This window comes from Glycine soja, chromosome 5, assembly GCF_004193775.1.
Source record: "Glycine soja cultivar W05 chromosome 5, ASM419377v2, whole genome shotgun sequence".
In the NCBI taxonomy this organism is placed as follows: domain Eukaryota; kingdom Viridiplantae; phylum Streptophyta; class Magnoliopsida; order Fabales; family Fabaceae; genus Glycine; species Glycine soja.
This window is the reverse complement of record NC_041006.1, coordinates 5,738,521-5,810,609: the sequence shown is the minus strand read 5'-3', so window position 1 is coordinate 5,810,609 and position 72,089 is coordinate 5,738,521. Positions and strand designations below refer to the sequence as shown.

General features: G+C 30.3%; 4 protein-coding genes across 9 annotated transcripts; all 4 read left to right on the top strand.

Annotated features, from left to right (window-relative positions):
- The first annotated feature begins 27,233 nt into the window (after window positions 1-27,233).
- LOC114412187 lies at window positions 27,234-32,720 on the top strand. The gene is made up of 4 exons (XM_028375997.1): window positions 27,234-28,785; window positions 30,388-30,534; window positions 31,190-31,306; window positions 31,594-32,720. Exons 1-4 carry the CDS (start codon window positions 27,346-27,348, stop codon window positions 32,218-32,220), a joined length of 2,331 nt encoding a protein of 776 aa, XP_028231798.1. The 5' UTR covers window positions 27,234-27,345; the 3' UTR covers window positions 32,221-32,720.
- A 3,412-nt stretch (window positions 32,721-36,132) lies between these two features.
- On the top strand, window positions 36,133-38,531 carry LOC114412188 (transcription factor MYB114-like). The gene is made up of 3 exons (XM_028375998.1): window positions 36,133-36,340; window positions 36,449-36,578; window positions 38,030-38,531. Exons 1-3 carry the CDS (start codon window positions 36,196-36,198, stop codon window positions 38,358-38,360), a joined length of 606 nt encoding a protein of 201 aa, XP_028231799.1. The 5' UTR covers window positions 36,133-36,195; the 3' UTR covers window positions 38,361-38,531.
- A 12,683-nt stretch (window positions 38,532-51,214) lies between these two features.
- Window positions 51,215-57,928, top strand: LOC114412186. 4 transcript variants are annotated; one of them, XM_028375995.1, is made up of 12 exons: window positions 51,217-51,361; window positions 51,554-51,602; window positions 53,376-53,461; window positions 54,267-54,326; window positions 54,433-54,472; window positions 55,308-55,486; window positions 55,641-55,679; window positions 55,822-55,908; window positions 56,086-56,146; window positions 56,331-56,455; window positions 57,395-57,486; window positions 57,628-57,928. In XM_028375995.1, exons 3-12 carry the CDS (start codon window positions 53,414-53,416, stop codon window positions 57,740-57,742), a joined length of 846 nt encoding a protein of 281 aa, XP_028231796.1. In that variant the 5' UTR covers window positions 51,217-51,361; window positions 51,554-51,602; window positions 53,376-53,413; the 3' UTR covers window positions 57,743-57,928. The 4 variants fall into 4 exon arrangements, with proteins under 4 accessions (XP_028231794.1, XP_028231796.1, XP_028231795.1 ...); XM_028375994.1 differs by having other exon boundaries at window positions 53,372-53,461; XM_028375993.1 differs by lacking the exon at window positions 51,554-51,602 and having other exon boundaries at window positions 51,215-51,361; window positions 53,372-53,461.
- Window positions 57,929-62,767: 4,839 nt separating this feature from the next.
- LOC114412185 (E3 ubiquitin ligase PQT3-like) lies at window positions 62,768-70,902 on the top strand. Of its 3 annotated transcripts, none has more exons than XM_028375989.1 (16): window positions 62,768-63,540; window positions 63,678-63,862; window positions 64,303-64,399; window positions 64,594-64,675; window positions 64,759-64,925; window positions 65,598-65,674; window positions 65,771-65,827; window positions 65,928-66,084; window positions 66,164-66,312; window positions 66,523-66,687; window positions 66,782-67,081; window positions 67,231-67,272; window positions 67,434-67,677; window positions 67,940-68,059; window positions 68,538-68,613; window positions 69,982-70,902. In XM_028375989.1, exons 2-16 carry the CDS (start codon window positions 63,697-63,699, stop codon window positions 70,618-70,620), a joined length of 2,538 nt encoding a protein of 845 aa, XP_028231790.1. In that variant the 5' UTR covers window positions 62,768-63,540; window positions 63,678-63,696; the 3' UTR covers window positions 70,621-70,902. The 3 variants fall into 3 exon arrangements, with proteins under 3 accessions (XP_028231790.1, XP_028231792.1, XP_028231793.1); XM_028375991.1 differs by having other exon boundaries at window positions 62,768-63,503; window positions 69,982-70,620; XM_028375992.1 differs by lacking the exon at window positions 63,678-63,862 and having other exon boundaries at window positions 62,769-63,503; window positions 69,982-70,620.
- Window positions 70,903-72,089: the final 1,187 nt, after the last annotated feature.

Genomic DNA, 72,089 nt, shown 5'->3' with positions numbered 1-72,089 from the left:
TAACATCAAACCCTCAATGAGAATAATCTACTACTACTATAACCTCTACAAGTTATTGCATACTAGTGATGTATTATTATTAAACTTAGTTTTTTAAATATTCTAAACTTTATGATTTACTGATTTACTTTATTATATTGTTGAAATGTTTAATTAGTATGTTATTTATAAATATTTTGTTATTATTTTTATATGAGGTAGACTCTTATGAGTCTACGAGTTGAGTCAATAGAACTGTCATGAGTCTACGTAAACTCTCCATAACCTTACCTAAAAGCTCTAAAATTTCATATATTTTGAATTTCTATGCCTAAACTGCTGGACACTAATTAAAGTAATCAGTGTTTTATAAATCACTTTCAATTTATACAAAATACCAAAAACATATTATTTATATAATTATACAGTATAGTTTACTTACATATGTTGGTTTTTTTACGGATATTTACATATGTTGATTAAAAGGCTTAAGTATTGATTAAAAATTAAGTATCTAAAAATATTTTTAAAATTAAATATACTTATTTTCGGACATCGATCAGCATGATAATCATTCTAGAATGTCAGATAATTCCTAAAGCCTCCACTAAGAAAAATCCCAGTTGGGCCATTACTTTTGCCTTTTTATTATTTTATGTGCATGTTCAATTATATATGGAGAAGTGAAATATAGGAAGCCAGAAAATAGAAACCACTCCCTTCTCTTCTTTCTACGTATCTTTGTCAATGTAATGTTACATATTCTCTCTTTCTTTCCTCTTTTTCCGCTTGACTTTCCTAAAGATGCAAGTTAAAGGAGATATGAATTTTCAAAGTAGGCCTAAAGGCATTGTTAGCGTGACTTGGCAAAGCATAGTTTTATTCTCTTTGTACTGAACATATGGTGGAGTTAAAATTGGCTAACTATTGTGCTTTAACTTTGTGATAAAGATAGGGAAATTGACTGGCCTATATGTAAATAAATCTTCATTTACTTCGGGATGTCTATATGTATAATTTAAGATTTTTATAGAAAAATTTTAAAATTATTCAGTTATTTTTTATTACAATTATTCAATTATTATTATCTACTACATATATAATAATAAAAAATATAAAATTATACTTTGTTTGAAAAAATTATACTTTATTACGATTATTAAAAGTCGGGACATAAAAACAATCGATTGCCAATTTTAATTTATAGGAATAAAAAACACCATTAACTCATTTAAAAACTACATAACTAAATATGAATAATTAAAATTAAAAAACTTAAATATGTTTTTTTCCCAAGAATTTAGTTCACTTTTAATTTTTTTCCTCCAAATTTATGTTTGCATCTTTTAGTCTCCAATTTTGAAACACTCTTTTTAGTTCCCTCTATGGTCATAAACCGTCATAAATTATATGCATCTAAACCTCCAAAAAATAATTAGGAAAAACTAAAAAGAACATTTTAAAAATTGAAGGACTAAAAAGATAAATCTAAATTTGAAAAACCAAAAGAAAAAATAACTCAAATTTAAGGAATTAAGAATATATTTAAATCAAATTATTGATATATTTTTGTAGTAGTGTAAATTGTTGCTGATCGACTGATGTACTTTAATGGTTTGGGGTCTGAGTTCTCTTGATGTCAACCGAAGTTGCAGTGTGACCGAGATGCTATGAGATATGAATATGGATACATGCAAAAACTGCTATTTTTTTGGGAAGTGTTAAAGCTATTCTCAAATTTAAGTTAGTAATCAACAAGTAATTAGTTCAATACTGAATTTGTTTCTTTTAAATAAAATTTTAAATTTAAGTCTTATAAATGAAAAAAAATATATAATTAAAAGAAAAGAATTTACCTTTTTCGAAAGAAATTATTTAGTACCAAAAAAAAAAAATTGGTACATACTCCTACTAATAACATAAAAAAAAAAATATTCGAGTCAGTAAAAATTCAATTACAGTGATGAAATTTCAATAACATTGGTGATATATATACTATAAATTAAAAACAAATAGGCTGAATTTAGTGGAATCTATTGTAAATAATATTACTTTTAGTTAGATATCTAATGCATCTCACACCCGGCCGTTAACTTCGAACAATACTCGTCATTTAGGGGAATAAAACTTTCTAGTATGCTGTTTCCAAAAAAACAAACTTTATAGTATGAGATAAGTAGATAACCCAATGCAACCCACTCCAAAAAAACATATATAATTTAAATGTGAGAATATAAAATAATGTCAATTTTTTATCATCATCACCCAGAAAAGCCATTTACTTCTAAACAATAAAACATATATATTGTTCAGTCAATTGCGAACGTCTCTATCCTTAAACGTGATTTACATGTTGCAGCCGCATAACAAAACAAACTTAAAGAATGTGTTTGCATTCATGTTTTTTTTATCCGTAGGCAGTGACAGAATTTGAAAAAAAAAAATGTTGAAGTGACGAAAATAATTACGATTATAACATATAAATAAAATGTAATACTCTTTTTCATTTTAATATGAATGATTGTGAGCATTTAATCATATTATTCAAATATTAACTATTTTTAATCAATTGTCTTTTGTGGTATGGAAATATTTTCTACTATATTAATAACACCATTTTTTTTACAATTTTGATACCTTCGTTTTCTACTAAATAAATAAAAATAGAAAATCTATCTGTATTTTTTTATAGAAAAAATTGTAAGAAAAACTGAGTTTTTTTTTAAAAAAAATGTATGAGAGAATCATCATGTAATTATCTCATTTTATCTAAAATCAATTTTCAAAACATTTGCAAATAATAAATTCGCACGTAATTATCTCGATCTTCAACCAGTGAATCGACCGACTCAAATGAGACATGAAAATCTTATTGGACGCATATATATTTTTTTAAATTAATGAATATTAATTTTGTTACCAGGAAAAAAATTATTTTTTTCTTTTTTTCTCCCTTTACCCTTCAACTTATTTTATATGTCACTAACGCAATTATTTAATTTGCAAACAAACGTAGGGTATATCTTCATATACAAGGTCAAAATCCATCGTGTGATCTCCAAATTGCAGGGAATTGTTGTGACTCTTTGAGCTGACCTTAACACTATGTGCACGTGCGCATCGTCATTGCATGCAGTAAGTGTATAGTGACACGCTTATCGATCAACATCGTCATTTAAAAAAAAATAAAAACATAGAAAATAACGATATATTTTTTGTGTTTGGTTGAAATGAAAAATGATAAAAAAAAATAGAGATAAAAATTGATTTAAAGAAAAAAAATATATTTTCCCCTTAATTAATTTTTTTTCTTTCTCGTTTTCTTGAATTCATGCCAAACGGAGGATTAGTCTATATATTTTTATGATCATGAAGTAAATGCAACCTTCAGGAAGCTATTGACACCTATACACGAGACCTGCAGTATAAATTTGAACTGCAGAATATTGCAGTTGTTTGTCATCCATGATTCTATGTATGGATCCACATTTTTTTATGCACGTTTAGTTTTATCATTTCATATAAAATGTTTTTTTTTAAAATGGTCAAAATCTAAAGGAAAAATCAATTTAATCAAATGTGTTTTTAATCTATTTTTGTAAGAAAAATCAACATACAGAAAAGTGTACGTCTTATCGGCCATGGAATAAGATAAAGAGCATACATGCCATTGATTATAAGATGAAAAATAATTCTTTAAGATATTTTTATTTGTAAAGTGCACATATAAAATTAAGTACATTTATTTTTAAATTTGTGATTTACTTAAGAATATCATATATTCTAAATTGAATGAAAAATATATATACGTTTGTACTTATATACTTCACAAATAGGATTACTTAAAAAAATAATAAAATATGTTTTTGATTTGTCTAAAAATATTTGAAATTGATTTTATTAATTCAATTTTAATTTTTTAAAATTTTAAATGCACCACTTTTAATTTTTAAAATAATTTAGATAATATTTTATCAACGTTATTAAATGTTACCATAAGAATTAAAAGTGATTTTTTTTCAAAATTAGCAAAAAAAAGAACTAAAATCGAATTTCAATTTTTAAAAAAATTAAAAATATATTTTACCTTAAAAATAATTACTACGTCATTTAAAAAAAATCTAAATACAGTAATTAAATTGGAAAAAGTTCTGATCCATTTGATTGTTAAATCAAGCAGGTTATTAAATGGCGGCTGCAAATCGAATTGAACCGGTGAAACCCATCACGGTTGGACCGGGTCCGGTCAAGACTTGTCTTTATCTCTCTCTACATAAATGAAGATATTTTTATAATTTTAAATTTTCTGGTTATTTTAAGGTTAAGAAAGTAATTTTAATTGATATTTTTTTCACTCATAAATTTAAGGATATAATTATAATTTTAAATTTTCCTTTTATTTTTAAGAAGTAATTGAAATTGTAATTGAATCAATCAAAACTAAAATATCATTAAAAGAATTATTTACGATAATTCTAATTTTATTTTATATAAATAGAGGTATTGATACAAATATAGGTATAATTCCATTCAATTCAAAAAAAAAAATTATAATCACTATGCAGCAATATCAAAATGTTATTTAACACTAATTCAAACATAATCAGAAGTTGATAAATTATTTTTTAAATAAATTATGTTTAAATTTTATATTTATATTTAATGAGTACAAATTTTATATGAATTATATTTAAATTTATTTTTATATTAAAATATCTTTCATTTTGTAATCTGAAAGTATAAAAGTTATATTTTCAAAATTAATATATTTATGTTATGTTAATTTATATTTATATTCATATATCATACATGTATTTATATTAGGACAAATTTATTGGGCAATATTTTTTTAATAATTGATCTTTTATGTTAAAAAACTCTTACATATTTATATTTAAATTTAATGAATACAATTTCTATATGAATAATTTTTAAATTTCTTTATTTATATCAAAATTAATTTAATTATAAAAATTATATTTTTTTAAAATTATTACATATTCTATTTATATTGCGTTAATCCATATTTACATCCATCAATCACACAAGTATCCATATTAGGATAAATATTTTTTATAATCATTGGTTCTTTTATGTTAAAAGACTCTTAAATATTTATATTTTAATTTAATATATATAGTTTTCATATAAATAATGTTTTAATTTATTTTTATATCAAAATATCCTTAATTTTTGAATTTGAAAGTATATAAAAAAATTAACTACTACATATTCTATTTATATTTTGCTAACCCATATTTATATCAATTGGTCTTAAAGGTACTTGTAATATGACAAATTCTTTGGAATCATTAATTTTTTTATAATTATTGATTTTTTTATGTTACGAGTCTCTTAAATATTTTATATGACAAAATAGGTTTAGGATCCGTCTAAAATTTAAAAAGTAATATTTTTTTCCTCATTAAATTTTTCCTATTAATTTAATCTTTGTAAAAATAAAACATATTTTTGTTGGTCCTCAAAGGTAACTCTATTAGACAATTTCGGCGTGACTAACAGACTTAATTACTTTTTCTCTCTACCTTCTCAAGTACACTCAAAAGACGTCAAAATCCAGTGTTGTTTCATCCTCCCTTCTAATCTCATCATATAGTGCGAGAAAATTGTCGAGGAAGTGACGAAAAATTACAATTTTTTGGGGGTGTTTAGCCACTCGCGTAACATCCCTGATTTTCAACTTCTCAATGGCTCTCATACGCTTCCAGGATCAATGATTATTCCCATAAACCAACACGAGACTTTTCATCGTGTTTTATCCTCACTCACACGCTTTTTGGAAAGCTTTAAGTCAAGTACGCTTAACTATGAAAGGTCACTCATCTCATAACTACTTCAAGTCAAACACACTTAATTGTTGAGTTCTTAAGTGATAGGCTACTCAAAAGTAGATGTATCTTATTGGTATAAGTACTATCAATTAATTTATTTAAGTCATCCTCAACTTTACCATCCTATACCTGTACAGCCTCTAAATCCCTCTCATTCTGGTATCATTCGATCGAGGTATTAGAGTAAGATTTTGTTTAATTCATTTTAAGGGGTTTAAGCGCCAAAAATTATTTAATTCATTTGTTATTTAATTACATGAATAAATTTGTTAGTCATGTCAAATTACCGTCTAATGGAATTGCCACCGAAAACTAGTTAGGTCATGAGTTTAACTATTTTTCACTTTATTTAACATCTTGACAGATAAACATCAAGTCAATAGCCTACATAAGTATCACATCAACACCAGTAACATCAGAGTCAATATTTGATTTTGGACTTTCAACTAACGAAATGATTAAAATTACTTATTTAAAAAAATATAAGGACTAAAATCACATACTTTAAATTATAGGGAAACCAACATTATAATTTAGTCTTTTATTTATTACTAAAAAGATTTGTAAAAAAATTGTGAAAAAATTTAAACAGAATATCATCATTAATAATATCAAACTATACACATAATAGAGGGCAAAAAAATAGACTGAAATTAGACTTCTTTTATCCATTGTTATAATAATTTTAAGATAAATGTAATTTATTGAATTCTTTATTTTATCTAACATAAAAAGTTTAAGTAAAGTTAATGTCTAAAATTAATTTTTAGGGAAACTATTATTATTATTTTATGTAAATTATTAAAGATTTTTTTTACATATACATATTAATATTGAAATTATATACTCACTCTGGTTTTTTATAAGGTATTTTAGAATCCCTATGAAATATTTAATCTTTTTTCATTAGTTATACTTATTAAATATTTTAAGTATTTATGTTTTTTTATTAATAGTAATGCATAATACTTTTTAACTTTAATATTTTCAGATCACACATAACAAGTCAATGATTATTAATAAAGATATAATTGATAAAATGGTGATATTTTTATAAGAAAAAATCAGCTTAAATAATTATTTTTATTGGTTTGTATAATTGATGTCCAAAATGTATTATAATAAGGAAACGAAGGAGTAAAAAAAAAAGTCATGCCGAATAACATTTATTTTATGAAATGATTAGATAAATTTACAGTCAATTCAGGAATGAACAATTTACTCAAAAACATATTAATATATAAATTATTAGAGTTAAATTAAAATTATCAATTAATATAATAACTAATAGTAAAATTGATGTTTAAAGTTTTTTTTTTTGACAAATCATTATTTATTTTTATTTATTATATACTTATGTAAATTATTGAAATTTTATAAATTTTAATTTTCTATTATAAATTCATATCTATATGTCGATTTATTAATATAGAAACTATGTATCAAACGAAAATCATGGAACTTTTTTACGAAATCAGTAACAAAATTTACATTTTACTAACAGAAATGAACAATTTGCTTGATGCTATTCGAACAATATCAAGAATTTGCTTGATGCTATTCGAACAATATCAAGGCATGCAACGAGCAGAAGTGATGATAACATTAAGTCTAATTTATTGTGATGATTTTTTAATTCGATGTTATGATAATAATTTTAATATAATAGAATTTTTATTTGAATTTCCATTTGAATAAAATATAAAATAAATTTTTATTTATTATTTTCTCACTCGAGTAAACTATTGAAAACTTTCATTTACCTAGGTAAATTTAAATTTTCTCTTATACATTAATATTTAGATGTAAATATTTTAAAATAAAAAATTATATTGTATACAAAATAAAAGTAATGGAGATGAATATTTTATTTTTTGAAATCACGGAAGAAAATTTATGAAAATAGAAACTTGATGCATAATTTATTTTAGAAATTGGTACTATTTTTATAAATTTAAACAATAAGCTTTTCAATATGTTGTTTTCACACTTATTTTAAAAAGAATTTTTTATTAACATTATTACAATTTTATATTTCTTAACTAATGAAAAACTTTTTTTTTTCAAAATTAGTTATCCTTCTATAATTTTAAGAAATAATCTCTTACTGCTTTGTAACAATATTTATAAGCACTTTGTATATGTTTGCAACAAGAAATATATATAAAGGTCACCCATGTGATGTGCGAGTAACCACGCTGGATTAAAAATTAATGTGATTATGTATGTTTATGTAATGTTAAATATTGCATTTTGATGTATTAATTCTGATGTGCATATTTTAAACACATTATTTGTAAATATTGATTAATTGTTCATTTCATGAGACATATTACCGGGGCTGGAATGTTATGTGCATACATGAGACATGTATTATGCTTTATGTATTAATCTTTTTATGATTTTGCAGATTTAAAACATATTTTTAGTAAATTTGACTCAATTATTTATTTTCATTGAATAAAGAAAATATTATTCAAGATGAAAAATTATCAGAAAAAAAAAATCATTCAAGATAAAATTGTGGCGTCAATTGTGAAAATAAAATTCAAGTAAATTTGTCACACTCTTTGATAATTATTTGTAAGGTTGTCAAACTCACGATTCTATTTAAACTTGTGAAGATTGTGTAAACTCGACTCGTAGAATCGATTTATAAACTCGTAAGAATTTACTCAATATAAAAAAATATATTAATATTCCTATATATAAAATTATAACTAAATATTTTAATCCTAAAATAAATCAAAATAATAAACATTAACAATAATTCAATAAACTAACATAGTCCGCACCCAATCAAACGTAAATTCATACAATAGAAAATAAAAATTCTTAAATAAAAGTATTTAAAAATATATAGAAATAATTCAAATGTTCATCAATGCTCTAATTAAATAATTTCTAATATCACCACCACCACCACCATCATCATCTTCATCTCTATCATCTTCAAACTCTTCCTCGGCCGAGAAGTGATCTTCAACATATATTGTCATTTAAAATCAAATTGTCAATATCAAATTCATCCAAAGTTAGATCAGTTAAATTTCCTTCAACCAAGTTAATATTGCTTCCACTACCACTTTTACCTAGAGGTTGTTTAACTCAGACATTGTCTTCATAAAAAAATATGATCTCCCTCTTTTGTTATCCACTCATCATAAGATTCCATATCTTCAAATGAAAGATCGAGCAACAGTTTTTTTTTTATTTGTCTACTTTTCAGTTTCAAGTTATACATCACATAAACTAAGTCATTCATCTTCTTTTGATCAAGCAGTAACTCTTCTTTGTATGAACCTACAAATAACATAGAAAACTGAAGTTTATAACTTAATTTCGAGTTTGATCTGATTCTATTGAGTTTGGTCCGATTCTATCGAGTTTACCCCGATTTTATTGAGTTTACTATCGATTTTACTTGATTTGCGATTCTATTCATGATTTCACTCGTGGAGGTACTCTGGAATCGTAAACTCATGCGATTTTACGAGTTAAATCATGATTTTGATAGCCATGCTTGTTTATGCTTATTTTTATATTTGGGAAAATCACATTGGGTGAATAATACGATTAAATACTGTTTTATACATTAATCTAGTTGTGATTTTCATATTTTAAACATATTCTTAGTAAGTATTACTCAATTGTTCATTCTCATTAAATAAAAATAATTGCATTTAAGATAAAAAATTATGACGTCAATTGGATAAAAAAAGAAAATGCAAGTAAAATTAATTATCACACTCTTTGATATTTGTCTGTTTATTTTTACATTTGAGTTAATCACATTAAGTGAATAACACGAGTTCAATATACACTTCAATTTTAATTTGTATGTTTATATGCTGCACCGGTTAAATACTATGCTTGATGTATTAGTATTAATATAATTTTTCATATTTTAAACATATTTTTAGTAAATATTATTCTATTATTCAACCTTATTGGATAAAACAAATCACATTTAAGATAAAATTACAACATCAATCAGATAAAATAAAATCAGTAAAATTTATCATATTTTTTAACAGATAATTATGCCTATTTTCATAATTTAATAAAAAAATAAAATTTAAATAAAGATACTCACATTTTTAGACCACGGGTAAAAAATATAGTAAGTTATAATTACTTCTGTCCATGCGCTGCTATGCGTCCGTAGGTGCAGATTTTGCTTTTTGACTCGTTACGGAACTGGTTTTTTGCTTCTACAATTCGTCACATTGCACTGCAACTCCTGTCATGCATTGTTGGGGAATAAAGTGCGAAAATGCAAAAGTAAAAGCTAGCAAGGATTCCAACACTCTTTAACATGCATATATAGCCAGTGCACTCGACACAGCGCAAAAGTAATCACATACTTTCTTTGACGTTTTAGTTTTTATAATATATATATATATATATATATATATTTTCTTTTCAGATGTGAGTAGAACTTGTTTCCAAACACAACCTAGTTAAAATGCCAAAGTTACACAGTTGAAACGTATATGGATACTGTTTGGGGATAGGTTTTTTCCTAGCTTGAAGAAGACTTACTCTAGAACATACAAATGTATTCTGTTGTTCCCTTTCTTATGTCACTACAAGGATTTTTATGCTCGCGCCCTATCAAACTCCTAGCGATAATCTAGGAATTAATTTTTCCATTGAGTGTTATGATTCATATTCTAAAATCTTACGACTAAAACGATATACAATCCAAGTCTTAACCTCAAGTGTAAGAGCACGAAAATATTTGATTTAAAGGACTAGTCTACAAACGAACATTACAAATACATATCCTTAATTATTTATGTGATAGTAATAATTTATAAGTAAATGTTGATCAATTATGAGGATACTGTTTTTTCTTTTTTGAAATAAATATGAGAATACGGTTTAAGGAAGTAAAATATTTTTTTATTAAAATGTGCAAAATGTAATTCCTTATAATATTTAAGCGCATTTTATATGATTTTCAATAAAATCAATTAACTTTTTAAGACACCAGTTAGAAAGATCACAATTTATATCAGTTCCATGACTTCATCGAGTTGAACCAATAACTTATTAATTCAACCTGTAGTTCATTGGATCAGTATCTCGATCAAATTTAATGATTAGTGATTTAAACATTTAATCTAAATTCTCTTATATCGCATATTTATTACGTGTTTAATAGCTTTTGCAGCAGACTTTCTTTTTGTAGTTTTTATTTAACGTGCTTCTTAATTAGTTCTGCTTATATATATTTTCTTGACCATTGAATATTATTGATATCTGTCAAATTCATCAGCTCCACATCATCGGGTCCCCAACAGTGATTTGAAGAAACAGGACAAAGAAAAAAAAGAAAGAAATTGCGTATTGTCAATATCTAATTGGCGGTTCATAAATATCACCATTAATATTTAGCCATGTTATTGTCTTTAAAAAAGTGGACACAGACATTATAATACATATGCAGTTCCACACCCATATTTCTGATGTTAGCAGACTCAGCATCACTCTCACCGTATGTGCTTCTTTTAGAGGTGATAATGGCTCCTTCGTTGCGACTTTCTTTTCCAATTTTAGACGATTGTAATGTGATTATTAATTGAGGCGGAATAATGGAGTATTATAATGGTCCTCCAATTAATTAGCTGGTGAGCATGCATGGGTTCTTTCTTAAAAACTATTGTTGAATCAGGGATCTTGAGCTTGGGAAAGGAATGGGATTTTCCTCAATTAAAATCACACTAAGAGATAAGAGAGATTAATTAATCAAGTTGCTAATGCATTTAGAAAAGCACGATTTTTCCATCAATCTTAGGACTAAGGTCTAGTTTGGATAAACCTATTTATAAGTACTTAAAGAAAAAGATTAAAAAGAAAAAAATTAAATAAATTTTTATCATAAGTTAAAATTAGCTTATTACCTGAAAAAAAACTTATGCACAAAAACTAATTTGTAGAACCTATCTTATTTAACATTTTAAAAAACTAATTACTTTAATTTATGCACAAGTTAATTTTAATTTATAGAAAAAATTGTTTTATTTTATTTTATTCTATTAGTGTATATATTTATATTAAAAAGAGAATATGAGATTTTTTATAGAGTATGTTGCTTTGGATTTTCTTTATTTTTCTTTGTTACCTGATTATAGTAGTGTGCATTTTCCTTGTGGCTTTTAGTTGGGCTTCTTGCGCTTCCCATTCACACACACTGTATATTCCATAAGATCCAACTCTGTAAATATTTGTTAATGTATTACAAAGCATGGTATAGTTATTATATTGGTGGGAATGACTTCATCATATGGCATGCATGCAGATAATCAATGGAATAAAAATACGTGCCTATATAAGCAATTTAAGCAAATGAAATAATTGAACATTTTTCAATTAAAACAAGGAATTAATTGAACATTGATGTTTACTTGCTTTGATAATATTGTGCAGTGAAGATTTTGTAGTGTTTCAGCTAATGACATGGTACTGATGGTATTGCATGTCTTGGGTGTCTAAAGGAAGATGTATAATATGCAGAAGTCGTCTTGTCTACTTTCTTGTTTTCTCACAAGTTCTAACGTTAAGGTTCATAAACTAATTAGAAATTAAGGCGCGTTTGGTTATATCTTACTGTCATCAACATCCACTTTTCCAATGAGGCAATGAGCATGTTGTCATGTTGAGAACATGACATGTATGACTGAAAACTTTGGATACTGATCGAATGCAAAGAAGGGAAGTCTTCATAAACTTAGAAGCTTCCCAGCGTCAAATCACCCTTGCTAATTAGAGTGATATATCTATCAGCATTAGCAATTCCATTAATTTGCTCATAAAGTTTTCATGATTTTTTTTTATTAACAAGTATTAATTATTGATTAATCGATTAATTTTAGATGGTGGGAGTAATTTAAACTTACGATATTTTTTTTCTTTCTTCAATTATCAAGTCAATTTTATAACAGTTCCTTTGTATGTAAGAACATAAATTGAAATAAGGGAAGGTCCAGAAATTTCGTATAATGCCTTTAGAATATGATCACAGTTAAGCAATGAAATGTTGTGGTCTAGAAAAAAAAAAATCTATAGTTAATTAGTAATTCAGGATTAAGGATAAGGATGTGCAGTTTTCGTTTGGCACCAAAACAATACAATACTCGTTCCTTATTGAATATTGTACCTGCATATGATTGATCACTACTCCCGTCTACTTCAATGTCATTTTCCTCTTTACGTCTGTTTTAATTGTCCCAAAGCCACGAGATTCACGTCTTTTTCTGAACGTAACAAAACTGTAAGCATTAATTAGTAGTTTTAAAACAACCTATGTAGAAACTATTACCCCTGACAAGTTACAATCAAAGATTTGGAGCATGATTGAACTCTAATAAAAATCACATATTATGTATTCTGTGATAAATATTTGAGTTTAGGAAGTTTATGATCTAGCTGTTTATGAATGTTCTGAAAATTAAATTCATATTGAAGCTAGGGGAGTGTGTTCTTGTCCTGTCTTGCGAAAATCCAATACATAATGGTTGGACTATAAATGTAACAAGACTTTTGGAAACGTTGCCAAAGATGACGAATGAGCCAAACATCCTAAGACGTGTATTTACTGTCTTAAAGGATTTATTTGTAATTTTCCACACAAATTTATGAGGATACAAAAAAACTTCTCAGATATGCTGAGACCACGAAACTAGCACGACAAAAATCAAACCTAGGAATAGAGAGCAATTTAGAGAAATGGAAGAGAGAGCTTTTTGTAGTGCGTCTAGAAGAGTTTGAAGAGAACTCTATATATAGAGCAAGTAAACAAATTACTGTTGAGGCATTAAATAATTAAAACGATGGTAATTAAAATAATTAAGACAGTAATTAGTATGATTTAATTATGAAATGGTAAAATAATTAAAACGCGTAGGTAAAAAGTTTTGAATTTGAAATCCGGGACATTAAAAACAACATATGTCCAGAAAAAGTTTCTGCAACTCATTATTGCAAGTAGGGATCAACTTACACTACCAAAAGTCCACATAAAATAAACTTATGCATTCAAGAATTTTATCTTTTGTCTCTTTAAAAGTTCATATTGCGAGATGATATATGCATCTTTTGGGTAGTAGGTTCGATTCTTTCCATAGTTGTGGTGGGGAATAACATGATGGACAAGCATGAGTCTTCCAGCAGCTCAAAAGCCACTGTGAACCAACCATTTCAATTCAATAGATATGAATTCGGTAAATTGTTCATTGAAAAAAATAAAAATAAATAAAGGATCTTCAGGAGCAAACCCTGTGCGGCATGTCTTGGAGGGCCTCCCCCGAATTATTTTAGTTTGCTTTTTTTTTATTAGGTGATGATAAAAAATTAATATTAAGTAGTTATTTTTATTCAGGAATTTAATTAAATATGTAAGTAATATCATTTGTATGTTATTCATCTTTTTTAATTTTTTAAAATATTTTATTCTTCTATAATATTTATTGTTGAGATAAATGTATTTTAGTTCTCTTTCTAGATAAAATATTTGAGTATTATTTATTTTTCTTTCAAATAGTTTTCTTTTATAATGTTATTATTGTAATTATTATTATAAAAGTTATAAATAATTGTAGTTTGCAATCAAATGATTTTATTAACTTTTGTGAATGGGTTAAACTTACCAACACTATATACAAGATTAACAACTTAATTAAATTTTGAAACACATCAACAAACATTTCATCTTTCTATCATCTTTTTTTATATTCTCTTTCTCGTCTTTGTTCTTAATTAATTTTTACTATTGTAAGGTTTCACTGTACTATCAATCTCAAGAAATAAATCCGTGTTCAATATAAATCTTAGGAAAACAAATTGGATAAAAACAAACTAGATATTGAGTTGCACTAAAGATTTGTCATAATTTGTGCTTTCAAAGTTGTAGTCTTGGTCACCATAAATATTTTTCTTCTTCTATTTTTCAACTATTTAAAAGTTAATTATTCTGTAATGGTTGTTGATTACTATTATCCTAAAAGATAATTTAGTGAGTAACACAATTTATTCAAATTTGGTATATTTTTAGAATATCATTCAGAGAAATTTTTGTAACAAATATATGGTTACCATAAATACAATTTTTTTATTATAAATTCATTAAAGTTGTTGGTGACATGTGAAATTGGTAATTATCATTTGTAATTTTGGGTCTTTAAAAATATGTAAATATTCTTAATTCATTTTAAAAACATGTAAATATTTTGTTTGAGTTTTTTAATGCTGATTTTGGTCCCCCCAACCATGAAACCCTGAGTCCGCCCCTGCCAATAAGCTCCAAACCTGGAGCCCTCACGACAGTCTCTTGATCCTGGTAATAGCTTCTGTCTCTTAACCAAATAGTCTAAAACTTGGATTTTGATTTTGTGTATAAAATGAATAATGTTGTGAAAGAAATACACATCTTACATGTACTTATAAGATTAATCACTAGTTTTTGTAGATAATTATTTTGATACTTGAAGTAATAAATGATACAATTCATTGCTTCATGCGTTGTTTTTATTCTTTTTGTTTTTTTATTCTTTGGCTTCATGTGATTTAACCGTTAATTAACTTAGTAATTTGACTAGTAATTTATTAAATCAATATCTTAATTTTAATCAATATATAGAGAACATATTATGTGAGAAAAATATATCTTTTATGAAAATAAAATATTTAAATTTAAATCATAAAATCAAACATCAACAATCAAGATTTAATGTTATATGATTATTTCATTAAAAATTCATGTAATTTTTTTATGTTAAATTTTAACTTTCATTCTTATATAAAATGTTTTCTCTCATAAATAATATATATATATATATATATATATATATATATATATAATAATCCAATTTTAATAATTTATCTAAATGCCCTTATAATCCTTCTACTAATATTTCACATTTATTACATGTTGGATTGCTTTCTTTTTATTGTTTTTATTTAACGTGCTTCTACTTTTATTTTCTTTACCATTATAATATTGATATCTGTCAAAATCGATCAGCTCCATATCATCGGTCCCCAACAGTGATTGATGAAACAGGAGAAAGAAAAAACAAATTGTCTTTTGTCAATACCTGATTGGCGATTCATAAACATCACTATTAATACTTGGAGGTGTTACGTACATGTCTATAAAAAAGTGGATACAAACATTATTATATTATATATTTATAATGTCTGGGCCATCCATTCTCCATATACCTTACTAGCTGCTACTACATATGCAGTTCCACACTCAATTCTGATAGCTCAATTATGATGGAGATGTCGCACCACACTAACCCTGCTTCATGTGGAGGTGTGCTTAGAGATGATAATGGCTCCTTCATTGTGGTTTTAATTTCTCTTCCAATTTAGATTATTGTACTGTGATTGAGGCAGAATCTTTGAAGCATGGACACGCCCCAAATAGTGGTGTCTCCATTTCTGACACGACCATAACATACATTTGTTGTGTCTAATTTTTTAAAATAAATAAAAAAACTTTAACACAATTCTGGACACCATAATATCATGAAGAAGAAACTATATTTGTTGGTAGTAATCTTCGTCTTCTTTTAAAAAAAATTTCACAATATCATGAAGAAGAAACTAAAATGTGGAACATTGCAAGAGATGAGTTTGGATCACTTGATTAGAATGAAATTGTTAAAGTTGTTAATTTATTCCTTAATAAATCAGAATTAGAAATTATGTTTTTCAATAATGATGATCAAGAAAGAAGAGAAAGAACTTAGATAGATTAGGATTAACAGTTTTTTATTTATCTTTTCAATTATAATGGTTTATCTTAGTACTTTTTTAGGTGATATTTTTTATTAAATATATTAGCAGGTTTGTTTTTAAATTATTTTTTAAAGAGACAAAGTTTTTGCCTTGTGAAATTTTCTTTTGAATGATAATGGTGCTACTTAATATAATTTTTTGATGCTTATTATATATGTGTGTGAGCGGGCACGTATTTGTCGTGTCCCCGTGTCTTATGATTTAGAATTTAATTATGTCGCAGTGTTGTGTTTGGTGCCGGTGTTGGAGCCCATGCTTCATTGGCCAGAATTATTATAAAATACTCTTCTAATGGCCCTCCAATTAGCTTGTGAGAAGGGGTTGATCTTGAAAATTATTGTTGAATCAGATTTTAAAAAAGAAATCAACCTTTTCTCCAAAGGTTAATTGTGAATTTGTGATCATAGACTTCATCCTTTTTACTATGGTAATTATGGCATACAGATAACCAGTGTAATAAAAATACTAACCTACGCAAATGAAAAAAAAAACATTTCCAGCTAAAATACATGGAATTGTGTCCATTGATGTTTACTTGCAGTGAAGATTTTGTGGTTTCAGACATGGTACTATGATATTGTCTTGGTTGTCTATAAGGCAGATGTATGTATAAATGTAGAAGTTTTTTTAAGGTTTTCTATCACTACTTTGTTGTTTCTGTCTAACATTAAGGTCCATAAAAGAACCAGAAATCAAGGCAAGTTTTGTTATCTTACATCAACATCCATTTTTCCAATGAGCAAGTTGACAACAAAAGACATGCATGTACGACTTGAACTTTGGACCTGAGTGCAAAGTACGTAGGACAATCTTCATAAACTTACAAGCATGCTCATAAAGTTCCCACGTGTGTAAGAACCGAAGTTGAAATAAAGGAAGGTCCAGAAATTTCATATAATGCCTTTAGAGTATAATCACATTTATGCAATGAAATGTCATATAATCTAGAAAAAGAAATATGATTAGTAATTCAAGATTATCATTTAAAAAAATAAAAAATAAAGTAATTCAAGATTAAGCATAAGGGTGTATTTGGTTCCGTTATTTTTCTCTAAACTTGTATTTGACTCAAAGCTATGAGATTTAAGCTTTTCCAGTTTGAAAGCATTAATTACAAGTTTTAAATTCCAACTAATTAATAGCATTTACTCCTTTACAAATCAAGATTTTTTTTTAATGGTGACAACGGGATTGAGCTAGGATTCTAGAATCTAGTATGTATTACCTAAACCTTTTTACTATACCAGCTATAGTAGGTTACGCAATACAAGATTTAAAATATGGTTAATCTCTAAAAAATTACATATTATATATTCTATTATTAAAATATTTAAGTTCACAAAGTTTATATCCAGCTTATATATAAATTAATAATATTTTTAATAATCATGACAGAAAGATGCAAGGGAGGCAAGAGTGGGCCCTCCCCCTCCAATAAGTTATAATATAATATTTTCTTATCATATCTTCTTTCCACCTTATGTAAAATGAGGTGGTGGTCAATTATATAATTTGTCTTTTTGTTTCTACTACTTTTCTTTTCATTATGCTCCATTCTTTTTTTCTATTTTTCCCACAGTGTCAACGCGAAAATAACCCAATCGTGGAGAGACAGTACTGAGCCACGGACAAGAACGCACTGCAATGATCACAAAGCTGCGTTGTTGCATCTCTGTCCGAAAGTGACTATGATATGACTTATTGGTCATTTTTTCTGAACATAGGTCGGTTATGTTATTAACTTATTATCTGTAGTTTATTTACCCTTGGTTCTTTCGAAGAGAAAAAGAAAAAAAATAATAGTAAAATGAGGTGGATCATACTTCTATATTGTATTTTAGTTTAAAATTATCATCTCATTATTTTATCCATTACATGACACCTTATAGTAAAAAGTCTTTTTTAATTATTGTAAAAATATATTTGAAAACTATTTTTTAGGAAAATCTACCTTGATCTTATTATTATATTTGTTGCCATAAAAATTAGAATAAATTTTATTTTTATTTTCTATCTACTTAATAAAATACTAAATTATTTTAATTGTATGTAATTTTTATTGAATGTTTTTATAAAATATTGGAAGAATTAATAAAAAAATACTTGTAAAAGAATATTATATCACTCAAAAAATTATAACACCATAACACTGCTGCAGTTCTACTTGGCTACTTCTACACCCCCCGTGCAAGTCCTGGTATGGTAAAAATGATAAACATTTAAAAGTTGAAACTTTTATTCGTCCGATTATTTACCCAAATACTTTTATAATTATTTTTATTATTCAATTATCTTTATTTCATGCTATTAACATATTAAATACTAGAGTAGATTATACTTATTTTTTTCAGAAGTGTGAATATTATATTATTTTTTCTCCTATATTAAAACATACATATTTCTCTCTCCTAACATATTCAAAAATATGACATTTTAGTGTTTTATTACATTTTTTAAATTTTTTCATTAAAGTTTTATTGGTTTTTGTTAAAAAAATATTATCAAAACATGTTTTACACTATCATTCTTTAAGCGATGCAAGTATATATGCTATCCTCCCCTCTTACATTAAGACATACACACGGCACACTCTTCTCTTGACAAAAGCAAATATAATAATATATTATATTTTTTATTTTAAACATTTTATTAAAAATAATTTTGTTACTCTCCCTTACCTAGAGGTATTTCAATACTATATTTTTCTCTTTTCTTATTTTAACATATCTATTTTCTCCAATAATAAATGAAATTACACCATAATTTTTATGATCTTAATTTTTTCCATAAAAATGTAATAATTTTTATTATAAATAATTTTCCCCACAAAATCATTTGTTTATATATTTGTGCATTTTTCACAAAAATATATGTTACTAAATTATTTTTTATAACATTTTTTGCCATAAATTCTTTCATATATTGAATGTTATTTCTATTTTTTTATACACTATTAACAAGAAACTAATTTGGTTAGTCGTTTTGTTACTCCTATAGCGTTTACTTTGTCTGTAACCTTTTATGAAGAAAAACAATATTGATGTTCAGATAGAAATTAAAGCAATGTTGAGGCATCGAGTGAGTGAAAGATAACTTGATAAATATATTAAAAATATTTTAGTATAATTTAAATTAAATATAATTTCAAAATCTTTTAAAGAATATTTTTAATGGCTTTAATTAAGTTAAACTGATTAAAATGTATATTTCGACATCAAAGGAGATGATAAAATATTCACAATCTCAATGGAGGAAAATATAATTTACTTTTGCTTCATTAAGTTTAATGAATTGAATTATTTTAATATACGTGAAGCAAATAATAATGCTCTCATATCTCTCAATATATGAGAGTGTAATTTATTCTAAAAGATATTTATAATATTCATTAAACCATTTAACGTTATACAATGTTCATAAATATGTTAAATGGTAAATTGGATACATTGCCAAGCAATTTTTTTTAAGATCATGATACTGTTGGAATTTTTCAATAACTAATGTGAACTAATATAAAAAAATATTAATTATTTATTTTAATAACTTTATTTATATGATCAAATTAAATAATTTTTTTAGACTACTAAATAAGATAATATGAATTTAAATAAATAAGTATTAATAAAGGTGTTCACAAATTCAATTGGATTGATTTTGAAGGAAAAAAAATTGATTCAGTCACTTTAATTTTTCAGTCGATTTTATTTAAAATATTAATTTGATCTTATCCAATTTAAATCGGTTCGGATTGTATTAATTTTATGTTTTAATCTTACTTTTATTGTTGTGAGAAAATATTAAACAAACAATATGATATATAATTTTAAAAATTAAAATATCAAAATTTCATTTGTATGTAATTATATAACTAATAGTAATATACTTTTTAAGATATATATTATATGAAAAATAAATTTACATAACTTGATAATTTTATTTATGTATCTTAACTCAAATAGTTAATAAAAAATTTGTTCTTAATTAAATACATTTTTATTATTAAATATAAGTTATATGACATTTTTACAAATATATAAGAAATAAAAATATATACATGTTATAAATTTGATTTGGATTGGACTGGTTTGGTCTTGAAAGATTTGATCCAATCTAATAAAAAATTTGGTTTTTCTAAATTTTGATTCGTTAGGTTTTTAGTTTACTCGATTTTTACTTTTTCTATTTTATTTGATTTGATCAGTTCATGATCAACCTTAGCGGTCAATATTGACACAATAGGCAATAAAGTAACCTTTTAAGATATAAAGGTTATAGTCCCAGTGTACCAAGTCGTACATAGCTTCTCTTGTGTTGAAGATTGCTAATTTTGATCTGGAACCAACAATCCAGGTATTTATATTATTCTTAAAAACCCAACATGGTGTAGGTATTGTACGCATAAAGATGGGTTATTTTTTTGTTTTTTACAGAAAAAATGGGTTGTTCTAGAAATATGCATGCTTTTATGGGTGTATAGCTTCCACCTAAAAATCTCTTAGATTAATTAAATATTCAAAGCATGCCCTTAATTAAATAATTATTTCTAATAATTGGTATATGAGCGAGTCCTCAATTATTAGATTTTATTTTTTTTAAAAAAAAATTGTTTGATTCCTGGATAGAATTTTGGAATGGTTAATTTTTCCAATTTTTATAAACCTTAATTTATTTATTGGATATTGTTGTGTTAACATAGAAAATTACTTCTATCCAGTAAAACACGTAACGCAGCCGCTTACTGTTGTGTCCCAAATAAATTTCTCTGTTTAATATGCTGTTTGAAAGATCTTTCTCTGTTCAGTGTTCGTATTTTATGGGTTTAATTATAAAGGGTTTTTTTGAAAGATTTTTATTGATCTGAAAAATTTTTCATTGGTATTTATACCAGGCCCATCCTTACTTTTGGAATTACTATTCACAGTCCATCTTTCTATTCTCACCACATCAATTTTTTGTACTTTTCTTATTCCAAAAATTTTTCATTGGTATTTATACTAGGCCCATCCTTACTTTTGGAATTACTATTCACAGGCCATTCTTTCTATTCTCACCACATCAATTTTTTGTACTTTTCTTATTCAAAAAATATTATTTTCACCTAAACGTGATTTCATTATGTGTTTCTATTATGTTATTTACACCACCTAATACAATGAAAATATATTTCAGTTGATCTAAATACACAACAGAAATGTGTTTCTATTATGTTATTTTTTTATGAAAAGATTTTGTAATTAATTATAAATATAAGTTACTTTTTAAAGTAATTAATTTGGTAATATAAATTATCTTTGTTAAATTGAAATACAATTTACCCTTTATAATAGCACTTAGTTAGTGCTATATAGATTACATTTAATTGGAATTGAATTAATTCCAATACTTTTTATCATTTATAAAAAGTAATCAAATTAATTATTATATGAGTTACATTAGTTAATAGTAATCATTGTGAGGACCTTATTGCGGATAATTTGTAATTACTTTTGTAAGTGTTCTTTTAACCTTGAGGTTTGCCTTTATCCTGGTTTCGAGACTCAACTCATCTAAATTTTTACTTAACAATAATTAATTATTATACAAATTTGTATCACAATTAATTCAATTACAAAAAATGGTAACTTGTGTTGTCATTAATTCAAATTTTAATTAAAAATGTCATTTACACCACAATTAATTCTATTACTATTAAAAAAGATAATGTGTCATTGTGAAGAAAATTTGAATCATAATAAATTTGATTTATATTAAAAAGGTAACTTATATTGTAATTAAATAATTAAATCAAAACTAAAATAAAGATACATAAAGAAATTGTGAATTCTTTGTGTATGATTTACATAATGGAATCATGATTTCGTTAAATTTAAAAGTTATAAAAATAAGGTGTGGAGATTGGAGAAAAGGGAAAAATAGGGATGGATGCAATGAAAATGTAATTAGGGAAAGAAAGAAAATAAAGCCGGAGGGGAATGGGTTGTAGTGAAATAACTAAGAAGTAAAAATGAAAATTTTATGGTTTTTGAAAAAGTAAGGGGTGGGGAAGTGTTCGGTAAGGATAACAATATTTTTTTCTTTTCTTTGTTTTAGTCCATCAAGAACGTACATTGTTGGGTGAGGGTTTGCAATAACTTTTTTCTCGTCTAAGGGTGATCATTGGACTGCCAAGCAATGATGCAAAGGGTTTATATGTGAGACAATTATAAATTTAAGACCTCCCATTCTGATTAAATGATCTAGTATTTTTTATTGGATTAATTGAAATAATATGTTGCAAAAGTAACATTTGTTGCATAGGTTAATTTAATTAAATTTACATAAATGTTGCTTGAAACTATTCACGAAAATTGTGTCCTTCCTAAAGGAAGATACAATTTGGCTAAATAATTACATGCCTACAATGATAAATGTGTGGTGATTATAAAAATTATTTTCCATATGAATAATGGAGTGTCTAAAGACAATTATTGTTTGACATGATTTATCACTATTGTTTGATCATTTCGTTGAGAGTACTTGTAGTTAGTCATTTAAATCAAATAATTAGGGATTAATGGTGTGGTAGATATCTTGCTTGGATCTTTAAATTTATCAAAAAGATTAATTGTGCTTTGTGTTTATTGTTCTCTCTCCAGTTATTGTTGCTATTGCTCCTAATTTCACTACTCATTTTTTTTTAAATCCCAAAGTTGCATGATGCAAACTTCAAAGTTTGAAAGTCTCAACTACATGGAATCAGACTATTTGAACCATTCTAATTCCAATTAGGCTTTATTTATCATGACTTCAAATCAAACCAGATCATTCTTAGAATAAGAAAAGGAACAAAGTTGAGGATATTGCATAAAGTTATACTGAATAAAAAAAATAAAACATAAGATCAATATAAGGAATTCACTTGGTACTTGTGCAAGAAGGTAAGGCATATGAAGAATGATTCTCTCAAGTATGCCACTTGGTGTGTGTAGAAAAGTTTGCATATGGAGCCATCCACCAAGTGATGTTGAAAGATTCATCTATGTGGGCGATGATAATAAAGATATAGTTAAGGTTTGTAGGAGCTTTTAGATTGCTTTTGAAGACTAATTTTTATTTGGATTTGGTTGAGGCATATGTTGCGTTGTCTATTAGATGATATTTAATTTCTATTTTGAACAAATTTGGTTATTCTTGTTCATTTGAAAATAATACAGTTATTTTTTGCTACTAAAAGTGATTCCCATGATTTTCTATTGGACAACTGGTCTTAGAAATTTTAAGAAGGAGGGTTGAATTAAGATTTTGTTGACTATTCCTAATTGAAAATTTTCCTTTCTTAGATATTTCCTAGATTCAATTATTTCTTTAATTGTAAGTTACTTGAATAACAAATAAGGAGAAGTAAACTTAAAGAAATATAAACATAACAGAAAGTAAAAGAGATTAAGGAAAGAAAGAATGCAAAACAAGATTTATACTGGTTCGGCCACAACTCGTGCCTACGTCCAATTCCAAGCAACCCACTTGAGATTTCCATTATCCTTGTAAAATCCTTTACAATCAATGAACCACAAAGGACTTCCCTCCTTTGTGTTCAGTGATTATAACCAAGAAGTTATTCTTACTTCTTGCAATGAACCCCAAGGAACGTTGGTCCCTTGTGTCCAGTGATAACAACCAAGAAGTTATACCCACTTCTTGCAATGAACACAAAAGACATTAGTCTTTTGTGTCTAGTGATCAACCAAGAAGCAAATCTCGCTTCTTGCAATAAACCCAAGGAACGTTGGTCCCTTGTGTTCAGTGTTTGCAACCAAGAAGACCTTCTCTTGAAAACAGTCAACAAAAATAGGTTTCTTAAAAAGCTTTTTGTAAGAATGGAGGAGAGGAAGAAAATAGAATAGCACAAGTTTTTGCCCAATGAGCTTTTCTTGACAAAGCAAGTATTGAACAAAAACTTTTAGAAAGATGTTTAGAATGATCATCTTGAAATCCGTGTCATGGTCACATATTTATAGCCATTTGATGGCTCTTGAAGAAACCATGTTAAAAGTTGTGACTTTTGGTATTTTTTCAAAACTAATCACTTTTAAAAAAGTTGTGACTCTTGGCAATTTTTCTAAAAACCAGTCACTTTAAAAGTTGTGACTCTTGGCAATTTTTCAAAACCAGTTACTAGTAATCGATTATCATAATGGTGTAATCGATTACACAGTTTATTTTATCAAAAGTTGTGACTCTTCATGTTGAGGTTTGAAATCCAACATTCAAAAACCACTGGTAATCGATTACAAATATTGTGTAATCGATTACACTATTTTAAAAATATTTTGTCACTAGTTGTGATTCTTGAGATTTGAAATTCAACGTTAAAGAACATTGGTAATCGATTACATGTCTATGACAATCGATTACTACTTTGTAAAACAGTTATAAAACTGTTTTGGGTTTCTCGTAATTGATTTACTGTCTTATGGTAATCAATTACCAGAGAGTAAAAACTTTAGTAAAGATTTTTCTTTGAAAAATTCTTTTGGACAAATTGTGTTATTCAATCTTTTCTTTGAAAAATTCTTTTTATACTTATCGTGATGCTTTTCTTGAGGTTCTTGCATATCTTGAGTCTTTTCTTGAATCTTTTTGATTTCTTTAATCTTTTAAAAATCTTTGATATCATCAAAATAATCTTGGAAGTTTTGCTTCTACATTTTCGACTTATTTCTTCTATTACCAACTTGGGGGGGGGGGGGGACTTTGATTTCCTGGGCCACTTTATTTAGCTCACACAAGCATAAACCCGTTGAAAGCAACCCACCAAATTCCTTGAGTCCTCGTGACTTCTTCCATATCCTTTATCCACAAATCACCACAAGCATTGTGCACTAAATTTTGTTTCTTTCTCTTTATTGAATGGTTGCATGACAAAACTTGATGTTTTTTTTACTATCTCATTTCGACCATTTGAGTCTTGATCACCAACTCTATAATTTTCCCTCTTGCCTCCACAATTCATATAGCTCCATTTTGATTTTGAAGAAAACTAACCTTTGTGGATGCCTAATATATTCACATATTCTTACTTCCACACCCATCAAACACTTGAGACTTACTATTGAGATTCTAAGGTCTTAATCCCCACTAAAAATGGTAACATCAACATTGTTTTGCAGGTAAAGAAATTCCACAAAAGCCTTGACTATTATGGTACTAAAGAAAAGTTCCAAAATATCATTATCCTAAATATTAGCATGAATGAAAATACAATATTAATAGGCTACAATATCTACATCAACTTTATGTAGATATACATATAAATAGTTAAGAATTTAGAATGAGACGATATCATGATAGATGATACATTACTCTACTAAAATAAGATACAACATTAATGTATTATTGATAGGTAGAACATTAATACAACATTAGGCAAGATAACATATACTATTAATTGTTATGAAATAATAACAAATGAAACAATCATGCCACTTCTTTTGAGTCAAAACATTAATACAACATATTCTTTAATTTGAGTCAAAACACATTCTTTAATTAGTCGGGGGATACGTACAACAATATAACACTAGGCAAGATAATCCATACTATTAATTGTTCAGAAATAAATGTCAATTTTCATTCAAGCACACTTTGAGATAGGGAAATCAATGCGTGAATTGGTTGGTAAAGCAAGGAGCCTCCAATGATGTTTGCTTAGTTGTTTTAGATTCTTGTCCCATGACTATATCTTCTTTGTTGCTGATAATGCCATGTAGTTAGCTTTTGTTAGGAGTTAGCGTCTTTGTATCGGATAAAAAAATTGTTTTAAAATAATAACAAATGAAACAATCTCATCACTTCGTCTTAGTCAAAACATTAATACAACATATTTCTTTAATTTGAGTCAAAACATATTCTTTAATTGGTATGGGATATGTACAACATTAATGCAACAATAGGCAAGATAGCACATACCATTAATTGTTCTGAAATAATAACGAATGACACAAAATGATTTCTTCTTTCAATTCACCTAACAAACAATAACCACTAATTTGATTCAATAACAAAAATAACTATACTAATCTTATCATACATTTATATCTTAATCCTTCTAGTGGATTGAGTCTCTTCAGGATATGAATTCAGAAATTCAGAAATCTATGACAACAATTGAATCAAGATAAATATTATGGGTCCAAGGATATAGGGATCAACTCAACACATCATTAAAGGCTTATAACAATATAATCCAACATTTGACTTTGAAATAGATAAATAACACATACACACTTAAATGCTTCTGGTTTAGGTCTCCTAACGCAAGGACCGATCTAGACATGAACAATATCCTTATCCCTACTCCCTTTTATACACAATATTTTTATAATTATAGATAAAAGACAACTAACTATATATTTTTTTTCTTTCTTACAAGACAAGTTTAATCAACAAACAATTAAGCAAGATAAAGAAACACAGTAGCAGCATTAGTAGTCGACGCGGTAGCTTTCTTTTATGTAAACAGAAAACGGCCCCACCGATGCACACAAAGACGCCTATTTCGTCGCCACGAAGACACCCTCTCCTCTTAAAAGGGCGCCATTTGCCTTTATCTTTATCATTTGAAAAAACTTTTCCAACACACTATCACTCACTAACAACACTTGATTCATTCAAAAACCAAACATTTCATTTTCTCCGCAACCCTAAAACCCTAAACCGCGCCATGCCCCTTCATTCCTCCTCCTTCGATTCCCTCTCCAAATCCCAGGACCTATCCTCCGCCATCCAATCCGCCACCACCCCCTCCCAAATCGCATCCGCGTGCGCCTCCATCGACTCCTTCCTGCACTCGCACTCACCGGATCAGTCCCGCCACTTCTTCTCCCTCGCCTTCCCAACCCTAATCTCCAAGCTCTTCGGCTTCGACGACCCCTCCAATGCCTGGATCCACCACCGCCACTCCGGCGACCTCGCCCAAACCCTATTCTCCCTCCTCTCCCCCGCCGGCAACCTCGCCGCCGCCATCGCCGCCGTCGACCGCCTCTCCCTTATCAAATACGTCTTCCCCGCCGAACGCCTCCCTCACTGGACCCGCTCCTTCCTCTCCGACACCGATTCTCGCTCCCTCTCCGATCTCTGCCCCTCCCTCTTCAAACCCTCACCTTCCCCTTCTCAAATCCAACTCAACGTTTTTGAATACTTTTTCTTCTGGTTCGCCTACTACCCCGTCTCGAAAGCCAAAAACGACAACTCCGACTGCGTTTCGGTTAACAAAAGAGTTATGAAATTTAGGTTAGATTGGACTAATACTTGGACCTCCTCCATTCCCGGCTTCTCCGCCACCGCCTCCAAGCGCTGCTGTTCCTCCGAGGGAAAGCAGCCTCACTACGACTTGTACACGCGCCTCCTCTGCGCGTACCTACGCGCTTTTGTTCCCTCTTATGATCTTATCGCGCACCAGCCCTACCGGACTTCGATTCTCCACTACGGCTCCGGCTACGACGGTTCTGTTGCGGCGCGGGCCGAGTTCGTGGTCAACGCGCTTATCCACTTCTGGCTCGTGGACAACGATTTCTCGCCGCTGCCGGCGAGTGTTTGCCGGAGCCTCGGGGTTTCGTTTGCGGTGGGGGAGGCGCCTCCGCCGCCGGGGCTGGGGGAGGTGGTGAGGCTGTTTGTGAGGTACTTGAATTTGAGCACCGTCGCCGCGTTTCGCGAGAATGGTGGTGGTGAGTGTTGGAGTCCGAGGTGGAGGGCTGTGGAGGGTGCAAAGAGCAAGGATTTGGGGTCTTTAGGCTCTGTTCGTTCGCTTGGGTGTTGGAACTTCTGTGTGCAGAGGCCTCTGTATAGGTATCTGTTGAGGACGTTCTTGTTTTGCCCTATGGCGGCTTCGGTTAAGAATGTGTCTCAGGTGTTGTCGGTTTGGGTTGGTTACTTGGAGCCTTGGACCATGAACGTGGACGAGTTTTCGAATATGGATGAAGTTAATGGCGAGAAGAAGGAAAATTCTGTGCCTGCAAGTACGGGAGATGGGTTTTCGCCGCGGTGGCAGGATTATGTTCTCTCTAATTATCTCTACTACAGTTCCTTGGTCATGCATTTCATTGGGTTTGCTCACAGGTTTCTTCACAGTGATGTTGAAATAGTAGTCCAGATGGTGCTCAAGGTATGTTTCTTAACCATGGTTTTACTTTTATTACCCTCTTTTGTACACTGTTTTTAAATGTAGGTAATTTACCTGTTTTACTTGCTAAATGTATGTTGGGGACTGCTTTATGGTGGATATTAGTATGGGATTTGGCTCTTCTAAAGTGAGCAACTCATTTTACATGATTAAGTAAGTGATCTTAGTCATTGATAAGGAAATAGATGTTGATATTGTGTGTCCCTATATAATAAATCATCGGTGTGACAAAATATCAATTGTTGTTTGTCTCATCAACAACTAATATTGCTTTACCACTATTTACTTTAGAAGAGTCAAATCATTTGGTGCATGTTTGTTTTCCCGTTGGGTTTGCTGCTGCATAGCGCACATTATGAGGAAATCCAACAGTCGTTCGCAGAAGCAGGGGAGGATCTGTTGGCGAATGTCCTTTTGCAGCCTTCCCAGCAGATTTCCAAATGTACCCTTAGATTGTCACTTAAGATGTTTTGTTTTACTTAGAATGTGTTGTTGAAACTGGAACTGAACATGAATGTTATTCTCTTAATTTGTGTACACAAAGATTGTGAAAAGCGTAGGAATACTGTGGGCATTTAAATGTGGCTATTGGATGATGTCAATGTGGATTTCAGTTGTCTTTCTCTATTGTTTCAATGGTGTCACTGACTAGCAGTGACATGCATTGGGAAAACCCAGCCATATGACCTGGGAATTCATTCTTGAAAGAAAAGGAGGATACTTGTGTGGGTGCCTTCCTGCAATTTTTGCTTCCAAAGGATCACTTGTCTTTCAGTCTATCTATAAAACATGAATTATTCATATATGTATCCATGGAATTTGTTGGGCATAATTTGATCATCTGCCTGTGATGCATTATCCTGCACATTTCAAACCACATTCACATATATACATTTTATTGGGTTTGTTTAATAGTTTGCAATAATATCCACTGATTGGTTAACTGCTGAAAAGGATTTTAGGTAATATTTTGTAGACGAGTTAGAATGACAGGGAACATAACATATGAATATTTTGCATGGTGCATTTCAAAACTACAACGTAGTGTAAAGCAGTACATGAACTTAAAAAGTTGTGCATAGTGGTTTCATTAAAGAGTGTGGAACCATAGCTCACGACAGAATCAGTCCGTTGTATTCTGTTCTGTGCACTTCATTCACCCAATGCTGCCAGGTAGTCCCGTTATGTTCCAATACTGACTTGGGGGAAAAAGAGATTATTCTTGAAAGGATACTTGATTTAATTAGTTTGATCTTTGTAGAACTGTACTTCACATGTTTTAATTTTTTATTTTTTTTTAGTTTTAGATTTTATCCACATTGAAACCTCAAATTCACCTTAGGCACATTATTTTCCTTGCATGCTAGGACAAATTTTACATTGTTATTTGCTGTTCATGTTATAGACCTATCTGTATGCCTTTTTGTTTAATAAAAAATCAATTCTTTGTAATGACTCATTTGTCATTCCTGTTATAAATATTATGTTCTTGTGGTTGTAACTTTCTGAGGGATCTTATAACTATAAGAGACCTTTTGAGGTTTAGCTTAATAGACTTCTTACCTTTTAACCTGTATTTACCAGGTGTTAGACACCTTGACATCATCTAAAGAGATCATTGACCTTTTGAAGACTGTGGATTCCCTTTTTCATTCCAAACAAGCAGGGTCAGGCAAACCAATGCTGAATAACTTGTACAGATATGTTCCTATTATTTGTGAACAGTTGCAGGTAATTCTCTTCTGATTTTACAGTTTTCCCAATTTCATTGCTCTTTGGATTTAATTGTTATTATTAGCAATTTTGCATTATAATATATCTTTGCATCCTCAAAGTTGATTCTATACCAAATACTAGTTATCCATTTTCTTTATCTTTCTCATTTTTGTTAGAGATGAGTGTAAAATCATTCATGTGCCTTCACCTACTGACTTAAGCTTTTGAGATATTTGGTTTAGAATGTGGTATTATAGCCTCTATGATGGTGTGGTCTACAGTTCAATATTTGCAGCCCATCATTCTGTCAGTAAAAAAGTTGAATTTTAGCACAATGTAGGTGGACTTGTGCAGTATCCATGCTTCAAGTCTAAAAGGCTCTTGAATGGAGTGTGTTAGAGATTATTATGTAACCAACCATTTATGTGACTGCACCAAACATAATAACATATGTTTTTGTGGCTATTTGTTCATAAGTCAACACTTTTTGTTGGTTGTATGTTATATGTATTGATGTTTCATGACTCTATTCTTTACACTTGTTGGTCAATTTGTTATTTTGTTCCATAGCGGGTTTAGGTGATTGATTAAATGCTTTTGCACCAAACATGTACTTGGCATGACCTAATATCTATATTTTTTTTTTTATTAAAACTACTGGTTGTTTCAGGACTGGGAGGATGGCTTATGTGAGACTGATGCTGACGGCTCTTTTTTGCACGAGAATTGGAACAAAGATTTGCGACTTTTTGCTGATGGGGAGGATGGTGGACAACAGCTCCTTCAGGTCTTATATCTTTTCATGTTACTGTAATTTGTGTTTCTAAATTCTAACTATGGTATAACTACACAATCAATCATTTGGCATAGCCATAGCGATGTTTTCATACCATATCAATGATATCATATTCATGTCTTGTTTGGTATTTTGTGCTTTTTAGTTTGGGCCAACTATGTAAAGATTGGTGACAGAGCACTACATAGGCAGAGTTGTCTTTCTAACTATAGTGATCATTATATAATATATAATGTATAGATTATTATCTTCTCATTTCATTTTTTTTGTCACTGCAGTTATTTATACTGCGTGCTGAAGCTGAATTACAAGCTATATCTGGTGATAATCTTGTACCCAGCCTTCAATGCTTAGATTCATTGAAGGCAAAATTGGGGTGTTTATTTGATGGAAACACTGTTATAAAGTCATCATCAACCTGTCCTGATTCAGTGCCACATCAACAATCTCGTGATGAGATATTCAAACCTAGAAGAGCTGGCAATCATGCATTTGCAGATGTTAAATACAAAGGTGACTGGATGAGACGTCCCATTTCCAATGATGAAATTGCATGGCTTGCAAAAATGCTCATTCGGTTGTCTGATTGGTTGAATGAGAGTCTTGGACTAAATCAGGCAGAGAGCAGTCAAGTAAGCTCTGCAGTTTCTTACGTGGAGGTATCGGCTGATGTTGCCCATATATGTGGACCTTCCGAAGCCCTGAAGTTCTTCTTATGTACCATTGGTTCTTGGTTTCTCTTCCTGGGTGCTGCTTCTCTGGGTTGCATGCGAAAATATGGTCTGAGGGTGAACTTAAGGATACTGGCCTCCAAGAAGGTTGTGATGGTTTTTGTTTTATATATTGTTTTTAGCATATTGAAAAAACTCATTCGATCAGTCAGTGGCATGTGGGGAAGAATATAGATTGAATAGAATATACAAAGTGTATAGAGATTTGGAAATTACAAAGAGAATTTTGTTCCTATCAAGGTATTGTGCGCAGGGTGATTCTGTTGTGTAATTAGCAGTGTTGTGGTAACCAACAAAAAATTGCTAGTCCACCCCATTTTGCTCACTGGGAGTGCAGTAATGGAAATAGTTTATTGCAGCCGCTCTGTACTAGTTATCTCGTTCGACAAGGTCTAAACTCAGCTCAGCTAATGTAAGAAATTTAGTTGGGTGAGATGGGGTGCGTGAAGCAAAAAAGGAGGTGCAGGATGTAATTCCCTATGACTTGTAAAGACCTTTGTTGGTGGGCTATTTGAATGAAAGAACTGAATAGGAAATGAACCTGTGTAAAATTATTTAGTGTCTATTTTAAGTTTCAGTTTACCATGGTGTCCGCACAAAATGTTAACAAAAACAAAATTATAATTTATTTTTTTATGTAATAACATCAGGATACTATAAAATTGACATTGTGATATTTCTCGTTCAAGAAATCACGTCCTTTCTCGATGCCTTTGTGAAACCTCAGTTATATATATACGCTATAATAATAATATGACCAATTATTTTATTGAAGATTCTATAAAAGTATTTAATAATAATAGTAACCATAACAATAATACTCAAATATTGTAATTGTCGTAGCTCACCTTTTTTTAAATTTAAAATAAGAGTATATAAATAAAAAAATTAAGCGAATGGTTGTAATTGTATATATGTTAAAATTTATTATATCCAATTTGCACTTTTATCTTTAGAAAAATTTAATTAAGTCTTTTATGTTTTAAAAGTTAGTCAAAATGATCATTTTGAAACAATGGTCATTTATTTGAAACATAATTTTAACACAATTTTATTTTATTTTTAATTCTAGATGTAAAACTTGATCCCATTAGATTCATTCATGTACATGTGAAAATTATATAATCCAATTGATATTTAAATCATTGTACTATTTACATGATAAGCTTCTAGTATATTTTGAAAATTATATGAATATTATGAAAATAGCATGAAAAATGAATTCAATGAATAATCAAATGTTGATCATGATAGATAATAACTTATTTTCTATTATTTGTAAATAATTTTCATATTACACTGTTTATTTTTACCATTATACTATTTACATGATTTATTCTAGTATATTAACATTATATTTCAATATGTTTTAACCATTACATTAATTATCTACTGAAGAGTATATTATTTTTATCTTATTTAAAATTTGATTAAAAATATTTAAAGATACAGTATAAGAATAATAATAGGATGCATAATATGAAAAAATATATAAAATTGAAACAAAACAATGTAATCAAAATAATTGATCCATAAAAAAAATCACAAGAGTTTAACATTAATTAAAATAAACTAAAATTATAAATATATCAAAATATATTTTTATCAATAAAACAATTTTTTTTATAAAACTATTATATATATATATATTTATATTTATTAGCATGTTACTTTATATCAATATACATTTATTATTTATTAGCTACTTCAATATATAATTTTATTAAATAATTATGATTCACTCAACAAAGCAAAATATGTCAAAAAAAAAAAAATGTTAGAGATTACGAGCATGTTTAGTTTTCAACCGAGTAGTTCCAAATGTATGTTTAAAAAATAAATAGAAATAGAGTCTCTTGTTTAATTTCCTGCTGGATCTAATTGTAAACTGGGTTTTGTTTAAGTTTATTTTTTTTGTTCAGCCTGGGTTTTGTTTTAGTTATATCTTAAAACTCAATTTGAAAGGAAAGGAAGCAGAAGATTAATCTTGCAAACTCAACTTATTAAATGAAATTCATTCAAACTTATAATTGAAAACTCTAATCCATTCGTGTACTATATTATGGTTATCATCTTTATCATTTCTTTTAAGTTGTTTCTAACCGTGGCAGGTGGAGCATCCATCACGCACAACACAGTGAACTGTTTGAGTTACATAAGCAAGCAGGTGCTGGCAGGCCGTGCAATGAGAATCTGCTAGAAACTGCCAACACCTAATAGGGACCAAACACTGATTTCTCATTAACTCAAATATGGACCATAATAATAATGTTGTGACAACCTCGTGAATTGCGGACGACTGAGGAACAAGGAATCTCACTAGAGAAATGTTCACAAAGTCACAACTAAAAGTCTAAAACCCTAACTCATTTATCCAAATTGGTAAAAAAAAAAAAGTTAAATCCAAGCAATTATTGAACTTTTTGATCTATTATGCATTTGTTACACAACAATCACTTAGAGGAAGGACAATGGGCAGGTGAAATTAAGGTTTGAGGCTTGGAAAGATTTAGTGTTGCGCATATTTTACAAGAGATATTTACTTGAACATATTAAAACTCGTCAAGTGATCGAAAATGAAACATATTTATTGGATTATCTTTTGAAGCAATCTTTTCAATTTGAACTTCTTTAAATTCTATTACATCTCTAATAAAGTAATATCTGATATCAATGTGTTTGATATTTTCATGGTACACATGATGATTTATCAAATGTATAACACTTTGGTTAACACGATGACTAGTTTTACAATTTTAAGAAATTTTTAATTCGCCAATCATTCTCTTTTAGCTAAATAGCTTCCTTAAGACCTTAAGTATTCCTTTTGCAAAACAATATAATCTACTTCATTTGTAGATAGACCTATCACATGTTATAACTTTATAAGTTTGCTTTTCAATAAATAGTGGTTCCATACAAGGAAAACACATAACCTATAGATTTCCTAGTATCCACATGAGCTTGACTCATATTCGGTATAAAATCGACTAACGTTATGTGCCAAATTTGGTTTACTACAAACCGTATCATATATGATGCTTTCTACTCTATTAGCATACAGAATACAGTTTATCTTGCACTTTTCTTCTTCGATGTTACGAGCTTTTGTGTTTGAAATCTTTATTCATACATGTCTGATGTGCACTATTAGTTGTTTTTGGTATGTTCTGACGTGATAATTAGCTAAGAGGTGAAGTGAATCACAAATGGTAATTCAAATAAGCACTATGAAAATTAAGTAGAGGGAAAAACACGCGAAGATAGAACCTGAGGAAAGAAGAAAAGAGAACACTTATTGAAGTCAACTTTTTAGTTTTCTATTAATATTAATTAGATATTTTTAAAATCAATGTTTCTATTATCTAGTCCTTTTATATGATATGTATTTATATATTAACGACGTAATCTCTTCCATTTATCGTTGATTCATCATTAATGAATAAATCAATACGTATTTATTAAACTCATTCTTTATTATTCTTAACACATTTTTGTTTTCAAATCATTTTTAACCGTGCATATATAAAATCTTGTGAAAGTGAACAACCAAATAAATAGGTATATGTGATAGCCTTCAAAAAGAAAAATAAAAATAAAAAAACCAAGTACGTAAGATACTCATTATCGAGTGAGACTAACAATAACTCACCAAATAATCAAAAGACGTTCCAACGTCGCTGTAACACATTCTTCTTTCATATAGTAAAAGAAATCAATATGCATAAACTTTAAAATCAAATCATAAGCCAATCATCAAGCATTTAACTCGGTCGATTGAATAAGATAAGAGAATTATTTTAAATGATACTGTCTTTGATTCACATGCATAAAACAAAATTCACAAAGAATATTATTCTACTTTCTAGTCTGGAATATCAGTTACTGTAACTGGTGGTTGGAGCTTCCAATTTTCTCTGACCATTCCGTTATGCTATAACACGAAGGGTAGATACGTGAATCACTCACCGACACTTCAACCTCAACACGTCCTATTCACCTTAATTATTTCATGTTTTTAACAGCTTCCTAATATAAATAGGCCAACCCAACATTTTCATCGATCATACTCTCAAGTCTCAACTCAACAACCCCAAAAAGCCTTATTATTAAGTTAATATTATTATTATTATTATTATTATCATCATCATGGCACCAAGGGTTAATGATGGAACAATAACAAGCAAGAGAGCAATGAACAGAGGAGCATGGACCCCAGAGGAGGACAGAAAGCTAGCCCAGTGCATTGAAATTCATGGTCCAAAGAGGTGGAAGACTGTTGCAATCAAATCAGGTTAACTTGAAAAGTTTTGAAATATATAGCTTAAAAGTTGAAACATCAAAGCAAGTGCTATATATATAGCTGCAATTTTTAACCTGCTTTTGCATGATGCTTTGGCAGGTTTAAATAGATGTGGGAAGAGTTGCAGGCTGAGATGGTTGAATTATCTGAGACCCAATATCAAGAGGGGAAATATATCAGATGAAGAAGAGGATTTGATACTTAGGCTTCACAGACTTTTGGGAAACAGGTTTGTCATCATCATACAATTCTAGTGATAAGAATTAAAGTGAAACTCATTCTCTTATCTGTAAGTAGAGTTATTATTTACATCTATCATATTACTTATTATTACTACATCGATTACTTTCTCTTTATTTTTTTTTTCTCTGTCTCTCTTTTATCTACTCCACACACTCTAAAATGGAATAATGTAGCTAGGTACCCGTGATCCTTGTAAATAATGTAATCTTATGAAGACAGATACAAAAAGAGAAATCCAACTCGTGCATGTTATTAACCAAAGAAGAAATTAAAAAAAGAAATGTAAAATGAAATATCATATGAAGAGATAAAATAAATAATGTCACAAAAAGTATAGTATAAATAATGAGAAATGTCATATCTTTTTGCAAATTTTTCGAGAAATATTTTTTTATCAATAAAATGTAAAATGTAAAATCTTCTTAATTATTATTTTGTAAAAATTATTATTATAAAATTAAATATATTTAATATCTTAAAAATATAAAATACATTCTTATATAAATGAAATTCAAAATAATGTAAAGAATTTAAAATCATTCATTAATAATATAAGAGAAAATGTACACCAACAAAATATAAGGGAAAATGCATGAAATTAATGAGTCATACTTAATATAGTAGCCTAATTAGAGTATATGTGTGGAGAGTGGAGACCCACGTTATACAACTGCCTCCATATCAAAGTTTGACGGTCTGAGTAATATATTTTTATATCCTATTTACAAATGTTTCATTATTATTTGTTTTTATTTTTATGATAATATATCACTTATTGTATTACGTTTTTTCACTTCTATTTCTTTCTTTCTTTTTTGGTGCATTAAGATTTAAGACTTTTTTTTTGGGTGCATATTTCTTTCTTTCTCTAGCATTGAATCATCCATGTAACGTACTATTCTTTCTATTCCTTCAAAAAGAAAACGTACTATTCTTTCTTTACTCTTTAGATAACTAATAAAAGAAAATTATTGTAACTTGACTACAACAATTTTATTTAAATTAAAATATGATAATTCTTTTTCAACAAAACTTTCAAGAAATTAAAAACTAACAATAATATGACATGACGATGATAACAAACCACTATACACATCAATTATACTACGAAAAATAAAGAAACAAAAAATATAAGTAATTTATTTATAATTATGTTTCATTTAACATATATTGTCGTATATGGATTTCATTTTATTTTTAAAAATTATCTTATGTATGTATTAATGATGAAACTTTACTGAAGATATTAGTCAGTCCTCCAACGGTTAACAAATACTAATATTGTTGATGGTGGCTCAAAAATGCTCCATATTCATGTTTTATATCCATACTTATGCAACATGGCAATGGATTTTATCGTAATTATTTTGTACATTTCTGTATCATAATCCTCATGAAGATTATAATGAGATAAAGGAGTTTTTTTTTTTTGTCTAGGTGGTCTTTGATAGCTGGGAGGCTTCCAGGACGAACAGATAATGAAATTAAGAATTATTGGAATTCTCATTTGTGCAAAAAAGTGAATCAGAAAGTGGAGAAACCAGAAAGTTCCACGAGACACGAAATTATTGGCCAGAATGATCAGAATGCTGGGGATAACCGTGCAATGTCAGAGAACGAGGTTGAAATTAATGAAAGTGGTAACTTAGATGTTAGTTTGGACGTGAACGAATTTTTCAACTTCTCTGAGGAATCCTTTGGGTTTGATTGGCTGAACAAGTACTTAGAACTTGACCAGATTCCTGAGAGCACAGAAAGATCTGAATGAGCATTTTGTACATCATTGGCTGCAATAAAGTTGCATATTCTGTGTGAAAGTAGTTGTTCTGCGTTCTAACTGATCATGTAGCAGAGTTGTTGTTAGTTGTTACATTGTCTGTGTTTCTAAGCCCGTTTGGTTAAACCTTACGTAAATTTGATGAGAAATCTGATAAAAGAATATTCTTTTTGGAAATAAATTAATCTAAAAATATGCTCCCAAGTAAGATTGCTCCATCACTCCACCTAAAATGAGTTTAGTTGAATTCGACTCGATTCGTTTATATTTAACTTAATTTGAATTTAAGATTAACTTATTTTTTTCGTTTGAACTTCAACCTCAGAAATAGTTTGGTTTAGCTTGTTAGATCGAATCATATAAACCAAAAGTTAAAATTTTTAAATATTATATATTTTAAATTTTCAATTTATCAATGAATTTTAGATAAAATGATTGTTTAATTTTTTTAAAAAGAAAAAAGTTGAATTTATTCTATTAGGTTTGTAGGACCACAAGTATGACAAAAAAAACATAATTACAACCTGCATAAAAAAATATCCCACCCACTAACAATGGTTGACACAAGTGATAATGACTTGCATTTCTTAACTAAATGATACAAGATTCAAATCCTTAGTTGCCCTTGAATATGCAATAAATTGTGTTGGAAGAAGAATATCACCTTATGTGTACTCACGATCCCCAATGAATATTAGTCAATGCTTCTAGCAAGAGTTACCTTGTACCAATACCATGGTCAATGAAAAAAAGTTACCCCACCCTAGATATATAAATAATAGAAAGTTTATTATATCGAGTTAATTCATAAATCAAATAAATCGAACTATACACAATTCAAGTTTGACTCATATATTTAATGAACTCAATTTTTAATTCAAGATCAACGCATTTGATTCATAAATAAAATTCAATAAGTTGATTATCAAAATAAGTTTCAAATTATTTTCGAGTTGATTCAATTCATTGTCACCCATAACTCCATGGCTTCTATTGAAACTGGTTATTTGTTTTATAATTTTAAAATAGTGGTTGTTACTCTTAAACTAAGTACAAAATAATTGTATACATATCATTTGACTACAATTTTATGTTACTTTATTCATTAATATAATGTGATAATAAAATAAATTCTTATCAGATGCATATTTTAGACTGGTTGTATATAAATTAAACTATTAAATAGAAAATTCACAAAGAAAAACTATTAAAGAAAATATTTAAGGAACTTTGGTTCTCAACTTCTCATCAAATATAATACGGAACTCGCGGAGCATTGCTGCTGCCTCCCATTGCTACTTAATCCACCAGAGCACTATGCTCCTCCGCAAACACCTCTTCTATCTCCATTGTCACACACGACTCTACTGACAACAATACCACATTAGGATTAATAATTTTTTTATTGAAGATTTTTAATGATTAATAGTTTTATTTAATTTTTAATTAACGTAATAACTTCATTATTCACAATTATTAGTTAATAATCTACCAAGGAACCAAAATTTTCAATTTATAAAATTAGAGTAACCAAATGTTACAATTAAAAATCAGGGGGACCAAAATCATGGATTCAGGAAACTAGGAGGATCAAAATTAGAATTTAACCTAAAAAATGGTGATTTATAACCATACAAAACGTTGTTGTTTTAATTTTTTTTTGAAATATTGGTCTTTGTAATTCAATTACGTTTTTAAGAGTCTAATTACTTTTTAATATGTTAGAATTATGATATTCCTTTTGTAATAGAACAATGGATAAAAAGAAGAGAAAAGACCTAGTAGATACCCCTTTAATATATATTAAAGTTCATAAGCCAAAGACTACATGAAATTTGAAGACAATTGAGCATTATATCCAACCATGCTTGGATGAAGTCTATAAAGGAGAATACAATGGAACCGCCCTCAAAGAAAGGGTGGAAAGTTATTATATCCCAATTTCATGGGAAATGTGAAAAGCAATATGACAACAGTCAACTGAAAAATAAGTGTGATAACTTTAAGAAAGAATGAGAAATATAGTACATGTTGTCAAATAGACGCGTTTGTGATGAGATGCTGGAAAGAATATTATAGATGAACTAGATGAATAGTGGGAGGAAAAGCAATTGATATGATGTTGTTAATGTGAAGTTGTAAGCTTTATTTTCCTTTGGTGTAATATTTGTGTTGATAAGTTGTATATGCATGCAAAATATTCTCACATGGAAATTCAAGCATTGATTGTATCTATGTAACTTCTAATTGATAGAAAACATATGATATGTACAGTTCCTCTTTTATTTTCTGACCACAACCATTAGCACAATATACTTTACTTTAGATACCATTATGTCATTGACCGTATGTCAAGTATCATATCCATATGCTTGTCTTTAACTCTTCACCATAGCTTCGGTAGACCTAATTTTTATAGGCTAAAAGTAAAAGGGATTTGCTAAAAATGTCATGAAGAAATGGTCATGTAAGTTAAAGACATGGTTGTTAATACTTGACATGGTTGAATTCTCCATATTTTCACAGCCATCCAATAATTAATGGAAAAATTGGTAACATCCACTCAAATATATCAATATAACCTTAACCTTTTTAGTAAATCCCCTTCATTTTTATTTTGTCTCAATCAATACTTGAACTCTCATAACTCCGCCTATGTCTTTTCATAGCCAGTCCCAAGTCCAAGTTAAGGAGAAGGGTTGGGTTAGGCCTTTGGCAACCAATGTAAAACTTGTTGTTATTCTTATCATGAGTACTTGAACTCTCATGACCAGGTACTAAAATGTGTACAACTAAATGGAACTCAAAGATGGATGCAATTCTACGTACTGCATCAACTAGAAATTCAGTCTTATTTTCCTTTCAACTCTTTGATGAGGTTTGGCCTTCTTCTTCTTCCTGTTGTTAGTTGACATTTGTTTTCCTAGGAAGTACTTAATATGTTGAAATTTTGCTCAAACCCAATACTTATTCCAACAGTATTACTAGTAACCCACCTAAAGATTCTTCACAATTCTCTAAACCTTCCGAAAAATATATGATTTGATATTTTTTAATTATAACAAATTAGTATGGAATTATGCCCATTATTACTCATTATTTTGTTTTCATATTTTGTAAACCTCATTCATTATAAATAAGAGAATTTCGTGTGATCCGATACACACAACAACAAATAATTCTTACATGATATTAGAGCAGGTTATTCTTAACTGAGGAATATCGAAAATCATGCTCCACCGGGAATAGTAGGTGAACCTCTTTGCTTGTCGTCCTACTTCTGGTGACCTATTTCCAAATTCTGGTGGACCTCTTTATTTGTCGTCCTTCTTTGGTTGATCTACATCGAGCCATTGATGACATCTTGAAAGAACCACCAGTGTGCATCCTTTTGTCACATCAAACATCCCCTGTTCCCAGTGCATGGCAGTGTGTTCGACCGCCATTTGCAGCGCCAAGTTCACCAAACTAAGGCTCATAAAGCCCAGTCCTCTTAAGGATGTTTTGTAATTATAGTCTCGACCTTTCCTTTTTCCTTCCACTTCAAGGCGCGCTTTGTTCACAGGTGAACAGTACCTGTCACCACTACGAGCCTTCATTAGCTATTGTTGAGCCATGTTTATCTAGCACAACAACACAACTGAACCATCTTTCATTTTTGTTGGTTTACCACATTTGTAACAAGCTTAATTCATATGACATATATTCTTCAACTTGAGGGAAATGTCAAATATATGATTTGATATATTTTAATTACAATTAGTATGAGATTATATCCATTATTATTTATTATTTTGTTTTCTTATTTTGTAAACCCCATTCACTATAACTAAGTATTTTGAATGGACAGAGATACACGCATGACACAATAATAAATAATTCTAAGACCTTCCACTAAATCTATACAATGACTTTCAAATCATGGATAATACCTGTCATTATTTTCATCTATGCCATTTGGATTTGACAATACTCATAAAAGTGTTGGGTAATCAATGCTTCCAGAAACAAAATAACTCACACCTACAAAGGATCGTGAGAACACACACAAAGATTATATTGTAGGAAAAATAATAACAAACACAAGAATTTAACATGGTTTGGCACCTCTTACCTACGTCCACGAAACCGCCTCAAAAATATTTTCACTATCACAAGAATGATTACAAGATTGTAACTCACCCCAAATAGTGTATCGCTCTCCAAACTTAAGTACCTCACTCAATGATTACAAAAAATGATAACACTCTCATACAAAGACAATTTTCTCTCAACAAAGTGACTTTGTTTCACAATCTCTCTTCTCACACACTCTCTCTTCATGTGTTGTGTTTCTCCACTAATTCTCTTCTCTATTTCTAGTGAAGATTCTCACCAACTATAATAAATAAGCTCTCTTGAAAGTTGAAATAAAAACAACTTCAAATGCATCCATTCAACTAAGATTCATCTAGTAAAATGCAATCTTTCGCTTTGCATTTAAGCCACCTAAACCTTAGTGATAAAATCTAATTCCCAATGTGCATGCACCTTATCTTTTGGCTTGAAACTCTACAAAAATGACAACCACTCAAATTTTTCATTAACTACCACATCCTTAATAATGTTGCTAATTCATAAGCAAAACAAAGTCCTTTATGCCTGAATTTTCCATATAGAGAGGACTTCCTGCATGCAGATATAACCTATCAACGCAACATATTACATCAAAGGAATATAAAACTTACAAATTCACATTAAAAAAATCATACCATTTGCTTTTTCTCCCACCATTCATTTGGTGCATATACAACATTTTTGCACTATCCCATCCCAAATTTGTCTCTGCAGCAAACAATTTATATTTCTCATTCTTTTTTAAAGTTATTTTACTTATTTTTTGAACCAATCCTTGTCATATTTACTTCTAATTTTCTTGTTAAATTGGGATATAATAGAATTTCACTATTTCTTTGAAAGAGAGGTTCTATTGCATTCTGCTTTATAACCTCATCAAAACATGCTTAGATAAAAAGCTCAGGTATCTTCAAATCCCGTGTTGCGGTGCCTTTGGCTTATGAGCTTCACTTTTTATTAAAGGGGCATCTACAATGTCTTTCCTCTTGTTACTCATTGTTCTATTACAAAAGAAATATTATAATTTTCTACTTTAAACTTATTTCAAATATTATCAAATTATTAAAATCATAATCAAACTATAAAAGATCAATATTTCAAAACCAATGAAAAGAACTACGATTTTTTGGTTATAAATCACAATTTCTCTCTTTCCTTGTTAACTTTGTCAACCATGAACAAAACATCAACGACATTTATGAGTGATGACAAAGCAAAGCCTTCTCTTTTTCTTCTGAAACTCAACCCATTAGTATTGCTACGCAATATAACAAAAAAAAAATTGCCACCAACAAATTGACTGGGTAGGATGATCATCACTGGGATATATTGCCATCCAAATAATGCAAAAAAAAAAAAGATGCCCCACTATAATAAAAACAAACAACTGGCTAGGATATCATCAGAGCGGTAATTAAAAACTTAAAGGCAACAAAAAATGGAAACACCATCAAAGCAATAAGTAACAATAAAAAAAATGAATGAGCTTCGAAAAGTGAAAGTAATAGTACCACACATAAAGCTTGAAAAGACCAACATTCACACTAGAAACAAGAAAGCAAGAATTTCTTGCTTCAACCCCAACCACATTAGACACATGAATCAAGTTAAGGGTAAGCCAACAATAATTCATTTAAGCAAAACCATACTTGCATTTGGATGCAGGGAACATCCCTTTAAGTGGGAAACAATAAATCAAACACTCCAAGTCAAGCAGTTCTCTAACACAAACAAGGTGATATTCATGGAAAAAGATTCTATACAAACTGACAGTTTCTTTTTTGCTTCGATTGAATAATTTAATGAATGGTCTTCAATGGTGTCTATGCTTAAACAAAAACAATCATCAATCCACAAAGTAGAATTTAAGGAGATTTAAAGGAAATAAGAAAGACTTAGCCTCCCTCAACGTAGAAGAGAAAACTATGTTGTAAGAATTGGATTATATTCTCAACAAAGTTTAACAATAATAACAACAGCAACAACAACATCTAGTCTCAAAATAAATAACTTATTAGAACTCTCAGAGATGATTTACCCTTATTTGATAACATGTTGATTTAGTGTGGTTATTAAAATTTATTAATTTTTTTACGATATTACAATGACATTAAAAGAGATAAATTTATTTATTTGTGGATCATCATTTTGCATATATTATTTTAAAAATAGTCCTTACAATTTTTTAATATTTTTTTCAACAAAATTGGGAGATTTTTTTCATATAAATTTAAATTTATTGAGGGATAAAATCAACTTTGTGGTGACTATGTTATCGCCTATAGATGATCCTATGTAGTCTGTTTGTTCTTTTGAGTTTTTTTTCATTTCATTGAGAAAAAAAAAATCAATTTGGGTATGAATAAACTTAACATTTATATTCTTGTGAAAATTCTTTAACAATTTATATAACACTTTATGCAATCACAAATATGCATACTCAACAATTTACATATTTATAAAAGTGAATTTATAGATAAATGTTACTTTTAGAAAATGCTTCCAATTGAGAATAGTTAGGATTAAGTAATTATATTCAAATTAATAATTTTAATTATCTAAAAATTATTATAAATGCTTTCTTAAAATTTTAACTTTTAGAACTATTATAGATAAATTTCCAATACTCAGAATAGTTGCATGCAGTAATTTGAAATTAAGTAATTTTAATTAATAGAAAATTGTTATAAACTTTTAAAAAATGTTATAAATGCTTAATTTAAATTGAGAACATGTGAAATTAAATGAATAAATTAATATTTACCAACTATCATTGTTTAAAAAATGTTAAAAAAATTCTTTGATTTTTTTATTAAATATTGAAAGTGATATATAATCAAATTTAACATAAATCAACATGAATATAATATCATATTTTGACTTTTAATAGTTTAAGAAATTTTACATTTTTTCAATTAATTCACTTAATTTTGTTTTCAATATTTATTTTATAGGATGTTAAATTAAGTTCTATATTGTGGACATTTGAATTGATTTTAGATTTTTTTCAATAATATAATTTTTTTAAAATAATATAATTTTGTATATACTTTAAAATAATTTCCCCTACAACCAGAAGTCAATTTGAAATGTTCCGCTAAAATTTACAACTACATAAGATACTAACACAATAACCAACTGTTACAGGCAATAGCAACAAGCACAAATAAACAAACAATTATCCTATGCATATAAATAATATATGTCCAAAGGTGCATGGAAACTAAATATTGAGTGTCTATTTTAATGGTCTTAACATGGAAACATTTTCAATATAGTTTGCAAATGAACTATTACAGGGAACTAGCTATAAAAGAAAAAAACTACTTCCAACACTGTATTAGGCAATTAATTAAAAAAAACACATGATCTAACTGTAGAGTTTCAAGCCAAAAGATAAGGTGCATGCACATTGGAAATTGAATTTTTATCACTAAGGTTTAGGTGGCTTAAATCTAAAGTAAAAGATTGTATTTTACTAGATGAGCCTTAGTTGAATGGATATATTAGAAATTGTTTTTGTTTCAACTTTCAAGAGAACTTATTTATTATAGCGGATAGTAATCTTCACTATAAATAGAAAAAAGAATTAGTGAAGAAACACAACACATGAAGAGAGAGTGTGTGAGAAGAGAGATTGCGAAACAAAGTCACTTTGTTGAGAGAAAAATGTCTTTGTGTGAGAGTGTTATCATTTCTTGTAACCATTGAGTGGGGTACTCGGGTTTGTAGAGTGATACACTATTTGAGGTGAGTTACAATCTTGTAATCATTTTTGTGATTGTGAAATACTTTTTGAGACGATTCTGTGGACGCAGGCAAGAGATGTCGAACCACGTTAAATTCTTGTGTTGGTTATTATTTTTCTACGGAGTAATCTTTGTGTGTGTTCTTACAATTCTTTGTGGGTGTGGGTAATTTTATTTGAGGAAGCATTGATTACCCAATAATGGTATTAGAGCTATGGTCGGGAACACACAAAGGTTCGAGATACCGTTGTTTGACGGAAAAAAAAAATTTATGATTTGGCTGAGTACTATTCAAAACCTTTTGGTGCAGTAAGGTCTTGATCAAGCGTTAGAAGATGAAAGGTCGGCTTCTACAAATGAAACCGAGTGGACTAAGATTCAAAGGAGGGTTGTTAGCACGATTCGTTTAGCCCTTTCTCCTGAGATAAAACACGTGTTGAAGGAGACAACACCGAAGTCCTTGTGGGACAAGCTCGAGAATATCTATGCGTCAAAGTCGCTAACCAATCGCCTTTATTTGAAGATAAAGTTGTATCAACTCAAAATGGAGATAGGAGGAGATCTCCATGACCACACAACAATTTCAATCAGCTAGTAAGTCAACTGTTGAATGCAGAGGATAAACTCTCTAATGAGGAGCAGACACTGTTGTTGTTTGCCTCACTACCAAGGTCCTTCAAAGCTTTGATTCAAATGTTGCTTGTGGGAAGATCAACTTTGAATTTGGATGATGTAACTGTCGCTCTTAGAGAAAATGAAAGAATGACGAGAACTGAAAATGTTGATGATGAAAATAATGCAATAGCTGTGGTGGAATCTGAGCGAGAGAGGAATCATTCAAGGAGACATGATGGTCCAAGAGGAAGATCAAAATCGCTATCGCGTCCACAACGAGATATGAGTAACATTCAATGTTACTATTATGGTGAGAATGGTCATGCACAAGTGAAGTGTAAACAAATGAAGAAGGACTTGAAGAAATTAAGAGATATGAATAAAGATGGCGCCAACTCTCAAGCTAATGTAGTAAAAAGTGTTAAAGATGAAGATGATGTGTTTTTGGCAACAAATGATGAGGTTGCTAAAATAAAATGGGAGATGGATTTTGCTGCCTTAAAACACATTTGCAAAAATCGAGAGATGTTTGATACTTTAAAAACCGATGGAGAATTCAACCATTTCAAGTTAGGGAATGGTGAAAAAATGAAGGTTGAAGGCATAGGGAGCGTGAAGATGAAGCTCCATGATGGTGTTATTCAAACTTTCTCAAATGTGAGGTTTGTACCTTTTGTTGTTGTCAATATGATTTTTATGGGGGAGATGACATCACAAGGGTACAAATATGTTGGTTCAAAGTCGGGATGCAAAGTGTACAAGGGGATACTTTGTGTTGTGATGACAAAAAAATGAAGATAATCTTTGCTATTTGGATGGTCAAGTCTTGAAGAGGAACCATGATAGAAAAGTGAAGAAGAAAGTGAAGTTTTTTAATGTTGTAGAAGTGTTGGGAGATACTTCCGTTAGAGGGGGAGTTTGTTCACTCTAAAATTAATTGAAGGATGTTTCTTTTTTGGCTTGAGGGGGAGAATTGTAGAGTTTCAAGCCAAAATATAAGGTGCATGCACATTGGAAATTGAATTTTTATCACTAAGATGTAGGTGGCTTAAATGCAAAGTGGAAGATTGCATTTTACTAGATGAACTTTAGGTTAATGGATGCATTGAAAGTTGTTTTTGTTTCAATTTTCAAGAGAGTTTATTTATTATAGTTGGTAGCAATCTTCACTATAAATAGAGAAAAGAATTAATGGAGAAACACAACACATGAAGAAAGTGTGTGAGAAGAGAGATTGGGAAACAAAGTCACTTTGTTGAGGGAAAAATGTCTTAGTGTGAGAGTGTTATTATTTCTTGTAACCATTGAGTGAGTTACTCGGGTTTGTAGAGTGATACACTATTTGGGGTGAGTTACAATCTTGTAATCATTTTTGTGATAGTGAAATACTTTTTGAGACAATTTCGTGGACGTAGGCAAAAGGTGTCGAACCACGTTAAATTCTTGTGTTTGTTATTATTTTTCTATGGTGCAATCTTTGTGTGTGTTCTCACAATCCTTTTTGGGTGTTGGTAATTTTATTTGAGGAAGTGTTGATTACCCAACACTAACATGAAAGCATATTATCATAATAAATATAAAAGGGGTCTAGTTCAATTGGTTGAACAGAATGTGAGTTTCTGACTTTGTCGTTGATTCCTAAGGATAAAAAAATATATTAGCATAAAAAATGTAATATCATTGTAATCATATTAAAATATGTCAAAAATAGATGAATGTCAAATTTTATATTTCTCGACTCTAATTCATATTAATTAATGTGAAAATTATTAGTCAAGTTTTCATTTTTTTAGGAGATTTAAATATCAGTGCAATCCTATTAAAATATGTTGAAAATAGAAATAAGTAGAAATTTATTAAGCATGAGACTAAGAGAGAGATATATGAGTGAGAGATCGAGCATGCGTTGTACCATAAATTTAATAAAACTAACATAAATTTAGGTTAGAACCATAAACGATCATAAATTTACATAAGCCAAATTAAAGAAACAAAAACCTAAAGAATTGAAGAATAGGAGAAAAGGAAAAGAGAGAAATCCTTACTACAACAAAAGGTGGGGGGACGAGGTGGGGGCCTAGTGCAAAGGTGCGATTTTGGTGACAAGGACTATGGTTGTCAAGGATTTTTGTAGGTTTCGAGAAGTAATGATATTTGTACTTTCTGTTATTACTTGAATAAACATCACAAAAGGTAACGACATAAGAAAGAAATAACTATTTTATGATTTACTCATATTAATCATTTTTTATATATAATTAAAACATATTTTTTATAAACTAATAATTATAAAATATAGTATATATTTTTGTTATTAAAATTTATTTTTAGAACTTTGTATATATCTAATTAAATTAGATACAAATGCAAATACATTTTATAAAGATAACATTTTTAAAAATAAATATTTATATAAATCAAAATAATGTATATGAACATTTTTTACTATGTCAATATATCTTTTAAATGTTTATATACACATATACTAATATATCTATATATAAATTTTAAAATAATTAAAAAATACATTAAAAGTATAAATTATAAATTTAACGCTGGTACAATACACAAGTTATTACACTAATATTTTAGAAAATCATCTCATTGTTTTTTATCTTTCTAAAGTACCATAGAATTAGTCTATGATGTCATATTTCTTCATCACTAATTTATTTAAATTATCTTACCCCTCTCATCTTAGATTTATGAAATGTATTATTATTAATTATTTCAGAATAATAATTTATGATTATTCCTTCTCTTATCATGAAGATGACAACTATTTTTCTTTGATTTATAAATATTTATCGTTTTTCAATAAATAAAGTATTAAATTTTATCAAAGACATGTAATATATACTACTACTTTTGATACAAAATACATATATATTATTAATTTATTTTTTGTCTTTTTATGACAAATGATTGTAATCATAAAATTGACAACTTAAATTTGACCCGACTATTTAAAAAATAAAAAAAAAAATTGTGTAATGAGAAGTATATTTATAAAATTAAATAATGGAAAATTAAGTTTATTTATATAAAATTATTTTAATGATAGTAAATATATTAAAATAGATAGTTAAAACTTTTAATTTTTAAAATGTAAAAATACTCTAATTAATAAAAAAAATATTGTAACGACGACTTGAAAATAGTTTATCATAATAATATTAATTGAAGAAATTTAAATATTAAGTACAACATATAAAATGTTTAAAATCTTTTATTTTGTCATTAACTTAATTTTTTTAAAGTTAGAATTTGTTTAGTAAAAGTTTTAAATTTATTTAAAAATTGTCATCTCATATAATAGAAGAGTATATTTAGTAGAATAAAAAAATATAAAATAAGTTAAAAATGGTTTTAAAAAAAATAAAACAAGTTAAAAATAAAGGTCATTATATTAGGAACCCACATCCTCTTGGAACATGAGTTTGTTTTTTACTAATTGGATTAATTTTTGTTTACAATCTAAAGAGGGTTTGACATCTAGATAAGATGAAAACGAAAATATCAAAAGAACAATGGATGAAAAGATAAACTAAAAACATAAAAATGCTGAAAGATAATAAATCTGTTTGATTGATCGATCGAATGGAGTTCCTTTACAATATCCAATCCAAGGCTATTTATACTAATCTAACACGATACATACTAAAATAGTCGTCCCCATTGCTTCTAGCTGATCTTGTAGGAGTTTCTACTCTTACGATAGTTTGTAGTCATTTTATTTTATTTTTATTTTTTATTTTCAGGCCTTTGGACCTCGTTCAAAATAAGAAAAAAAAAACCAAAATCATCTTCTTATCTCCTTAAGATTAGGGGTGCTAAAAAATTAGTTTAGTAAAAAAAAAATCAAACCAAATTGATTATGAATTATTTTAATCGGTTTGATTTTATATCTAAATATTTAAACTGATTTAGAAACTAATTTAAAATTAACTGATTTTAAAAATCAAATCAATTTTAAATTATTTTTTTTCAAATAATCGATTTTATAAAACAATTGGATTAACCGACTTGATTTTATAAGATAGTATACTATTTTTTCTCAAATCAATTCGAGAAAAAAACCAATTTAAATTAAATTCTATTACAATGCAATTCAATCAAAATCAATTTTTTTAACATCCCTACTTATAATTATCCGTAATCATAATTACCCCATAAAAAGTAAAAACATGCGATGCACCGTGTGAGATGTTGATCACGCTAGCCAATAGGAATTGACCATACATCAAGATTGACCACTTTAGCCAATAGAAACAAGCCATATCAGAATGGAAGACACGTGTACCCCACATATTGCAACAACAGTCACAAGCATGGGTTTGAAAAGTTTTTTTTAGTTAAAAAAAATACAGAAAATAAAATCATAACGAAAACGAAACCGAATAACCCAATGTATCATCATCCTCTGAATTCAACTCGCTCGCACATGGGAATTTATTGACCAGCATCAACCAGATCTGTGACTGTGTTCGATTGGGTACCAACTATTATTCAGTAAGTCCCCTCGCAATCGAATTTGCAATTTGAGATTTATCTCTGCAATATTCAATTGCATATATTAATTTCTTCAATTTTTTAGTTGCCCGTGACCCTCCATTAACAACAAATTTCAATGGGCGTTTTGTTTTATACTTTTACGATTTTTTTCTCAAGGATTTAATTTAGAGTGGGTTTTTTCATTTGAAGGTGCTGCAGCTACTACTGTGGCACAACATTAAGCTTTTAGTTGAATCAGGTTTGTTTTCAGCATATTATTTTTGTTGTGTATCAGGGTTTAATTTTTTTTTCCACCACAAAGGATAAGTGTGGGTTCGTGTGCTGTATGTTAATGGGTACTTCTTAATTCTTATGGGTTTGTTTGTTGGTTCTGAACATGAATTAACAGAAAGGAGAGTGAGATGAAAATGCTCAAGTGGGTGGATCAGTGGACTAGATCATCATATATTAAAAATACGAATGCAGGGAAGTATTTTTGGGGATCTAGGGTTTTCACTCGAATACGGAACTGTTTGTGTTAGTTCACAACCTAGCAGGCTGGGCTTGTATATGTTATCACGTGATGCAATAATAGCTTGATGTGGTTGCAGTGGCCACCATTATGGTGGCCACATCACGTGATGTCGTCTGCAAAAATCTTGCATGGGATTTTGAATTTGAATGAATCTTGGTTATGTTTCCTTTTGTGCTTCTTATCTTCCGAGGTCATCAGCACGATGCTTTGCTATTGAAGCTATAATTTACTTCATATTTCTGATTCCATTGGGTAGCTTAATCTTTCAAGATATCAATAGCTCAAAATTAATTTGTGAAGATTTCACCTTTGGAGTTGTTCGGAGATTAAAAAAAACGAGAGCCTTTTTTGCTTTGTTTAGTGTTCAAAAATAAGAAACTGTAAGATGTTTGTTTGTGTGCAAAAGCTCCTGATGCACAGGGAATGATAATGAGGAGGATAAGTTTTACCTCTTTATTGCTCTAAATATTGTTAATAGAAAGATGATGACTGTCATTATCAAGGTTATCAAAATTGAGTGTTAACTCCAGAACTGTACGAGTTTATGATCCAAGCAGCCTCCATTTAGCCAACATGCTTCCAGAATTCTTTATGTGCAGGCTCGCTCAGACTTGCTCAAGCTCGCAGTTCAGGGGTGATTTCATGATTTCATTTGGGCACCATTTGATTTGTCCCAAACAACACTTGTTGTGGCTCTGTTTTAAGGCAACACTAAATCAGAAACTTAGGCTTGCAATTTTCTCTAGAAGTCACCCATGTCTTCAATCAAGAGCACCCATTATCAGACACGAAGTTGAAGACGACGACCCAGTCGCAAATTGAATTAGAAGGCAAGGTGCAGCACAATGGGTTGAATTTTATCTCGCATGATTTCACCCATTCTTGTAAAAAGTTCGTCAAGATCATCCATTCAGAATTTCATGCTCCTGTTCACAATTTCAAAATCGTCTCCCTTATCCCCCAGTTGACTACTTCATTTTTGAGTCCATCTTTCTCTTCCACCCATGTTGACTCGTTGACGATTGAGTGGCTTTTCTCTGTTTTGTCTGTGTTCTCTGTTATAGTATATTATGGCTTCTTTCTGTTATAATTTTATTTTGTTGGCTGTTAGAACTATATTATTTTGTTCTATTATAATATATTTTTCTAATGCTAATTGTTATTATTTTAGGAGTAATATGTTATTTATAGTTTTTTTATATTATTTTTATAATAGGTAAACTTTACTCAAGTTAAGTTTGTGAGTCAAATTTACATAAACTTGAGTTTGACAGCCTTGGTCTTTACAATTAAATCTGTCTACTCATTTATAAAATAATGGTGAGACGAATGCCCAGTTAATAATATTGAATTTTTGAGTGATGGGTTGAATCCTTGTATTAATTGTCAGTCATAAACTTGTAACATCTAGACATGAGAATTTATTACATGATAGAAATCAAATAAATTCTTCAATAATAACTCAATTAATTTCTTCATGTATATGGCTCCAGATAGGCTGTCAGTAACGTAAAAGTAATCCCTGTGCCCCAGCCATGGCTGCACCGTTTTTCTCAACGCCCTTTCAGCCTTATGTTTATCAGGTACTTGCATCAATTCTCACCCTTAACAGCAATTTCTTTTTCTTCCTTTTTTGAGCTTGTCTTGGCTCCAATCAATTGCTTTCTGTTAATCTTGATTCTAGAATATGTTAGATGCATCGATGGCTTCTCAGCTAGGATTGTAATTTGTGAAATTGAAGTACTCCAGAAGATCAATTTGTGTTTCTTTTAAATATTGCTAAGTTTTTGCAATTGAAGTTGCTGTTTTGTTGATTTCAATGATTTGACAGGATGGCTTCATTGTATGATTGACAAAATTTACTTGAGTTCAGGATCATGATAATTTGCTCCTTTGTCCCATGCCTTCATGAAACTTACATATCTCCTCTGGAATGTGCAAAGTGATATTGTGTAATAAAAAACTTTTTTTTTTTAATGTTTGGTGCAGTTTTAAGAAATGTTAAAATTGATAATTTGGTATGCTTTTATTATCATGATTCACGCATACTGTTCTCGGTAAGATAGCTGTGAATCTTGATGGGAGGGGGGGGGGGGTAACTGGATAAGAGGTAAGGAGAAGTTAACCTCACAAAAAGCCTGCATGGCAGATGCTAGAAAATGGAAAAAGCTGACTAGATATCCTAACACACAAATTTAAGAAAAAGGAAAGTTTCTCAGTGTGTTTGTTCATATCTTTGCTTGTAAGCATTATTTATCAACTATCAAGGGTGTTTCAATGCCCCTCAACTTATTATGGAGTAGTATTTCTATCATAAAAGGAAATGCCTAACATTATACCTATTATCCTTATAATCTTTCGGTGATTTTTTCATGTTATGCTGTTTAGAGTCCGCAAGATGCAATTATACCTTTTCAGATTTTAGGGGGTGAAGCTCAAGTGGTTCAGGTATGTGTGATCATCTTAAGTTTAAAATGTCAATTTTTTGTAACTTTTTCTTTTATATTGTCTCTATGACAGTAATATCATTCTTCATTTGGTTCTTGCGACACAGATAATGTTGAAGCCACAAGAAAAAATCATCGCAAAGCCTGGTAAGTTGTTGTGCACTTTTTAATTCATGGTTCTTGAATTTTTTCCTTGATGATCTTTCTTCACAAAGTTTCAAATGAAAATTTTGTGCTGTCATTTTGAATTTTAAATATCAAGTGCATGCTTGAATATGAAACTGATCCAAAAATATTTTATAGATAATAATGAACATTGCCATGGAGGGTGAGCCTTGGCGTAACAGTAAGGTTGCTGCCTTTTGACTTGGAGGTCATGGATTCAAATCCTGGAAACAACCTCTTTGATTGTGGGGATAAGGCTTCCTATATTTATCCCCACCCCAGTGGTCATTAAATAAGGCATGAAACCCAAATTTTTTGTTATTTCCAATAAATTCCAGTTGATAGAAGAGAGTATGTTGTTAGCATTTCTCTAAAATAGTTTGAGAAGTACCTGATATAAAGAGAATAAATAATGAGTAAGTGCTGAAAACTACAAAATCACGAGTGAGACCCGCACAATTTTGTAAGGTCGAAAGGTGTATAGAAAAATGGATAATGAGTCCCTAGTTCTTAAATTGATTTATGACCTGTTGGTTGCCGAAAAGCATGTTTGTGACTTTTTTATCTCTCCCTAATTCTTAAATGGGGAAGTATCATAAGGTATGAGTTACCTGGAAGTAAATTTTAGTTGGAGTGGAGCTGTGCTGATAATTTATTTTCTTTTCCTAGTAGTCCTCATTGTGATATCTTTTGATGTATATTGATACCAATAAATTCACCCACATCTGTGTCTATGCATACATAACTTGTACAAGTTGGTATTTGTTAATCACACCTATCAATATTTTAATGGAATCTCTGTGCTATTTAATTGTAGGTTCTATGTGCTTTATGTCTGGATCCGTTGAAATGGAAAATGCCTACCTTCCAGAAAATGAAGTAGGCATATGGCAGTGGTTATTTGGCAAAACTATAACTAGCATTGTACTTCGCAATTCTGGACCAAGTGATGGATTTGTTGGAATTGCTGCACCTTATTTTGCAAGAATTCTTCCGGTTTGTACTGACATGCCTCTCCAAATTAGTTAAATAATTCATTGTTACTCTTGTTTTAATTCTCAAAATTCATCATCTGAAACACATATTTGTATCCATCTGACTGAATTTCTCTTCATATTTGGTTATGTGTCTGTTACTTATTCAAATACAGATTGATTTGGCAATGTTCAATGGAGAGATTTTGTGTCAGGTATAACTAATTTGTTTGCAATTGTTGTTTGATTTGATTTTAAATATTAAAAATAGATTTCTATAGGTTTACTGTTTTCTTCAATTTTCTTTTATATCTGAAACAGAAAATACAAAATAACCTCGTTTTGAATTTTTTGTAGCCAGATGCTTTTCTTTGCTCTGTCAATGATGTGAAGGTTAGCAACATAGTTGATCAAAGGGGACGGAATGCTGTTGCTAGTGCTGAGGTGAGATAATTGGGATGTTTCCCATTATTAGTATTGTCTTTGTTACTAACTTGGGAAGTTAGGGGTTCCTTTAGCTTGAGAAAACATTTTTTGCAATGTTTTCTCAAACCAGATCCGCAGATCTCCTTGTCATGCATATCTCCATATCATTTGTCTAAGACCATGTTCTTTTTGTAGGGATTCTTGAGGCAAAAGCTATCTGGCCAAGGGCTTGCATTCATATTAGCTGGGGGATCTGGTATTCTTTTCTTCTAGATTGATACATGCTAATAAAGTTTTTTTTTTCCATTTCAACTTATACCTCCTGAATTCATTTTATGTCAACTTGATTAAGATCTTGCGAGTATTTTCTATTTTCTTTTCCACCATATTCCTTTGTTATTTCTCACTGGGGTGCTCTATTGGATTCTGTTTATTGTTAGTTGTACAGAAAAATCTTGAGATCGGTGAAGTTCTAGCTGTTGATGTTTCTTCCATTGTTGCTGTGACAAGTGCAGTCAATATCCAAATAAAATATAATGGTCCTGCAAGAAGGACAATGTTTGGGGTAAGTAGCTTCTGTGTCTCAAGCCTTTTTATTATAATTTTATGTTCCCAATCAACACTCTGTTATCTTGAAGATTTTTCTTTGGTATTTTTTTGGTTGTGATGGCTCATGAAGTATTCATGTTTGGTGTCTCCCTTCTCCCCTGATAATGGCAGGATTTGCTTCCAATTTTCAAGTCTTCTACGCTCATTGCTAAAGACTTTACCTGCTGACAACTTCAGTAGTAAACTTAGTAATAATCATTTGAGCATTTTTTTTCCCGACAAATGCTAATTGCTAGTGTTTGTTAGTGGGAGGATTCGAAACCATGACCTCTTCCTATCTCTTTCTCCCTGCAAGCCTCCTTAATCATTTGAGCATGTTAGCTGACAAAAATTGAGAGTTTACTGTTTACATTTCTAAACCAACCATGGATTCACAGCTTCTAGATTGGGGTGTAGTTACACCTGCTCACTTTAGAGAAAATCAAGGGAGTAACTTTTTCATAATCATAATTTGTTACCATATAGGAAACACAATATCCCTCCCCCATACCTTCGCATAGCGAAGAGTCTCTGGGCAATGGGGTACGAAGTTTTTTTATAGGAAACACAATGGATCCAACCCTTCCTTGGACTCCGAGCATTCTAGGAGCTTTGTAGCACTATACTACCCTTTTTTATGCCCTTCCTTGGCCACACAATGAATCCAACCCGTCTATAAAAATTCTAATCCACATGGATCAACTAGATCCTCGGTAGTTGGCAAATTATATGCTATAATAATAATGATGATACAGGCTATAGCCCCCTTTTATCATACACTGTACTAGCATTTTCCATATGGGGACCACCATGCAACCCTTGATCTTCGTGCATAGCTTTCTCCTAACATGCATCTTCCAACACCCATAATTTTCTCTAGAATGTGGTATATGTGATTACTATCTCGAAATTGCAGGGTGACAATGCTGTCACAGCCGTTCTAACAGGACCAGGCATTGTGTTCATACAAAGTTTACCTTTTCATCGATTCTCTCAACGAATTGCTAGGTAACAAAGCGAAAGTTACAATATCAGTTGAATAACTGTCATGGACTTTCTCTTCCTCCTCTTCTGCTTGCATGCTTTCATTTTTACCCCCTTTTGAATTTTCAAGCGATTTTGTAACATAGTTCATTTTCTGCTTTTCAGGGCGGTGACATCACCCAACATGAGGGAAAATCCCAAGTTTTTCATACAGATTGCAGTTTTCTTTTTTCTGGCGTATGTTGTCATTGTATCTTCGTTAATATTAACAGATGTATGAAATTCAGTTTGGTTTTTCTTTAGTAGTTTTTACTTTTCTCTTATCTTACCATATGTAGTACAGGAATGAGGGAGAGGGGGTGGGGTTCAGATTTTTTGTTGGCAGATCTTTATGCCAATTAAAAAAACATCCTAGTAATGTCATTATGTCTATCAATAAAATAGGATTTATTTGATTTTTTTAGTAGACTAGTCGATTTGAACAACTTTGTCGTTCTTATGACGTTGTGGATTATTTTCAGCTTTTTAATTTTATTATTTGGAAGAATTAAAAAACACAATCTGGTGGATGTATAAAATTGAAATATATTGCATCACACGATAACAAAACAACTACATTCTTTTAATTCCGTAAACAAAAAAACATTCTTTGAAGAGTTTAATATCAATGTATTGTCAAATTTTATACTGTTAATTAATTAAAGATCACTATAATATTTTAAGGTGGTGATCATAAAACTTTTCAAAGTTACTATAAGACAACTGTTTTTCTTAAGATTGGAAATACTGCAATTAAATTAGTTTCTAAAAATATATTATTCATATAATTCTTCCTTTATACAAAGAAAATATTTCACAGGCATTTATATTTTAGTCATGGTCATGGAGAATGGTAACAAGTGACTAAGAGATCCCAGACAAAGAATTAGAAATTTAGAATTGTTTCTTTTATGAAAAAGCATTGTTAAAGCACTGCAACCTGTAAATTTGGTTCTTTATATTTTTAAAAGAATAATTTATTTATTGGTTCAATTTGATTCTCTGTCAATTTAGAAATAATGATGCTAATAATTTTAATATAATGACACTTAATTATCACAAAATTATGGACCTAAACGTTTTCCTTATTCATGTAATGAACAAAATGAGAATTTTTAATTGTTACAATAATGTTTAAAAGTTATAAATATTAAAACTCCCTTTGCAAACAATGTTAAAATTTGTGTGCTCAATTTTCTTTCATATGGCTGCATGAATCTTAGAATTGATTACGAAGTTCTATAAAAAATTGATGAAAGACTTTTGTAGATTGATACATTCCAATTAAAAGGTCTTTAATTTTGCAACAAATAAAAAAATAAATTGAGGGGTTATGTTACACTTGGGTCATAGAAAACGGGGTTTTTTCAACTAGATCAATTTGTTCTCTTTCGCTCTTGATTAAAAAAAAAAAAAAAACTTTTAGATATGTTACTTGGATCAGAGGAGCAATCTGAATCTTTATTGGTGGCATACTTCTTCTTCCAAGTATTTACATAACTTCATATCTAAAACTTAAATCCAACACTTCTAATTAAGCTGAAACAACCTGCTTGATCCATGTGCTTGGTGGTTAAATATACATTATTTAAGCTGAAACCAGATATTTAATTTTGATTGTTTATTTATTTTTTCATATATTATGTATTCAACTATTAATCTCTTATTAAATCTTAAAATGCTTGTAATCAAGTATGAAATAAAATAAAACTATCTTCTTAACTAAATATCATACTTTTATTATACTATTGATTGGGTTAGTGATATTATTGTGTATTTTTAAATATCACTGCATGTTATTCCTTTTGTTATTTTACATAAGAAACAAATAACTATTTCATCAAAATTTATAAGAATAGGTAAGTTAATTAATTTAATTAATAATATCATAAATTTAAATCTTATTTCAAAAATACTCATAGAAAAAAGTGATAATATTTAATGATACTGTGATGTTTTTCCCACCAATTAATGTACTTATATTGGTAATAGGTCAATAAATGTATTCACTTGCATGGAAAATGAATAAACATCTTGCACAACAAATTAAGGGTATGAAAGAAATTTAGCAATTTATACATCTTATAGTGAGTTAAAGTTTCTTATAATTAGAACCAAAACAATATATTTATTTATTTTTTATAAAAAGGACTACAGGGAGTAATTTAAAAAATATATATATATTATGATAAACTAGTGCGATGACTATTTTTTTTATGAAAAATAATCATGTGAGTTAAGTCTCAAAGAGTTATTAGGATTAGGGCATGTCTTACAAGACTCAATGAACCCTTACCTATGTATTTATAAATTACTAACAAGGTTTTCTCATTAGAAGCAAAAGCAAACCCACGTTCTTATGAGAATCATGAGTTTGTTTCCAATTGGACCAATTTTTATTGGTGTGTGATGGTTGAAATGATCAGTATAACATATAAACAATATCCTAAACATAATAGTAGTTTTTTTAGGATAAATAGTCATTTTCGTCTTTAAATGTATAAAGTATTAACTAATTCTTTCCCAAAAAAAAAATTCAAATTTTAGTCTTCAAAAGTAAAAGAAAAATAGAACAAATTTATTCATCCATTAACTTTCATTTATTATCGTTAATGAAAGAGCTTACGTGATACAAAGGGACATAAATGTCACACAAATGATTGCCAACATGGTTGTTGAATAGATTTGACCAAAATGTCAATGGGTTTCCATTGGACTAATTTGTTAGACCCCAAATTTCATTTCATTTAAGGATAAAATATAATATAATTTTTTTTCTTTTTTTTTTATCGTTGCAAGCATAACATTACAATAAATAATTAAAAAAATAGAAAATCAAACATAAGTTAGAACAAACATAATAATAAATATAATATTGATTAATAAGTATAATCTATCTGTTGTTCTAAAATTTCTATTGTGACAGTATTAGGTAGTAATAAAATCAAGTTGAGTCTCATTTTTTTAAAAAATTAACTTAATGATTGTGTATTTTTGTTTAAGTCTCATATTTTGGGTAAGGTATTGTCATTTTAGAAATTTTAGAACAACAGATAGATTATGTTTATTAATTAATATTATACTTATTATTATGTTTGTTTTAACTTATTACTTGCTTTCTTATTTTTTTAATGTTTATTATAATTTTATACTTATAATGATAAAAAAAAGGAGAGTGAAGATGAATATTAAGTTATATTTTACCCTTAAATGAAATAAAATTTGGGGTTTGACATTTTGGTTTAATGAAAACTTACTGATATTTTGGTCCAATCTACTCAGCAACTATGTTGGGCAATGATTTTTGTGACATTTTCGTTTCTTTATGCCAAGTAGACTCTTTTATTAACGGTAACAGACGAAAGTTAATGGATGAATGAATTTGTCGTATTTTTTTTTTCACTTTTGGAGATTAAAATTTGAATTTTTATCTTTTGGAAACAAATTTATAAGCATTCTACACATTTAGAAATAAAAATGACTATTTATCATTTTTTTAAAAACACAAAATTAACTCATTTCATTCAAGATAACAGTTTGAATACAATAAGGAATATGATTGAGAACTTTGGAGCTAGCATTCAATCTTGTTGCCCTAGCCAAGGTGTGAGCAATATGATTTGGCTTGTCTCCCACAAAACTCACCATAGAATTAATTTGTAACTAATCTTAAAGCTTCTCTACATTTTCCTAAAATGACATGAAAATCTGATACACCATTAGAGAAGTTTAAAATGTCATCTATTACTGTCTTGCAATCCAATTCAAACGTGGCATTTTAAAGATTCATTTCTGTTGCCCAACTAATTGCTTGAAGGAGACCTCATGCCTCGACTACTATGGGTTCTAGAATGCCTGTATGTGCACTCGTTTTTACTGATATGAAACTCCCATGCTCATCTCGTAGCACCACACCCAACCCGAAGCTTTGATGATCGTTGAAAATGACGGCATCAACATTGCATTTTAACCTGACAGCTTCAGGTTTCTTCCAAGAACGAACCTGCTGAGTTGAGTGATGTTGATCATGAGGATGATTGTTGCACTAACGCACTCTATACACCATTCTGCAAAGTATTGATATGCCAAGGAAAATGCAGTTATCGGATTCACTTCCTTATCTTCCCATATCATTTCGTTCCTACATCTCCAAATGCACCATAGAGTAACTGCAAATTTTTGTTTAATGTGGTTTGGCATTGTAGTAAGCATATAAAAAATAAGCTCATTGGTTCCATCTGCATTCTGAATTTTGGGAGCTAATTAATAAGTTCCAAATTCTGCTTGCAAGGTAGACACTAATTAAACGATAATGGTGCAAACAAATTTTCAATGTTGAATGTTAGAAAACAATTGAATGACAATGAAAAAGTAATAAACTTAACTTAGTGAATAATGATAAAAGAAATTAAAAAGATGGTTTCTTAAAAAAAAATGAATTGAATAACCAAATATATCAAAGTAAAAAAAAAAAAAACCGGCTAAAAGAAAAAAAAAAACTAAGAAAAATACCAATGAAAAAGAAACTATACAATAAACCAAATATCTTAATGCGAAGGAACGCACTTTTTTACGATTTATTTTTCATATAAAGTATGGATCTTTTATATATATATTTAAATTCGAAAACCATCCAACATGTGAATAAGAATTTGACTTAAATTTATTGCTCATAATAATTTTATACGTGTTCTAGACAAAAAATACTAATATTTAAATTTGAAAATTTATTTGAAATAAGTAAGTAAGAAGATTTGATAAGGTTAATACACCCACATAAAATCCTTTCCTTAGTGAATCTGCTTTGTTGAACCAAGAAAATATCTTTTAATTAATGTCCATGATTCAGAAGATTTTGGACCAATTAAAATATCTTATTACTGATATAAGATTACGAATAATTATGAAAATCTGATATTTTTTCATCTTAAAATAAATGTTATATTTGAGAAAAAAATTATTTTAAAATAAATACAATATTTAATTTTTTAATGTAATATTAATTATTTTTATTATTATTCTTAATAAATATTATTTTAAATTTTGAATTTAATATTTTTATTATTATTTTATTTAGTTAATAAGATTAATTTTATAAAATTATTACATTCGTTTTTCTATTTAATTTTTCTTTTGTTACTTAAGATTAAACTTGTTTTGGTGGGAAGGGAATAATACACCAGAAGGAAATTATTGTAAAAAAAGGCGGTAACAGCGTGTAATTTCCAAACCCAATCGCGCAAAAAATAAAAACATGACTCGTGAAGAGCAAGCAAAGCGAGCCATTCATTCATTCAAGTTATAAAAACTAGGCATTATTTCAATCTAGGTTTGTCTGGGAGAATCCCCTAAAACATCCAATCCCAACCCATCTTTCTCTTTTTCTCACTCTCTCCCCCCCAAACCCTAGCTTTCACCATGCGGTTCCAATCGCTCTAACCCTAACTCCCTCTCTCCATCACCGATCTTCGATCCGCACCGCCGTTCCTTTGAATCGCTTCAGATTCTCCGCTGCTTCCACCAGGAGGAGGAGTTTTTCGCGATTCGCGCTCGAAGCTTCCGTTGCCGCCGATCGAAGAGATTCGCTCCGAATCCCAACGCCCTGCCGTCAAGTTTTTCGCCGAAGTAACAAATCCTGTTGTTGTTCTTCTTCGATTCGATTGGATTGCTCTGTTTTGCCCTAACTGTTGCTGTGGCTTCTTCGGATTTCTGATTTGAGAGGGCTTTGCTGCGCTTGATTCGGATTCGTCGCATTTTCATCATCGTCAATCGTCTGATAACGATCTTGTTGCTTTGATTTACAAAGTCTCTGGAAGGAATCTCTATTTTCTCTGGATTCTGACTGCGCTCAAATTTTTTGCGACGAATTGAAGAAGATTCGGCATCAGGTTGCTTGTGAAGAAGAATTCTGGAAGTGAAATCTCGTTGTCATCGCGGCGGTTCGATTTGTTCGATCTTAACCTTAGTAATCTGCAAGTTGAGGGGAAAAAACATCAGAAAAAGTAAAGAGAAGAGAAAGAAAAAGAGATTTGATATATTGTACTGTTTGATTTCTTTTTTTAGTTTTAATAACAGGGCCCTTTTTTTTTTATATTATTTCAGAGGCCCTTTGGTTATCATCATCGTCCTTTGTTATTATTGGTTCTAAGATAAAAAAAAAACCTTTTTTTTTATAGATAGAAAGAGAAATATACCATGGCGGTGTATTATAAATTTAAGAGTGCAAGAGATTATGATTCAATTCCCATGGACGGTCCTTTCATCTCTGTTGGTACATTGAAAGAAAAAATATTTGAATCCAAGCATTTAGGGAGGGGTACTGATTTCGACCTTGTGGTCACCAACGCCCAGACCAATGAAGGTTGGTTCTGATTTTTTGATTAAACTATTGTTTTTAATGACTGGGTTTTAGGCTTTTAATTCGGGGCTTAATTTTAAATTTAAACAATGAACCTTCTGCAATATTCTTCTTTAGCTTTAAGGAGGGGTTTCCTTGGATAAACTCACGGTGTTTATCCTGTACCTCTCTAAGTACAGTTTTTTTACTACTATGAGTCTATCTGTTATTATAAGTTTGAGTTGAATTTTACCTCTCACTCCCCCTACAAAAGATAATAATAAATAAAAAGAAAATGCTTAAAATTAAAAGAGCATAGACTGTTGACCTGGGTATTAAGTAAGATGAAGTTTGGCTGCAATTACAAGTGCCAACTTTGCAAAATTAGTATGGTAGTTCATATGGTAGGCTTTTGATGAATAGCATATTTACATTATTTTATAGTTGTCTGTTTGGAATTTCAGAATATCTTGATGAAGAAATGTTGATTCCTAAAAATACCTCAGTGTTAATTCGTCGGGTTCCAGGAAGGCCACGTTTACCAATTGTTACTGAAATAGAGTACTATCTCAAACCTTTAATCTCATTACTGCAGTTGAAAATTTCAGAATTAATCATGTATTGTGTTTTGGATTTTTTTTTTTTTAAAATGGGCAGTCACCAATTTGTGTATAAGGCCACAACCAGAAACTGCAATGTTTGTTTTTTAGATGAATTCTGTTCTTGAGTTGCAACTGTCTTTTGTTTTTTTGCAGACAAAAGGTGGAAAATAAGGTGGTGGAATCTGAACCTGAAAATGGAAGCCTACCAGCTGAAGATACATCTGCCATGAAATATGTGAGTCTCTTTTCTTTTTCTGTCTTTTATGAACAATTGAGATGCAAACCCTTGGAAATTGAGCTCTTCATACCACTTGACAGCCTGAAGATTCAGATTGGGATGAATTTGGCAATGATTTGTATTCAATTCCTGATCAAGTGCCTGTTCAATCAAGCAACTTAATTCCAGAGGCTCCTCCTCCTAGCAAAGCTGATGAAGACAGTAAGATTAAAGCCTTTCTTGATACTCCAGCCTTGGATTGGCAACGGTGGGTGAAGTATCCTCCTTTCCTTAGTTGTGGTGTTTGGTGCATGGAGTCATCACAGAATGGAAATAAGTATAATGATAATAAACAATTAAACAGAAATTACTAATTCTTTCCCACCTGCAAGAAAGGGTGTTTCCATCTCTTCAACAGGGAATGGTGATTCCTTAACTCAGAAAAACCTGTATTGGAATAGTTATTCTAAGTTTTTTTACTACTAGACTAATACTATGTTAGGAGATCTAATGATGGGTGGAATGGGATGAGATTGGAATGGTTATAAACTTATAATGGAATAACATTACCATATCAATGTATGGATATTTTAAGATGGAATCAAGAAAGTTTTTATTTATCATTTGAGGAATCAAAAGTGAATGGAATTGTAAGAAAGATTAGGTGAGGGAAGAGAAAAATAAAGGTATCCAATGGAATGGGATGGAATAAACCCCATCAGGTTCCATTCCATTTCACCCCTTTTAAAAACAAATCAATGGCAAATAATGCCATTCCGTTTCCCACCATTCCATAAATTCCTACGTAGCCTAAGGCATCCCCATTTCTATCGAAGATTTCTTTCCACGCAGCCAGATGTGTTCTTGTTTTGGTGAAAACATTCTCATTTTGGATTCATGATATTTATGATATTATTTTATTTTCAATTTTGGCATGCAGTCAAGGTTCAGACTTTGGCACTGGTAGAGGCTTTGGAAGGGGTACAGGGGGACGGATGGGTGGTGGACGTGGTTTTGGTGATTTTCTTTGTCTATTCTATATCTATATATTTTTAGTTAATTGCTGTTTTTAATACAAATATGTTGATCACAACTGATGCTGAGGTCTGGCAGGGATGGAGCGGAAAACACCCCCACAAGGCTATGTATGTCACAGATGCAAGGTGCCTGGTATGTTGATGTTTCTGAACTTTCTAATCACCCTCTGCTTGCAAATTGCTGCATAGCAATGTGAGTTTTCTCTGCTTACATCCCCCCCACTTTTGTCTAGGACATTTTATTCAGCACTGTCCTACAAATGGTGACCCGAATTTTGACATGAGAAAAGTCAAGCAACCCACCGGTATTCCAAGATCCATGCTGATGGTAAATCCACAAGGTTCCTATGCTTTACCAAATGGTTCAGTAGCTGTCTTGAAGCCAAATGAGTGAGTTCACCTTGCTTATGCTTGTCCATTTGGTCATATGTAGGCATGAAGTTGAATTTAATCTTTTCCTTGCAAACAGGGCCGCTTTTGAGAAAGAAATAGAAGGGATGCCATCAACACGTTCCGTTGGGGACCTACCACCTGAGCTCCGCTGTCCCTTGTGTAATGATGTTATGAAAGATGCTGTACTGACAAGCAAGTGTTGCTTTAAAAGCTTTTGTGACAGATGTATGTTTTTCATTCATATGTTGTATTTAGGGTTTTCAGAATTTGAATATTATGCATTTATGCTAATGTCGATCTGGTTTGTAGTTCTTCCTCATTATGCAAGCAAAGAACAGTTTAGATGTTTTATACTTCTCTGCTTGTTCTTGCTCTGATCTATTGTGTAAAAATCCTTTCTTGAAGCCATGTATTGTTATTTAAAAAATTCTTCAGGTATTAGGGACTATATTATCTCCAAGTCTATCTGTGTATGTGGTGCAACAAATATTCTTGCAGATGATCTCTTACCGAATAAGACATTACGAGATACCATTAATCGTATATTGGAGTCGGGCAATAGCAGTGCTGAAAATGCTGGGAGCACTTTCCAAGCTCAAGGTTATTGAAACTATTGATGTCTCTTACTTGGCTATTATTGATTATCATTTTTGTCAATGTTTACATTTTTTTACTTCTGATTTTGAGTTTTCAGATATGGAGTCTGCTCGCTGTCCGCAGCCTAAGATTCCATCCCCAACCTCATCTGCTGCATCCAAGGGAGAACTAAAGGTTTCACCTGTTAATGAAAAAACAACAAATATACAGGAAACAACTGATGATAGAAAGGCTGTTTCTGCTCCACAGCAGACATCCGAGCAAGTAAGGAACCCCAGAGCTGCTGATATATCTGAAGCTACTCACGAGTCTATGAGTGTGAAGGAGCCAGCCTCACAATGGAGTGCTCAGCAGGTTGAGGAAGAAGTGCAGCAAAAGTTGGTTCCTACTGAGGCTGGTAATATGGATTCATACACACTATTTTTCTTGAATATGATTTGTCATAAAATTGGGAGATAATGGCGCAACATTGCTCGGACCTGCAAAAATCTCTCTTTTTTGTTGATTCTGTTGAGGGTGATCTCATTTGTTTTTTAAACTTTGTAGGAAAGAAAAAGAAAAAGAAGAAAGTCCGTTTGCTGCCAAATGGTAAATCTGCAGTTCTATGACATGAATATTAGTATTTGTAAATTTTTCTTTTAGATTCAGTATCATGATAACATTTAGTGGTCGAGCTTGAGGGGGCATACTGAGGCTTTTGCCTGTTTTTAATAATTTGAAATATATATATTTTTTAATTTATGTTGCAGATTTGCAGTGGAAAACCCCACATGACTTCGGGGCAGAGAACTATATGATGCCAATGGTTCCACCTGCTGGCTATAATTCGTACTGGAATGGCATGCAACCCATGGATGGATTTATGGCACCGTATGGTAATCCAATGCAAATGATGGGTTACGGCCTGGGCCCCTTGGACATGCCATTTGGTGGTATGCCACAAGACCCATTTGGCATGCAAGGTTACATGATGCCTGGTTTCCCACCTCATAGGTACATTTTTTTTTTTTTTTTTTGGAAATTAGTATGTTCTTTTAAGATTGAAATTCAGTGCTTTCCTGCTGCCCCCTCTTACACACACAACACATATGATGGACACTTTGTCTTGTTGATGCTGAAGGAGGAGGGATTTGAGAGTTGCAGATTGAACTCTTCTGGTGAATTTGGTTGCATGTTTGTCTGACCCTATGTCGATACATTGTTTTTTAGAATGTCTAATTGTAAGATAAATAGATAGTGTTACGACCATGTTCAGGGATCTTGCTGACTTCAGTATGGGAATGAATGCTCCAGCCCCAGTAATGAGTAGAGAGGAGTTTGAAGCCCGTAAAGCTGATATGAGGAGGAAGCGTGAAAATGATAGACGTCCTGAAAGGTACACAGAATCTCTCTTTGATGGCTGGCTGTCATGTTCTGATATATGTGGTTGAGAAGTTTGATATTCACATTTAACTTATAAGTCAACCACTTGACATAGCAAGTTTAAGACATTATCATCAAATCCTGGTTATTTTTTCATAAGAAAATTCAACCTCCTGCATATATTTAATATTTCATCAGTGTTTCACATTAACATTTTTCATATTGATTCTTGACCAAAGAAACAAAGATTTTTTTAGACATTTTTTTTATTCCGGAGTGAATTTATTATTACTGTCTGGCCTCCAAAATAAAGAACAGGGGTCGCTATGCTTTGCTAAAATAATTGGCAAAAACCTTGCATGGGATATATACTGGTCATTGTTTCATGAATTTAGTTGCCAAATTTTTTAATGTAGTTTTCTGGAGTCTGGACTTATCCCCTAATTTTGTTTCTCATTGTTTTTAATGAGTTTATTTTCTTCTCTGAACAGGGACTTCTCTAAAGATCGAGACTTTGGTAGGGAAGTGAGCAGTGTTGGGGATGTTTCTTCAATGAAATCAAAAACTGTATGTGCTTTTTTATTTTGCTCTCTTTTTCCTTGGAGTTTTATGTGCCATTCAATTTTTTGGGTTTTTCTACCGGAACTTTGGCCAGAAACCTCAAGCCTGCAAAAGAGCACTGATTGCACAAGATAATCCCACTTGTTATTTATGTTCCATAAATCATAGTAATCTTTTGCACTACATGATAATGGTGCATTGGTGTTATTAAATTTTCATGATCACAGTGTCAGAGCATCTCTCGCGGTCATTTTATCCAGACTTATGGACATAATTTAAAACCTTAATTTTTAATTTTATTTTTGCAATGTGAAGCTTTTCTTTAGGCTGTGATTGGGTGGGCTGTCAAGTTTTTCTTGATTCATGCAAAGTAATGGCTGATTTTTCTGCATCTGGCTTTCCTGTTGGTAATCAGTGTTTACTGATGAGGATGGAATAAATTGGTTCATATATCAAGTTGAGATTCCTATATTTTGGATGTATTATTCATTTATTTTGAACGTAAAAGTTGTGTAGCATGTGTCTATTAATGTATGGAGTGTCAACTATTATGTCTTGTCATTAATATTTAATGGGCTTACCGTGGGTGAATAATTCAAGTGGGGTTCCTTTATTCCCTTGGCATGGATTCAGGTTGCCCTGCGAATTTTTAGATGTGCATAATTCATAACACATCATAAATCCTCCTTTTTTGGGCAAAGAATGGTCGTAATATTTGGTAGAAGAACCTTTTTTATTTTCCTTTTTTAAAACAAACTTTTTTTGGTTCGGTTTTTTTAAAGAAAAAAACTGAAGTTAATTATAATTTTTGAAAGAGAAAAACCGAAGTTATTTTTGGTTCGGTCTGGAAACTGGACAAGTGTTATGCTGATGATTCTTTAGCCCGATTGGTATAATTGGCTATGGTGAAAGAGTGGGCTTCGGTTGGGCCATTTACCATCATGCTCAAAAATAAAATGAACCCTAAATAATTACGGTTGTAATGTTTATTTTTTATCTATGTAACTGATAAAACGAACGAATCGTAGGGGTTGTACTTGGCGTTGTCTTGGTTATCTATTATGGTTACACCTTGATTATTTTGTTTGGTTGCTCATATGATTTTCCCAAATGAATTGAAGTTCCAAAAAAGGGTAATCTTGAAAAAATTGTCGTCATAGCAACAAAATCTATGAAAGGCATGCATTAGCTCTTGAAAATAAAAGGTCTACTTAGTAATTTCAAAGTTGTCCCTTCCAAAGAAATGCATTTTATTTGGGTCCAATTGCTGCTCGCTATGATAGTATTTTTATTTATTTTAATGAGTCAAATATATTTAACAGTAGTTTTCTTTTGTTTTAAAAAAAAATGGTCCTAACATTGATTTTGGTGCAGAGGTCAATTCCACCGTCCTCGGGTAGCGATTACCATCACCCCCGTTTCCGTTCGGAGCGGCACTCGCCTGATAGATCTCCGCGCGAGGTGGAGCCTCCACCTCCACGCCCTACCAAGAGAAAGTCCGACCACAACTCCGATCGCGAACGCGAAGACAGAGATCGCGACTACGAGCACGAGCGTCACCACCACAACCGCCATCAACGATCAGAATCCTCATCCAGAAGGTCATCGGAACCGGTCGCCAAAGCTTCATCCACCGCATCAGCCGCTGCCGCAGCCGCCGCCGCGGATCGCAAGCAGAAGGCCAGCGTGTTCTCCCGCATAAGCTTCCCCGCTGAAGAGGAACTTCCTAAGAAGAGAAAAGTCACCGCTTCTTCCACAACAGAACCTGCCGCTGCCGCTGCCGCTGCCGCCGCCGCTCCCACTGCCTCTTCGGCACACCTGAAGACAATGTCGAACGGGTACTACGAAGGGAGGAAGAGCAGCAGCGCCGTCGCGGACTACGAATCTAGCGACGACGAGCGGCACTTCAAACGGAGGCCGTCGAGGTACGAGCCGTCGCCCCCGCCGCAGCCGGCGGAGTGGGAGGAGGAAGGGAGGCATTCGAGAGGAACGAGGGAGCGGAAGCATAGGTGACTTGCAATTTTGATAGAGTTGTGCCGGCAGCCATTTTGCCAACGACGAAGGGAACGGACACTGTAACTGCTAAGCGGTGCTGCTGTGCTTACTTTGCTCAGAGAGACGATGCTATGATGGTCTTTATTACATTGCTCTCTCTTCCCAACCGACCTTCTTGGAATGTAACTTTGCTGCTGTCACTCAATCCCCTCAATTTTCAATAATTTCGCCATGTAAAATTATAACTTTTATTCAAATCTAATGAATTCCTTTTTGTTTCTATGATTTTTGGTTGGTTAATTACTTTGGGAATGCATATGCATGTTTTATGTTTCTTTTTTCTCCTTGTCTAGTGATTAAGACGGATAAGAATTTCAAAATTTGGCTGCACTATTAATTCTACATTATCAACAAAATATGACATGTTGGTCCTGTCTATAGTATAGAAGACTTTCTCCAACCACATAATGTCATTTAATATATCTAAATCACGTTTTTAACAACATATTGAAGCAATTAACACTGGATACATTTTTTAAATCACTTAATGTCACTTTTAATTTATTAATTTTTTCTTTAACTTTAGTTTTATTTTAATTTTTTATGTTTTCAAAATGTATTATTTTAATATTTTTTCATTTAAGATATTTAACTCTGTTAGTTTTTTAAATTTTAAAATAATTAATTTAATATAATGACATACTAAAAATAAAAATTATCATTATCTTTATTTTATTTAAAAATCATGATCCCTAATCTTTCTCCTTCCTTGAACACCAACAGCCACACCCTAATCATGATCCCCACCACAGTTCACAGCTACCTAACCCCCTATACTCACCAACAGCTATGAACACAAGAACTGTTGAGATTAATCCATAATTACTCATGTGTTAGTCTTAATCGTATAGTTAGGACAAGTTTGTTAGAGTAACTAGTTTGTTAGTTACTTGGCCTAGAAGTTAGGAAAGTTAGTTACTTAACTTTAGGCTATAAATACTTGTTGTAATCATTGTTTTCAATAATCTCAATGAAATAGACTAACTTTTGAACTAACTCCTGAAACTCTGTTTTTCGTTTTCGCTGCAATTTTCGCCAACAATTGGTATCCAGAGCGTTGGGTTGAAATCTAGGGAAACACGAGTGAATTTGTGAAGGGAAAACACATTGGGAAACACTGAGTGAGGTGTGATTTGACCTTTGGCGAGTAAAATGAACAACAACGGTGGTTTTTCATCCAATATCTTGGTTCTTGATGGAAAGAACTGGGATAGGTGGAGTGCTTTGATGAAGTCTCTCTTTGGTGCGCAAGAAGTGAGTGATCTTGTGCAGAATAGCTATGAGGATTTGGGTGCGAATCCTACTGAAGCACAAAGACTGGTGTTCAAAGAAGCAAAGAAGAAAGATTGTAAGGCTCTGTTTTACATTCAGCAGAATGTAGATTCTTATCATTTTGAGAAGATTGCAAAGGCCACAAGATCCAAAGA

Bases quoted from the DNA above. Each gene is read 5' to 3' on its own strand.
- LOC114412187 (XM_028375997.1), top strand. From the start codon at position 27,346: ATGCCCCTTCATTCCTCCTCCTTCGATTCCCTCTCCAAATCCCAGGAC. The intron at 28,786-30,387 runs GTATGTTTCTTA...TGTATTTACCAG, and splicing joins TAGTCCAGATGGTGCTCAAG to GTGTTAGACACCTTGACATC. The intron at 31,307-31,593 runs GTCTTATATCTT...TTGTCACTGCAG, and splicing joins GTGGACAACAGCTCCTTCAG to TTATTTATACTGCGTGCTGA.
- LOC114412188 (XM_028375998.1), top strand. From the start codon at position 36,196: ATGGCACCAAGGGTTAATGATGGAACAATAACAAGCAAGAGAGCAATG. The intron at 36,341-36,448 runs GTTAACTTGAAA...ATGCTTTGGCAG, and splicing joins GACTGTTGCAATCAAATCAG to GTTTAAATAGATGTGGGAAG. The intron at 36,579-38,029 runs GTTTGTCATCAT...TTTTTTGTCTAG, and splicing joins CACAGACTTTTGGGAAACAG to GTGGTCTTTGATAGCTGGGA.
- LOC114412186 (XM_028375993.1), top strand. From the start codon at position 53,414: ATGGCTGCACCGTTTTTCTCAACGCCCTTTCAGCCTTATGTTTATCAG. The intron at 54,473-55,307 runs GTAAGTTGTTGT...ATTTAATTGTAG, and splicing joins AAAAATCATCGCAAAGCCTG to GTTCTATGTGCTTTATGTCT. The intron at 55,680-55,821 runs GTATAACTAATT...AATTTTTTGTAG, and splicing joins ATGGAGAGATTTTGTGTCAG to CCAGATGCTTTTCTTTGCTC.
- LOC114412185 (XM_028375989.1), top strand. From the start codon at position 63,697: ATGGCGGTGTATTATAAATTTAAGAGTGCAAGAGATTATGATTCAATT. The intron at 64,926-65,597 runs GTGGGTGAAGTA...TTTGGCATGCAG, and splicing joins CCAGCCTTGGATTGGCAACG to TCAAGGTTCAGACTTTGGCA. The intron at 68,614-69,981 runs GTATGTGCTTTT...ATTTTGGTGCAG, and splicing joins CTTCAATGAAATCAAAAACT to AGGTCAATTCCACCGTCCTC.